At 43.9% G+C, this 58,775-nt stretch overlaps 4 protein-coding genes across 4 annotated transcripts; 2 read left to right on the top strand and 2 right to left on the bottom strand.

Annotated features, from left to right (window-relative positions):
• Window positions 1-7,397: 7,397 nt before the first annotated feature.
• On the top strand, window positions 7,398-14,967 carry LOC147964409 (uncharacterized). Its single transcript, XM_087529967.1, has 13 exons — window positions 7,398-7,428; window positions 7,526-7,584; window positions 8,466-8,957; window positions 9,113-9,223; window positions 9,621-9,782; window positions 10,003-10,101; window positions 10,206-10,699; window positions 10,957-11,031; window positions 11,531-12,720; window positions 13,307-13,616; window positions 13,776-14,049; window positions 14,369-14,634; window positions 14,766-14,967. The coding sequence occupies exons 1-13, from the start codon at window positions 7,398-7,400 to the stop codon at window positions 14,965-14,967; spliced, it is 3,765 nt and encodes a 1,254-aa protein (XP_087386093.1).
• A 9,858-nt stretch (window positions 14,968-24,825) lies between these two features.
• Window positions 24,826-29,751, bottom strand: LOC147964408 (protein FAR1-RELATED SEQUENCE 5-like). The gene is made up of 7 exons (XM_087529966.1): window positions 29,653-29,751; window positions 28,937-29,084; window positions 28,727-28,840; window positions 28,560-28,622; window positions 28,060-28,176; window positions 26,094-27,804; window positions 24,826-25,408 (listed from the first exon to the last, which is right to left on the bottom strand). Exons 1-7 carry the CDS (start codon window positions 29,749-29,751, stop codon window positions 24,826-24,828), a joined length of 2,835 nt encoding a protein of 944 aa, XP_087386092.1.
• Window positions 29,752-29,935: 184 nt separating this feature from the next.
• LOC125516648 (patatin-like protein 1) lies at window positions 29,936-32,225 on the top strand. Its single transcript, XM_048682010.2, has 3 exons — window positions 29,936-30,580; window positions 30,802-31,161; window positions 31,277-32,225. Exons 1-3 carry the CDS (start codon window positions 30,374-30,376, stop codon window positions 31,985-31,987), a joined length of 1,278 nt encoding a protein of 425 aa, XP_048537967.2. The 5' UTR covers window positions 29,936-30,373; the 3' UTR covers window positions 31,988-32,225.
• A 134-nt stretch (window positions 32,226-32,359) lies between these two features.
• Window positions 32,360-36,661, bottom strand: LOC125516186 (uncharacterized). The gene is made up of 7 exons (XM_048681668.2): window positions 36,377-36,661; window positions 35,808-36,058; window positions 34,827-35,496; window positions 34,434-34,746; window positions 33,978-34,060; window positions 33,428-33,622; window positions 32,360-33,339 (listed from the first exon to the last, which is right to left on the bottom strand). The coding sequence occupies exons 1-7, from the start codon at window positions 36,557-36,559 to the stop codon at window positions 32,695-32,697; spliced, it is 2,340 nt and encodes a 779-aa protein (XP_048537625.2). The 5' UTR covers window positions 36,560-36,661; the 3' UTR covers window positions 32,360-32,694.
• Window positions 36,662-58,775: the final 22,114 nt, after the last annotated feature.

Raw genomic sequence — 58,775 nt, 5'->3', positions numbered from 1 at the left:
AAGTTGTTCGGAGTCCCGGATGAGATCCCGGACGTCGCAAGGAGTTCCGGAATGGTCCGAAGGTGAAGAATTATATATAGGAAGTGCAGTTTCGGCCATCGGGAGAGTTTCGGGGGTCACCGGTATTGTACCGGGACCACCGGAAGGGTCCCGGGGGTCCACCGGGTGGGGTCACCCATCCCGGAGGGCCCCATGGGCTAAAGTGGGGAGGGGAACCAGCCCATAGTGGGCTGGTGCGCCCCCCTTGGCCCATCCCATGCGCCTAGGGTTGGGAACCCTAGGGTGGGGGGGGGGGGCGCCCCACCTGGCTTGGGGGGCACTCCACCCCTTGGCCGCCGCCCCCCTAGGAGATCCCATCTCCTAGGGCCGGCGCACCCCCTAGGGGGCCTATATAAAGGGGGGGAGGGAGGGGCAGCTGCACCCTTGAGTCTTGGCGCCTCCCTCTCCCCTGCTACACCTCTCCCTCTCATAGTAGAACGGCGAAGCCCTGCTGCGGTGACCCCTGCATCCACCACCACGCCGTCGTGCTGCTGGAACTTCATCAACCTCTCCTTCCCCTTGCTGGATCAAGAAGGAGGAGACGTCACGCTGACCATAGGTGTGTTGAACGCGGAGGTGCCGTCCGTTCGGCGCTAGGATCTCTGGTGATTTGGATCACGTCGAGTACGACTTCCTCATCCCCGTTCTTTGAACGCTTCCGCGCGTGATCTACAAAGGTATGTAGATGCAATCCGATCACTCGTTGCTAGATGAACTCATAGATGGATCTTGGTGAAACCATAGGAAATTTTTTGTTTTCTGCAACGTTCCCCAACAGTGGCATCATGAGCTAGGTCTGTGCGTAGTTCTCTTTGCACGAGTAGAACACAATTTGTTGTGGGCGTAGATGTTGTCAACTTTCTTGCCGCTACTAGTCTTATTTTGCTTCAGCAGTATTGTGGGATGAAGCGGCCCGGACCAACCTTACACGTACGCTTACGTGAGACCGGTTCCACCGACTGACATGCACTAGTTGCATAAGGTGGTTGGCGGGTGTCTGTCTCTCCCACTTTAGTTGGAGCGGATTCGATGAAAAGGGTCCTTATGAAGGGTAAATAGAAGTTGACAAATCACGTTGTGGCTTTCACGTAGGTAAGAAAACGTTCTTGCTAGAACCCTGTTGCAGCCACGTAAAACTTGCAACAACAATTAGAGGGCGTCTAACTTGTTTTTGCAGCAAGTGTTTTGTGATGTGATATGGCCAAAGTTCTGATGAATGATGAATGCTATATATGTGATGTATGAGATGTTCATGCTATTGTAATAGGAATCACGACTTGCATGTCGATGAGTATGACAACCGGCAGGAGCCATAGGAGTTGTCTTTATTTTTTGTATGACCTGCGTGTCATTGAGAAACGCCATGTAAATTACTTTACTTTATTGCTAAACATGTTAGCCATAGTAATAGAAGTAATAGTTGGCGAGCAACTTCATGGAGACGCGATGATGGAGATCATGGTGTCATGCCGGTGACAAGATGATCATGGAGCCCCAAGATGGAGATCAAAGGAGCTATGTGATATTGGCCATATCATGTCACTATTATTATTTGATTGCATGTGACGTTTATCATGTTTTTGCATCTTGTTTACTTAGAACGACGGTAGTAAATAAGATGATCCCTCATAATAATTTCAAGAAAGTGTTCCCCCTAACTGTGCACCGTTGCGACAGTTCGTTGTTTCGAAGCACCACGTGATGATCGGGTGTGATAGATTCCAACGTTCACATACAACGGGTGTAAGACAGATTTACACATGCAAACACTTAGGTTGACTTGACGAGCCTAGCATGTACAGACATGGCCTCGGAACACAGTAGACCGAAAGGTCGAGCATGAGTCGTATAGACGATCAACATGAAGATGTTCACCGATGTTGACTAGTCCGTCTCACGTGATGATCGGACACGGCCTAGTTAACTCGGATCATGTTATACTTAGATGACTGGAGGGATGTCTATCTGAGTGGGAGTTCATTGAATAATTTGATTTAGATGAACTTAATTATCATGAACTTAGTCTAAAATATTTCCAACATGTATTGTAGATCAAATGGCCAACGTTGTCCTCAACTTCAACGCGTTCCTAGAGAAAACCAAGATGAAAGACGATGGCATCAACTATAAGGAATGGGTCCGGAACCTGAGGATCATCCTCATAGCTGCCAAGAAAGATTATGTCCTACAAGCACCGCTAGGTGAAGCACCTGTTCTCCCTGCAGAACAAGACGTTATGAACGCTTGGCAGACACGTACCGATGATTACTCCCTCATTCAGTGCGGCATGCTTTACAGCTTAGAACCGGGGCTCCAAAAGCGTTTTGAGAGACACGGAGCATATGAGATGTTCGAAGAGCTGAAAATGGTTTTTCAAGCTCCCCGGGTCGAGAGATATGAAGTCTCCGACAAGTTCTTCAGCTGTAAGGAGGAAAACAGTTCTGTCAGTGAGCACATACTCACTATGTCTGGGTTACCTAACCGCTTGACTCAGCTGGGAGTTAATCTCCCGGATGACGCGGTCATTGACAGAATCCTTCAGTCGCTTCCACCGAGCTACAAGAGCTTTGTTATGAACTTCAATATGCAGGGGATGGAAAAGACCATTCCTGAAGTATTTGCAATGCTGAAATCAGCAGAGGTAGAAGTCAAAAAGGAACATCAAGTGTTGATGGTGAATAAAACCACTAAGTTCAAGAAAGGCAAGGGTAAGAAGAACTTCAAGAAGGACGGCAAGGGAGTTGCCGCGCCTGGCAAGCAAGCTGCCAGGAAGAAGCCAAAGAATGGACCCAAGCCCGAGACTGAGTGCTTTTCTTGCAAGGAAAGTGGTCACTGGAAGCGGAACTGCCCCAAATACTTAGCGGACAAGAAGGCCGGCAAAACGAAAGGTATATATGATATACATGTAATTGATGTGTACCTTACCAGTACTCGTAGTAGCTCCTGGGTATTTGATACCGGTGCAATTGCTCACATTTGTAACTCAAAGCAGGAGCTGCGGAATAAGCGGAGACTGGCGAAGGACGAGGTGACGATGCGCGTCGGGAACGGTTCCAAGATCGATGTGATCACCGTCAGCACGCTACCTCTACATTTACCTACGGGATTAGTTTTGAACCTCAATAATTGTTATTTAGTGCCAAGTTTGAGCATGAACATTGTATCAGGATCTCGTTTAATACGAGATGGCTACTCATTTAAATCCGAGAATAATGGTTGTTCTATTTATATGAGAGATATGTTTTATGGTCATGCTCCGATGGTGAATGGTTTATTCTTAATGAATCTCGAGCGTAATGCTACACATATTCATAGTGTGGGTACCAAAAGATGTAAGGTTGATAATGATAGTCCCACATACTTGTGGCACTGCCGCCTTGGTCACATAGGTGTCAAACGCATGAAGAAGCTCCATGCAGATGGACTTTTAGAGTCTCTTGATTACGAATCATTTGACATGTGCGAGCCATGCCTCATGGGTAAAATGACCAAGACTCCGTTCTCAGGAACAATGGAGCGAGCAACCAACTTATTGGAAATCATACATACTGATGTGTGCGGTCCAATGAGTGTTGAGGCTCGCTGTGGCTATCGTTATGTTCTCACCCTCACTGATGACTTGAGTAGATATGGGTATGTCTATTTAACGAAACACAAGTCTGAGACCTTTGAAAAGTTCAAGGAATTCCAGAGTGAGGTTGAGAATCAACGTGACAGGAAAATCAAGTTCTTGCGATCAGATCGTGGAGGAGAATACTTGAGTCATGAGTTTGGCACACACTTAAGAAAATGTGGAATAGTTTCACAACTGATGCCGGCTGGAACACCTCAGCGTAATGGTGTGTCCGAACGTCGTAATCGCGCTCTATTAGATATGGTGCGATCTATGATGTCTCTTACCGATTTACCACTATCTTTTTGGGGCTATGCTTTAGAGACTGCCGCATTCACTTTAAATAGGGCTCCGTCGAAGTCCGTTGAGACGACACCGTATGAATTATGGTTTGGGAAGAAACCTAAGCTGTCGTTTCTAAAAGTTTGGGGATGCGATGCTTATGTCAAGAAACTTCAACCTGAAAAGCTCGAACCCAAGTCGGAAAAATGCGTCTTCATAGGATACCCTAAAGAAACTATTGGGTATACCTTCTACCTCAGATCCGAAGGCAAGATCTTTGTTGCCAAGAATGGATCCTTTCTAGAGAAGGAGTTTCTCTCGAAAGAAGTAAGTGGGAGGAAAGTAGAACTTGATGAAGTATTACCTCTTGAACCGGAAAATGGCACAACTCAAGAAAATGTTCCTGAGGTGCCTGCACCGACTAGAGAGGAAGTTAATGATGATGATCATGAAACTTCAGATCAAGTTGCTACTGAACTTCGTAGGTCCACAAGGACACGTTCCGCACCAGAGTGGTATGGCAACCCTGTCTTGGAAATCATGTTGTTAGACAACGGTGAACCTTCGAACTATGAAGAAGCGATGGCGGGCCCGGATTCCGACAAATGGCTGGAAGCCATGAAATCCGAGATAGGATCCATGTATGAAAACGAAGTATGGACTTTGACTGACTTGCCCGTTGAGCGGCGAGCCATAGAAAATAAATGGATCTTTAAGAAGAAGACAGACGCGGATGGTAATGTTACCATCTATAAAGCTCGACTTGTCGCTAAGGGTTATCAGCAAGTTCAAGGGGTTGACTACGATGAGACTTTCTCACCGGTAGCGAAGCTGAAGTCCGTCCGAATCATGTTAGCAATTGCCGCATTCTATGATTATGAGATATGGCAAATGGACGTCAAAACGGCATTCCTTAATGGTTTCCTTAAGGAAGAATTGTATATGATGCAGCCGGAAGGTTTTGTCGATCCTAAGAATGCTGACAAGGTGTGCAAGCTCCAACGCTCGATTTATGGGCTGGTGCAAGCATCTCGGAGTTGGAACATTCGCTTTGATGAGATGATCAAAGCATTTGGGTTTATGCAGACTTATGGAGAAGCCTGCGTTTACAAGAAAGTGAGTGGGAGCTCTGTAGCATTTCTCATATTATATGTAAATGACATACTTTTGATGGGAAATGATATAGAGCTTTTGGACAGCATTAAGGCCTACTTGAATAAGAGTTTTTCAATGAAGGACCTTGGAGAAGCTGCTTATATATTAGGCATCAAGATCTATAGAGATAGATCAAGACGCCTCATAGGTCTTTCACAAAGCACATACCTTGATAAGATATTGAAGAAGTTCAATATGGATCAGTCTAAGAAGGGGTTCTTGCCCGTGTTGCAAGGTGTGAAATTGAGCTCAGCTCAATGTCCGACCACGGCAGAAGATATAGAAGAGATGAGTGTCATCCCCTATGCCTCAGCCATAGGTTCTATTATGTATGCCATGCTATGTACCAGACCTGATGTAAACCTTGCCGTAAGTTTGGTAGGTAGGTACCAAAGTAATCCTGGCAAGGAACACTGGACAGCGGTTAAGAATATCCTAAAGTACCTGAAAAGGACTAAGGAAATGTTTCTCGTTTATGGAGGTGACGAAGAGCTCGTCGTAAAGGGTTACGTCGACGCTAGCTTCGACACAGATCTGGATGACTCTAAGTCACAAACCGGATACGTGTATATTTTGAATGGTGGGGCAGTAAGCTGGTGCAGTTGCAAGCAGAGCGTCGTGGCGGGATCTACATGTGAAGCGGAGTACATGGCAGCCTCGGAGGCAGCGCATGAAGCAATTTGGGTGAAGGAGTTCATCACCGACCTAGGAGTCATACCCAATGCGTCGGGGCCGATCAAACTCTTCTGTGACAACACTGGAGCTATTGCACTTGCCAAGGAGCCCAGGTTTCACAAGAAGACCAGGCACATCAAGCGTCGCTTCAACTCCATTCGTGAAAATGTTCAAGATGGAGATATAGATATTTGTAAAGTACATACGGACCTGAATGTAGCAGATCCGTTGACTAAACCTCTCCCTAGAGCAAAACATGATCAACACCAGAATTCTATGGGTGTTCGATTCATCACAATGTAACTAGATTATTGACTCTAGTACAAGTGGGAGACTGTTGGAAATATGCCCTAGAGGCAATAATAAAATGGTTATTATTATATTTCTTTGTTCATGATAATTGTCTATTGTTCATGCTATAATTGTGTTATCCGGAAATCATAATACATGTGTGAACACATAGACCACAACATGTCCCTAGTGAGCCTCTAGTTGACTAGCTCGTTGATCAACAGATAGTCATGGTTTCCTGACTATGGACATTAGATGTCATTGATAACGGGATCACATCATTAGGAGAATGATGTGATGGACAAGACCCAACCCTAAGCATAGCACAAGATCGTGTAGTTCGTTTGCTAGAGCTTTTCCAATGTCAAGTATCATTTCCTTAGACCATGAGATCGTGTAACTCCCGGATACCGTAGGAGTGCTTTGGGTGTACCAAACGTCACAACGTAACTGGGTGACTATAAAGGTATACTACGGGTATCTCCGAAAGTGTCTGTTGGGTTGACACGGATCAAGACTGGGATTTGTCACTCCGTATAACGGAGAGGTATCTCTGGGCCCACTCGGTAATGCATCATCATAATGAGCTCAAAGTAACCAAGTGTCTGGTCACGGGATCATGCATTACGGTACGAGTAAAGTGACTTGCCGGTAACGAGATTGAACGAGGTATTGGGATACCGACGATCGAATCTCGAGCAAGTAACGTACCGATTGACAAAGGGAATTGTATACGGGGTTGCTTGAATCCTCGACATCGTGGTTCATCCGATGAGATCATCGAGGAGCATGTGGGAGCCAACATGGGTATCCAGATCCCGCTGTTGGTTATTGACCGGAGAGCCATCTCGGTCATGTCTACATGTCTTCTGAACCCGGTTTGTTTGATGCGCATTGGTTCGAATTTGTGTTTGCAGTCAGTTCGTGGGAGAATTTTGAGGGTGAATTTGAAGTCGCGGTAGTTGCCATTGAACCCTAGATCTAGTTAGTTGGGTTTTGAAACTGTAGTATGAGACGAACTTGATAGTTTCATTAACTATCATGATTGTGTGGCAACTAACTCCCTGAACAATTGTGATAGTTGCCACAAACGTGTTTCCCCTTGCGGCAACAAATAACTGAAATGGCTGTGTTAGTTGCCACATATAAGCTTTCGCATGGGGCAACTATTTTTATTGAATGACTGTGATAGTTGCCACACACACGCTCTTCCATGTGGCAACTAAATTTGCTGAATTACTGTGATAGTAGCCACAAACATGCTTTTTCGTTGTGGCATCTAATTTTTCTAAATGATTTGTGATAGTTACCACACTGTGATAGTTTCCAAAATCGGCAGTCAATGCAGTTTCAGGAGCCAACTGCACTGGACGGCAACTAATGTGCACATCAAGTGTGCCTGTTGCCACTTGGATAGTATATTCATGTGGCGAATAGAATGTGAACACACTGTCTGTTGCCATTCTGCAGATAAGACAGTGTGGCAAATTGGCTGCATAATGTGGCAACCAAATTTGCATATCAATTGTGTCAGATGCCATACATATGCTTTGCATGTGGCAAGTTTTTGGCTGACCACATCATGTCTGTTGCCACCGCAGTCAGTACAATATGGCAAATTCATTGTACTGTAGGCGCAATTTTTTTTGTTTTGCCACAACGACTTTGTGATATCTGATCACACTATGGCAATTTTTCAGGTTCTTGAATTAGATGTGGTTTCATCAATTTGTTGTAGTATGTGTTGCATTTCAGCACGGCAATTTCACCCTAGCACATTTCTGCCGCTGAACAAGTGGCATTTGATTGGTGTATTTTTAGGACAGTGTGTGAGCTGCGACATCTTAGTTTTTCTGATGTGGAGGATTCTGTGAATTTCTATCGTACTATCTTGGGCTAACATGGCAACTTCAACATTTTTGGTTTTCAAGTGCATTTACCATATGTACACTTTTTTTACTTGATAATGCAACCAACGTGCTTACTTGCCACGTTTATGTTTCCGACAATCATAGGAGGGGTGCGTGTGTGTTCATGTTATTTTTTCTGCATTCACTAGTTGACATTTTCTGTTAGGTGGCAACTGCCTACCTCTTGCATTTACATTTCCACCATGACAATTTGGTCTGTTCCTATCTCAGCAGAATGGCTCGTGGCGATCATCAAAACGATGATGATGATTTCATGGATCCACCACAGCGTAATCGGGCAACTGGACGGAGAAAAGTGGGTGATGAGATAAATGTTCACACATCCCCCTTCCTCCTGATTTATGTTACTGGTTGACACCTCGAGCTTGTAGTCGTCTGACACGAACTAAAATTTCATGAGATTGCAAAACATGGCAACAACTGATCACTTTTTGCAAAAACATGGCAACAACTGATCACTTTTTGTCTGTTTTTTGCAGAAGAAGAAACGTATTCGCAACAGAGCCTCCCAAGAACGACTGACTGCGTTGACTGACAAATTCACCGACGATCAGAAGGGGGCTGCTGCTGAGATGGGTATGCAGTCTATGATGGATGTCCGGTGCACGAACCTTGTCAACCCTGTATGCGACTGGCTTGGTGAGATCTACGACCCCGCTTCCAGGGAATTCGTGATTCCGGGACGTGGAAGACTACTGTTGAACGAGGAATCTGTGTTCTACACTTTGGGTGTGCCTCGTGGACATATGAAAGTCCCGTACGAGGTCAACAATGAGATCGAGGAAGCGCTGTTCCCCCGTTTGTTTCCTGGGTCTGAATCCATGCCGAACACGTCTGTAGTGGCAGATTCGCTGCAGGCCATGACGACGCATGGAGATGTTTTCAAGATGAAGCTACTCATGTACCTCATCTCAGCTGTTTTCGCGCCGACCACCTCTCTTCGCCCAAGCAACAAATGCTTCCCCATCCTGGTGAATGATCCATCTCTTACTACTTTATTTTCCTTTGATCTTTTTGGCTCCGATGTCATGTGTAAAGCTAGTGACTGCCAGCGTTTTCCGATGTTTTTTTCCATTTGATTTCTGATGCGGCAACCTTTTTTGTCCTGAAATTTTGTGTGGTGCAGGCGGATCTGGGAAATGTGAAGAACATGAATTGGTGTAAGTTTATTGCCGACTTCCTGCATGATGCATTCTCAAGCAAGATGTACCAAAAGGGTTGTCGACTGCATTTAATGGTATTTTTTACCAGTTCTTTCTGTGAACACTGTTTTTTAACACACTTTTATTCATGCATGGCAACCTGATCATAACAAGATGGCAACCTGATCATATCAAGATGGCAACTGCCATAATGACAATATGGCAACTGGCATAATGACAATATGGCAACTCCCATCATATTAGTATGGCAACTGTCATCATACTATGATGGAAACTGCCATCATAACAACATGGCAACTGCTATCACACTATGATGGCAATTAGCACATGTAGATGGCATCTTCTTCTTCTTCTATTCTTTCATGCACCTCAACTTGATTATCATGGGAACATATATTATTCTGTTTTCCTCCACACAGTACCCATGATGGCAACTGATATTTATTTCTTTTTAAAATTGTTTTGCATCAGCTCATGTACGTCGACTATCTTGACCTATCCACCGTGGATTTCACTGGGACAGGAGGCCCGCCGCCTGCGCACAAGTTTGCTGTTTCTATGTGGACTATCAACGCTGTCAAGGCTGTGCTTGCCGCAGACAAGGCTACTGACACCACATATGGAAAACTGCAGGTTAGTTCTGGTTTCTTTGCCCACACGGCATGCCTACAAATTGGCATGAGGCAACCGTCTGTGGGTCATAAGAGATGACTACCTTTGTTATCCATGGCTGTCTGAGTACTGTATCCATGTCTCATTCCACATGGCAACTCTTTTCATTCGTGCTTAAACTTACATTCTCTCTCTTACGTCCTAGCTTTTTTTCTTTTTTTTCTTTTTTTGTTCTTTCCAGCTGATGGCCAAGCATGCTATAGACTACAACGAGTTTGGGGGGCCTCAAAACTTTGGAAAGTGGATGGACATGCACTCAGCTCCGTCTTGCCCTGCCGAGGTAATCAAAAGATCTACATCTATGGTTTGCCGTGGAATATTTTTTGATGTCGTGCAAGTGATTGCAATACGGTGGTCATTGATGCTTCTTTGTTTCGTGCACAGGCGAGGGCACCTGTTGAGCATCTAATAGGGCAGTTTGCATCTGGAATGACCGGCTTGCTCGGGAAGTTGGTTGAGGGGTGGATGTCCCTCAGTGGCTCCGACAGCGACGCGGTTGCGAGGCAGTTCACTTCATTTATCCCAGAAAGTACACACCGGCCAACCGGTTGCCGTGGCCGGTATGACTACAACAGTTCCCAAGAGCCTGCTGACACACAAGATGAACTAGGTGGAGATGCTGGTCTCAGCAAGGATGACGATGATGTCATGGAGAATGTGCAAGAGGACACCGATGATGATGATCATGCTGAAGTTCACGCGGGTGGTAACAAGGGCAAGGATGCAACAGATGTCCCCCAACCGGAGAAAGTCAAACAACACACGGCTGCGAGAGGCGAGGGGGTTTTGCCATCAAAGAGGGGGAGGGCTCCAGAGGGTGTTGGGCAGGGTTCTGCTGGCAAGAGGTCTAGGACCGACCCCGTAGCTGCCAGGAAGAGGTTCGACTTTTATTTTAGTTTTTTGCTTTGTCTATTTTCTTCGAACAGACTCATCCTTTTTTTGCACTTGTTTTTGTCAAGCGCGGCAACGAGTTTACTGTCTGACAATTGCCACCTTTTTTTCCTCCATCTCATACGTGCACCGAGCCGACAGCTGGTGGACGAGCAGTTACGAAGAAACAGGCGCCAACGCCAACCCGTGTTTCTGCTCGGTTGAACAAAGGCGCCCACATTGCCGGTGACACCCCTTCCACCAGGTCATCTCCTCGCACGACGACGACCAACACCGGGGATCCTGTCGTGTTGCCACACATGAGGAAGGCAGTCAAGAAGTGGGTTTTTTCATCCGCTTTCATTGACATAGCGCTATATTTTCTTGATTTTCCAATGCATCCGTTTAGCTTGTCACATTGTCTTCTATCATCGCCCCCACGTGGCAACTGCTGTTCTCCAAATGATTTTTCCTTCCTTTTTAAGTGTATGGCAACTTCTATTGTTTTTTACATGGCAACTGGAATCTAGGCCAAATGATAACTTTAATGTACCTAATGGCAACTGCCATCTTTACCGTTGGCTTGTGAGCTCATCCCACACCTAGGTTTGAAATTGCATTCATGGCAGATCAGACATTTTTATCATTCTTCAATTTGGCTAACATGGCAACTGCTGCTGGATGGCAACTGCTAATTATGACACATGGCAACTCACGTTCCCCTTACATGGCAACTACCAGCTTTTCCACTTGTTTTTCATTTTTTAAGATTTTTACCAAGGCAAACATATTTCTGTTCATTTTTAATACCTTTTTCTTGCGCTTTATTTTTTTTGCAGGGTGAAGAAGACTACTACGCGCGGGGCCAAGCATATTAGTAAGGACCCGCTCGAACGCCTGCATTCAAAGTTGTCAACAGGGGGCAACTCAGATGTACATGAGGCACCAGGCGACAATACTGCTACTGCACCGTTGACCGCTCCCACCAACTCTGATGCAAGTGGCCGACCATCTCCGCCGGCTGCAGATGTGCAGGCTAGAACAACAGGCATCCGTACATCGGGGAGTGACGAGTCGGTATCTCCCAGGACAGCTGAAATATTGCCAACTCTTCTGGCAATGAAGGATGCTGCTGTGAGCCATGCCACCCCATCAGCAAGCATTGAAGTGGACGCTCCCGAGACGAACCTAAGCAAGGAAGATTCCCGCTCATCTGACACCGATTCCAAGCGCGTGCGTGGTGGCACTCCTGTGTCCACGACAGAAGCGGCTGAGGCGGCAGTTCACAAGGATATGCCATCTACAGGTGAGAGTCCTGGCACAACAGCTCCAGCTCCTGTCGGTGCAGATACTGCTAAGGCGACTGTTTCGCGTGCTGGTCTTCCACCTAGGCGTCATAGCCCCCGCAAGCAACCAACAGACATACCCAACGCACCGGCTGTAGCTAGGAGCAGGAGAGACGAGTCTGGTTATGTTCCTGCGTCCACACTGTTCCCGCCACCTGCCAAAAGCAATGTGATGGAGAAACCAGAAGACCGAAGCACAACTGATGTAGGTGTCAAGCCGGGAACGAGTGACGCAGGTGAAAAACCGGAGCAGACTGCGCCTTTACCTGCAGTGGGAATCCCCAGCATAAATCTGCGCACTTCCAGGCTCCTAGTCAATGTCGGTGTCCCCTACAGCCCAAACAAGAAGATTCTCATGAAAGCTGCGACTGATACCGCTGACAACACGCCCCACCCTGCAAATAAGGCTGATCATTCTGTAGCGGCCGATTCAGATATGTTTGTCGATCTTTCACCCTTGGATTCTGCCCCGCAAGTCGTTCGTGGTCCGGCCAGTAGGAATGAGAGGCACCCAATGGCCTTTACCCCACCGAGCTTCAGCCTTGGCATCAGTCAAGATCAACCGGTGGTGCAAGATCCTATGCTAGTTGCCTTTGCTTTCCTAGGAGGCATGCCCGCAATGATGACGCAGCCAATGGTCGAGGGCAGGAAGGCTGTCAAGTTCGTAGAGCCGATTGTGCAAGGTACACTTGTCATGTCCTTATGATTTTTCTTGTATACATCTTTGTAGTTTGACTTTTGTCCCAATCATATATTTTGGGGGTTCTCACTTGTGATGGCAACTGACATGTGATGACATGGCAACTGTATTTGATGCACCATGTCACCTACATTTTTTTTGCTGCCATGCTGCATTTGACATTTGGGCAACCACATGGCAACTGAAATTGATTCAACATGGCAACTGTAGTTGCTGTCACATGGCAAATACAGTGCATTACACATGGCAACTGGATTTGCCACACCATGTCGCCTGCATTTTTTGTTTCCATGCTGCATTTTTTCATACGGCAATCACATGGCAAATGGAGTTGACACAACATGGAAAATGTAGTTGCTGTGACATGGCAACTACAGTCCAACTAGATGGCAACTACAGTGCAACTACATGGCAATTGTAGTTGCTACGACATGGCCACTGTAGTTGGACAACACATGGCAACTGCCCCACTTTTTCTACCTACATCTCACATCATGCACCCTATCTTCTCACAATCCATATGTTTTTGATTTTCTAGGTATCCTAACCCACTTTTTTTATCATTGCAGCCACCCCTGAGGAGATTTCACCGTCACTTGACAAAGCTTACCGCATGATTGAGGAGGCAGCATTGCAGAGGAGGTCCTCACGAGGGCAAGGGCAATCAAGTTCCAACGTGCCTGCAGATACGGTATCTGAGGATACCATTAGGAGTGCCACTCCTGGTTCTGTGAGGCAGCAGAGGGTAGTTCACCCACCTCCCGCGGAAGACTACGAGCCCGAATTCAGGGCCACTAAGGAACAGACCCAGCTGTACGATATCGTCAAGCGGTTTGGAAATGCGAGGGCCAGCAGCAAGCACATGAAGGAGCTGAAAGCATAAATGACCACACCCCATAATCTCTCATTTTGCTTTGCTCCTTTTTTACCATTCATCTTCTTCGTACTTTCTATACACGATCTGCTTACGTTTTAGTTCTTTCATATTTTTTTTACTTAGTAGGCATGATTATTCCATGTCATATCGTTTTCATACAGCTTATGTTTGGACAGAACCAAAGTCATTCAATGCGGAGTGACATACGTCGAGCTGGGTGATCTTGCCGAGTCCGTGAGGCCAAACGGTAAAATGTCGACGAATGTAGTTGCATGCGGGATCGACTACATCAACAATCACACCGATGTGTGTGCCGACAAGATAATCATGCATTACAGTGTGACCTGCAAAATATGGGATGGTGACTTCCACCACAAAATCCCGAGGAAGAATTTTGCTCAACACGGTGAATTCAAGCTCACACTGAAGAAATATGTGAGTACTCCTTCCCTGTCTGCAATGTTTTTTCACATGGTGTGGTTTTTTGCCATCATCTGCACTTGTGTTTATGTGGCAGATGTTTTCATGTGGCAACAGCTGCCGTGCACACTGACTTCTTGATTTTTGCATCCCGTGCAAACTATGTGGCAACTTGATAGTAAAATACACGGCACATTTTGTTCATACATGAATGGCAACTTTCTTTCAACTACCCCCACCCATAACCAAACATTATACGTGATTCTAATTTTTTTTGTCCCTCTGCTGTTCTTTATGTGAACTCTACTTCTCATTTCTTCACTTTTAAATGCAGGTCATGTTCCCCATGTTCCAGGAGCTTGCACCACATGACCCACACGACAAGTGTGGTCACCACTATGCGATCTGTCTTGACCTGAAGAACCAACGTTTTGAGGTGCTTGATTCAATCCGTTCGGAAGCTGATGCAGACCTTACTACGCATGCCGAATTCTTTATTAACAACCTCAAAGAGACATGGAACCGTCACTACGAACATTCAAAGGTCCAGATCAGGCATTTCCTGACTGAGTATGTGGTGACTGCGAAGCAAGGGAACACGTAATTTCTTCCTTCCTTCATGTGCCATTTACATCAATCCAACCCCTCTTTTGTTGTCACATCTGAATTGAAGTCTATCTTTGTTACGACTCTCCTTTTTGCGTGTTCACCTGTCTCTTTTCCTCGTGCAGGACGAACTGTATCTTTCACGCGCTGGAATACTTTGCAAAGTGGGAAGGCAGAATTGTCCCCCCTATCACAGCTGCAACGGTCGTTGAGCTCCGGAAAATCTACACATGGAACTGGTTGACGAATGAAGATTTCAACAAGCGGTCCGGAGCACGTGAGTTCGTGGAGGAAGCTGTCAAGAAAGTCATCAAGAAGTACAAGTGATCACGTGGCGTTACATACCGGACGCATACCTTACATTCTGTTGCCGAGGAATGTAAGGTACTATCTCTTTGTTTCTCGTTGAAAACTATGTTTGTGTGCTATGTTATGACTGCAACCCCGCGTAGCCTAACTATGTAGTGGTGGTGTGTGAGCGACATTTGAATAGTTTTTGTAATATATGTGTGGACGTGAACCTATTTTAGGCGTTACATCAGATATGTTTTTATGTTTATCATTATTACAATGGTTTCATCGTTTCTAGCACTGGTTTGCTATTTCGAATGCGTCTATGATGTTTTAAAAAAGATGGCAAATGTAGTTCATCAGACATGGGTAGTGAAAGTCATCGTCATTTTTCATTTTGGCTGTTTTTCTTCTTCTTTTTCATCGCTAACTGCACCGGCTAGCATGGGTAGGTTGATCATGTAGCCACAACCTTTACTGCAGTTTATGCACGTTACGATTTTTCCAACTTGTTTCCCATACATTTGCACACAACATACTATGTGTCTCTAAACCGCGTCGTATTCTCATGGAAATATATGCCATGCAGAGTCATTACAAATACCATGACATATTTTCAGTACAGCTAACATGGCAGATACAGTACAAACAACATGGCAGATCCAGCATAATTAACATGGCAGATCTAGTACAACTAAAATGGCAAATCCAGTACAACTAGCATGGCATATTTAGTATAAAATAGCATGTCATATTTAGTATAAAATAACATGGCATATTTAGTATAAAATAGCATGGCAGACCAACTACACATAACATGGCAGATTAACTACACATAACATGGCAGATTAAGTACCCATAACATGGCAACTGCATTTATCCATTCAATGAATTTTCCTTCCACTTTTGATGCCCCTCAAGAGTCATTCTCCCAATTTTTTTAAAAAAAATTCTCATCATCTAGGGTACAAAACAAAATGTCCACAAGGACCATGTTATATCGCCCCAATTTTTTCTCATAGATTGCCCGCCCCTTTCTTCGTTTTCTTGTGTTTTGCTTGGATCTCCAATCCCGACTTGTACCTTATCTCTCTTGGACGACCCTTTGTGATAGAACGGGGTGGGTTCCTGACCTGGGTCTGTGTGCTTGCTGTTCCAGATCCTATCTCCGAGTTTTCAGATGATGGTGTTGGGGAACGTAGTAATTTCAAAAAAATTCCTACGCACACGCAAGATCATGGTGATGCATAGCAACGAGGGGGAGAGTCTGATCTACATACCCTTGTAGATCGCAACGGAAGCGTTGACACAACGTAGAGGAAGTAGTCGTACGTCTTCTTCCTGATCCGACCGATCCAAGCACCGTTACTCCAGCACCTCCGAGTTCTTAGCACACGTACAGCTCGATGACGATCCCCGGGCTCCGATCCAGCAAAGCTTCGGGGAGGAGTTCCGTCAGCACGACGGCGTGGTGACGATCTTGATGTATTACCGACGCAGGGCTTCGCCTAAGCACTACAACGATATGATCGAGGTGGAATATGGTGGCAGGGGGCACCGCACACGGCTAAGGAACGATCTCAATGATCAACTTGTGTGTCTAGAGGTGCCCCCTGCCTCCGTATATAAAGGAGCCAAGGGGGAGAGGTGCGCCGGCCAGGAGGAGGGCGCAGGAGGAGTCCTACTCCTACCGGGAGTAGGACTCCCCCCCCAATCCTATTCCAACTAGGATTCCCAAGGGGGAAAGAGGGAGAGGGGTGGCCGGCCACCTCTCCTAGTCCTAATAGGACTAGGGGAGGGGGGAGGCGTGCAGCCCTTATGGGCAGCCCTTTCACCTTTCCACTAAGGCCCACTAAGGCCCATATGATTCTTGGGGGGTTCCGGTAACCTCCCGGTACTCCGGTAAAATCCCGATTTCACCCGGAACACTTCCGATGTCCAAACATAGGCTTCCAATATATCAATCTTTATGTCTCCACCATTTCGAGACTCCTCGTCATGTCCGTGATCACATCCGGGACTCCGAACAACCTTCGGTACATCAAAATGCATAAACTCATAATAACTGTCATCGTAACGTTAAGCGTGCGGACCCTACGGTTCGATAACAATGTAGACATGACCGAGACACGTCTCCGATCAATAACCAATAGCGGGACCTGGATGCCCATATTGGCTCCTACATATTCTACGAAGATCTTTATCGGTCAGACCGCATAACAACATACGTTGTTCCCTTTGTCATCGGTATGTTACTTGCCCGAGATTCGATCGTTGGTATCCAATACCTAGTTCAATCTCGTTACCGGCAAGTATCTTTACTCGTTCCGTAATTCATCATCCCGCAACTAACTCATTAGTTGCAATGCTTGCAAGGCTTTTAAGTGATGTGCATTACCGAGAGGGCCCAGAGATACCTCTCCGACAATTGGAGTGACAAATCCTAATCTCGAAATACGCCAACCCAACATCTATCTTTGGAGACACCTGTAGTACTCCTTTATAGTCACCCAGTTACGTTGTGACATTTGGTAGCACCCAAAGTGTTCCTCCGGTAAACGGGAGTTGCATAATCTCATAGTTATAGGAACATGTATAAGTCATGAAGAAAGCAATAGCAACATACTAAACGATCGGGTGCTAAGCTAATGGAATGGGTCATGTCAATCAGATCATTCAACTAATGATGTGACCTCGTTAATCAAATAACAACTCATTGTTCATGGTTAGGAAACATAACCATCTTTGATTAACGAGCTAGTCAAGTAGAGGCATACTAGTGACACTTTGTTTGTCTATGTATTCACACATGTATTATGTTTCCGGTTAATACAATTCTAGCATGAATAATAAACATTTATCATGATTATAAGGAAATAAATAATAACTTTATTATTGCCTCTAGGGCATATTTCCTTCAGTCTCCCACTTGCACTAGAGTCAATAATCTAGATTACACTGTAATGTTTCTAACACCCATGGAGCCTTGGTGCTGATCATGTTTTGCTTGTGGAAGAGGCTTAGTCAACGGGTCTGCAACATTCAGATACGTATGTATCTTGCAAATCTCTATGTCTCCCATCTGGACTAGATCCCGGATGGAGTTGAAGCATCTCTTGATGTGCTTGGTCCTTTTGTGAAATCTGGATTCCTTTGCCAAGGCAATTGCACCAGTATTGTCACAAAAGATTTTCATTGGACCCGATGCACTAGGTATGACACCTAGATCGGATATGAACTCCTTCATCCAGATTCCTTCGTTCGCTGCTTCCGAAGCAGCTATGTACTCCGCTTCACATGTAGATCCCGCTATGACGCTTTGTTTAGAACTGCACCAACTGACAGCTCCACCGTTCAATGTAAACACGTATCCGGTTTGCGATTTAGAATCGTCCGGATCAGTGTCAAAGCTTGCATCAACGTAACCTTTTACGGTGAGCTCTTTGTCACCTCCATATACGAGATACATATCCTTAGTCCTTTTCAGGTATTTCAGGATGTTCTTGACCGCTGTCCAGTGATCCACTCCTGGATTACTTTGGTACCTCCCTGCTAAACTTATAGCAAGGCACACATCAGGTCTGGTACACAGAATTGCATACATGATAGAGCCTATGGCTGAAGCATAGGGAACATCTTTCATTTTCTCTCTATCTTCTGCAGTGGTCGGGCATTGAGTCTGACTCAACTTCACACCTTGTAACACAGGCAAGAACCCTTTCTTTGCTTGATCCATTTTGAACTTCTTCAAAATCTTGTCAAGGTATGTGCTTTGTGAAAGTCCAATTAAGCGTCTTGATCTATCTCTATAGATCTTTATGCCTAATATGTAAGCAGCTTCACCGAGGTCTTTCATTGAAAAACTCTTATTCAAGTATCCCTTTATGCTATCCAGAAATTCTATATCATTTCCAATCAATAATATGTCATCCGCATATAATATCAGAAATGCTACAGAGCTCCCACTCACTTTCTTGTAAATACAGGCTTCTTCGAAAGTCTGTATAAACCCAAATGCTTTGATCACACTATCAAAGCGTTTATTCCAACTCCGAGAGGCTTGCACCAGTCCATAAATGGATCGCTGGAGCTTGCACACTTTGTTAGCTCCCTTTGGATCAACAAAACCTTCTGGTTGCATCATATACAACTCTTCTTCCAGAAATCCATTCAGGAATGCAGTTTTGACATCCATCTGCCAAATTTCATAATCATAAAATGCGGCAATTGCTAACATGATTCGGACAGACTTAAGCATCGCTACAGGTGAGAAAGTCTCATCGTAGTCAACCCCTTGAACTTGTCGAAAACCTTTCGCGACAAGTCGAGCTTTGTAGACAGTAACATTACCATCAGCGTCAGTCTTCTTCTTGAAGATCCATTTATTCTCAATTTCTTGTCGATTATCGGGCAAGTCAACCAAAGTCCATACTTTGTTCTCATACATGGATCCCATCTCAGATTTCATGGCTTCAAGCCACTTTGCGGAATCTGGGCTCACCATCGCTTCTTCATAGTTCGTAGGTTCATCATGCTCTAGTAGCATGACTTCCAGAACAGGATTACCGTACCACTCTGGTGCGGATCTTACTCTGGTTGATCTACGAGGTTCAGTAGTATCTTGATCTGAAGTTTCATGATCATTATCATTAGCTTCCTCACTAACTGGTGTAGGTGTCACTGAAACAGTTTTCTGTGATGTACTACTTTCCAATAAGGGAGCAGGTACAGTTACCTCGTCAAGTTCTACTTTCCTCCCACTCACTTCTTTCGAGAGAAACTCCTTCTCTAGAAAGGATCCATTCTTAGCAACGAATGTCTTGCCTTCGGATCTGTGATAGAAGGTGTACCCAACAGTCTCATTTGGGTATCCTATGAAGACACATTTCTCCGATTTGGGTTCGAGCTTATCAGGTTGAAGCTTTTTCACATAAGCATCGCAGCCCCACACTTTCAGAAACGACAACTTTGGTTTCTTGCCAAACCACAGTTCATAAGGCGTCGTCTCAACGGATTTTGATGGTGCCCTATTTAACGTGAATGCGGCCGTCTCTAGAGCGTATCCCCAAAACGATAGCGGCAAATTAGTAAGAGACATCATAGATCGTACCATATCTAGTAAAGTACGATTACGACGTTCGGACACACCATTACGCTGTGGTGTTCCGGGTGGCGTGAGTTGCGAAACTATTCCACAATTTTTCAAATGTACACCAAACTCATAACTCAAATATTCTCCTCCACGATCAGATCGTAGAAACTTTATTTTCTTGTTACGATGATTTTCCACTTCACTCTGAAATTCTTTGAACTTTTCAAATGTTTCAGACTTATGTTTCATTAAGTAGATATAACCATATCTGCTTAAATCATCTGTGAAGGTGAGAAAATAACGATATCCGCCACGAGCCTCAATATTCATCGGACCACATACATCTGTATGTATGATTTCCAACAAATCTGTTGCTCTCTCCATAGTACCGGAGAACGGTGTTTTAGTCATCTTGCCCATGAGGCACGGTTCGCAAGTACCAAGTGATTCATAATCAAGTGGTTCCAAAAGTCCATCAGTATGGAGTTTCTTCATGCGCTTTACACCGATATGACCTAAACGGCAGTGCCACAAATAAGTTGCACCATCATTATCAACTCTGCATCTTTTGGCTTCAACATTATGAATATGTGTATTACTACTATCGAGATTCAATAAGAATAGACCACTCTTCAAGGGTGCATGACCATAAAAGATATTACTCATATAAATAGAACAACCATTATTCTCTGATTTAAATGAATAACCGTCTCGCATTAAACAAGATCCAGATATAATGTTCATGCTCAACGCTGGCACCAAATAACAATTATTTAGGTCTAATATTAATCCCGAAGGTAGATGTAGAGGTAGCGTGCCGACCGCGATCACATCGACTTTGGAACCGTTTCCCACGCGCATCGTCACCTCGTCCTTTGCCAGTGCCCGCTTATTCCGTAGTCCCTGTTTCGAGTTGCAAATATTAGCAACAGAACCAGTATCAAATACCCAGGTGCTACTGCGAGCTCTAGTAAGGTACACATCAATAACATGTATATCACATATACCTTTGTTCACCTTGCCATCCTTCTTATCCGCCAAATACTTGGGGCAGTTCCGCTTCCAGTGACCAGTCTACTTGCAGTAGAAGCACTCAGTTTCAGGCTTAGGTCTAGACTTGGGTTTCTTCTCCTGAGCAGCAACTTGCTTGCTGTTCTTCTTGAAGTTCCCCTTTTTCTTCCCTTTGCCCTTTTTCTTGAAACTAGTGTTCTTGTTAACCATCAACACTTGATGCTCCTTCTTGATTTCTACCTCCGCAGCTTTCAGCATTGCGAAGAGCTCGGGAATAGTCTTGTTCATCCCTTGCATATTATAGTTCATCACGAAGCTCTTGTAGCTTGGTGGCAGTGATTGGAGAATTCTGTCAATGACGCAATCATCTGGAAGATTAACTCCCAATTGAATCAAGTGATTATTATACCCAGACATTTTGAGTATATGCTCACTGACAGAACTGTTCTCTTCCATCTTGCAGCTATAGAACTTATTGGAGACTTCACATCTCTCAATCCGGGCATTTGCTTGAAATATTAACTTCAACTCCTGGAACATCTCATATGCTCCATGACGTTCAAAACGTCGTTGAAGTCCCGATTCTAAGCCGTAAAGCATGGCACACTGAACTATTGAGTAGTCATCAGCTTTGCTCTGCCAGACGTTCATAACATCTGGTGTTGCTCCAGCAGCAGGCCTGGCACCCAGCGGTGCTTCCAGGACGTAATTCTTCTGTGCAGCAATGAGGATAATCCTCAAGTTACGGACCCAGTCCGTATAATTTCTACCATCATCTTTCAACTTTGCTTTCTCAAGGAACGCATTAAAATTCAACGGAACAACAGCACGAGCCATCTATCTACAATCAACATAAACAAGCAAGATACTATCAGGTACTAAGTTCATGATAAGTTTAAGTTCAATTAATCAAATTACTTAAGAACTCCCACTTAGATAGACATCCCTCTAATCTTCTAAGTGATTACGTGATCCAAATCAACTAAACCATAACCGATCATCACGTGAGATGGAGTAGTTTTCAATGGTGAACATCGTTATGTTGATCATATCTACTATATGATTCACGCTCGACCTTTTCGGTCTCCGTGTTCCGAGGCCATATCTGCATATGCTAGGCTCGTCAAGTTTAACCTGAGTATTCTGCGTGTGCAAAACTGGCTTGCACCCGTTGTAGATGGACGTAGAGCTTATCACACCCGATCATCATGTGGTGTCCGGGCACGACGAACTTTGGCAACGGTGCATACTCAGGGAGAACACTTCTTGATAATTTAGTGAGAGATCATCTTATAATGCTACCGTCAATCAAAGCAAGATAAGATGCATAAAAAGATAAACATCACATGCAATCAATATAAGTGATATGATATGGCCATCATCATCTTGTGCTTGTGATCTCCATCTCCGAAGCACCGTCATGATCACCATCGTCACCGGCGCGACACCTTGATCTCCATCGTAGCATCGTTGTCGTCTCGCCAATCTTATGCTTCCACGACTATCACTACCGTTTAGTAATAAAGTAAAGCATTACATCGCGATTGCATTGCATACAATAAAGCGACAACCATATGGCTCCTGCCAGTTGCCGATAACTCGGTTACAAAACATGATCATCTCATACAATAAAATTCAGCATCATGCCTTGACCATATCACATCACAACATGCCCTGCAAAAACAAGTTAGACGTCATCTACTTTGTTGTTGCAAGTTTTACGTGGCTGCTACGGGCTTAAGCAAGAACCAATCTCACCTACGCATCAAAACCACAACGATAGTTTGTCAAATAGACTCCGTTTTAACCTTTGCAAGGACCGGGCGTAGCCATACTTGGTTCAACTAAAGTTGGAGAGACAGTCGCCCGCAAGCCACCTGTGTGCAAGGCACGTCGGGGGAACCGGTCTCGCGTAAGCGTACGCGTAAGGTTGGTCCGGGTCGTCTCGTCCAACAATGCCGCCGAACCAAAGTATGACATGCTGGTAGGCAGTATGACTTATATCGCCCACAACTCACTTGTGTTCTACTCGTGCATATAACATCAACATAAATAACCTAGGCTCGGATGCCACTGTTGGGGAACGTAGTAATTTCAAAAAAATTCCTACGCACACGCAAGATCATGGTGATCCATAGCAACGAGGGGGAGAGTCTGATCTACATACCCTTGTAGATCGCAACGGAAGCGTTGACACAACGTAGAGGAAGTAGTCGTACGTCTTCTTCCCGATCCGACCGATCCAAGCACCGTTACTCCGGCACCTCCGAGTTCTTAGCACACGTACAGCTCGATGACGATCCCCGGACTCCGATCCAGCAAAGCTTCGGGGAGGAGTTCCGTCAGCACGACGGCGTGGTGACGATCTTGATGTATTACCGACGCAGGGCTTCGCCTAAGCACTACAACGATATGATCGAGGTGGAATATGGTGGCAGGGGGCACCGCACACGGCTAAGGAACGATCTCAATGATCAACTTGTGTGTCTAGAGGTGCCCCCTGCCTCCGTATATAAAGGAGCCAAGGGGGAGAGGTGCGCCGGCCAGGAGGAGGGCGCAGGAGGAGTCCTACTCCTACCGGGAGTAGGACTCCCCCCCCCCCAATCCTATTCCAACTAGGATTCCCAAGGGGGAAAGAGGGAGAGGGGTGGCCGGCCACCTCTCCTAGTCCTAATAGGACTAGGGGAGGGGGGAGGCGTGCAGCCCTTATGGGCAGCCCTTTCACCTTTCCACTAAGGCCCACTAACGCCCATATGATTCTTGGGGGGTTCCGGTAACCTCCCGGTACTCCGGTAAAATCCCGATTTCACCCGGAACACTTCCGATGTCCAAACATAGGCTTCCAATATATCAATCTTTATGTCTCAACCATTTCGAGACTCCTCGTCATGTCCGTGATCACATCCGGGACTCCGAACAACCTTCGGTACATCAAAATGCATAAACTCATAATAACTGTCATCGTAACGTTAAGCGTGCGGACACTACGGTTCGAGAACAATGTAGACATGACCGAGACACGTCTCCGGTCAATAACCAATAGCGGGACCTGGATGCCCATATTGGCTCCTACATATTCTACGAAGATCTTTATCGGTCAGACCGCATAACAACATACGTTGTTCCCTTTGTCATCGGTATGTTACTTGCCCGAGATTCGATCGTTGGTATCCAATACCTAGTTCAATCTCGTTACCGGCAAGTCTCTTTACTCGTTCCGTAATTCATCATCCCGCAACTAACTCATTAGTTGCAATGCTTGCAAGGCTTTTAAGTGATGTGCATTACCGAGAGGGCCCAGAGATACCTCTCCGACAATTGGAGTGACAAATCCTAATCTCGAAATATGCCAACCCAACATCTATCTTTGGAGACACCTGTAGTACTCCTTTATAGTCACCCAGTCACGTTGTGACGTTTGGTAGCACCCAAAGTGTTCCTCCGGTAAACGGGAGTTGCATAATCTCATAGTTATAGGAACATGTATAAGTCATGAAGAAAGCAATAGCAACATACTAAATGATCGGGTGCTAAGCTAATGGAATGGGTCATGTCAATCAGATCATTCAACTAATGATGTGACCTCGTTAATCAAATAACAACTCATTGTTCATGGTTAGGAAACATAACCATCTTTGATTAACGAGCTAGTCAAGTAGAGGCATACTAGTGACACTTTGTTTGTCTATGTATTCACACATGTATTATGTTTCCGGTTAATACAATTCTAGCATGAATAATAAACATTTATCATGATTATAAGGAAATAAATAATAACTTTATTATTGCCTCTAGGGCATATTTCCTTTAGATGGCCCCGTGGATGAAGGCACACTTGATGTGCGGGGGAACCGGTGTAAGGCTTCCTCAGCTTTCCTCTTCTTGATCTCATCAAGCTCTCTTTTTAGTGCCTTCCTGTGTTTTTCTGCGACTCTCGCTGTCTCATCACTCTTGCACGCTTCATCAATTAGCTCAGCATAGTTCTTTGTCAGCACAACGTGCCTCACGGCTTCCATGGTTGACTTAGGTCTCTCGTCATGCACAGCCAGAACTGCGTGTGTTGTCTGCGGCGCCAACGCGTCGTCAGCGTCCCAAGTCCATCGCCGCCTTATGAAATGGTGGGGCATCCATGTCACAGCGTTCATATCCATTACTTTTAGTATGTGACAGTACACAATGCCGTCCCGTTCGAACTTGCAGCATTGGCAGTAGTACTCGCCTTCGCCTATCAAGGCTTTGATGAAGTAGTTCCTTCCTTTGTCCGGGTCTTCAGGTTCTGAATCTGACATGCCCAAAATAGAACACACCTTGAACGTATGTTCGTCCACCTGGAAAGCCGTGAACATGCTGGCACGCTTTATTTCTTCCTGGAATCTGCAAGTTTTGTGTGTTTTCTATTAAACTATCGTGCGCTCTTTTCTTGTACCACCTTATGTTGTCATGGAAATAGAAATACATTTTGTTTGAAGATGGCAAACATAGTTCATTGAACATGTCAAATATAGTACGTTGAACATGGCAAATGCAGTACACTAGACATGGCAAATGCAATACACTAGACATGGCAACTGTAGTACATTTTCAATTGGACATCGTCATTTTTCCACACCAACATTCCCCAATGGAAGCACATTGCATAAAACATGGCAACTGCCCTTTTATTTAAACATGGCATCTACAGTTGAGTAAACATGTCAATTGCATTTCAACAAACATGGCAGATGCATTTTATTAAACATGGCAACTGCATTTCGGCATATGTGTCGCCAATATAACATTTTTCCAGTTGACATTGGCATTTGCATGCCAACATGCCCCAATGGAAGCACAGTGCATTAAACATGGCAACTGAACTTCATTCAACAAGGAAAATGCACCCGAGCAAGCATGGCAAAACAGAATTTTCATTGAACATGGCATCATGCAGCTGAGTAAGCATGGCAAACAGTATTTCATTAAACATGGCAACTGCACATCATGGCAACTGCATTGCACTCTATAAGGCACCTACTGACTTGGTGCTTTTTCTGCAAATAAGACTGTAACGCAACTGACTTACTTGTTAAAGATCTTGTTGGTGTATATCTTGCTCATTTGCCTCTCTATCGGTAAATACGTTAGCAATTTTGGCTGCTTTAGTGCCGTGGTCGCTTCTTGCTGTAGCTCAGATCCCAGAATTTTTTGTTGCAAAGTTGTGTACTGCTTGGCAAACTGTAGCAATGAGTTGCTAGGGCTGACGTACCGCTTCAAAACAGCATTGAACCCCTCGCTGCGCTGCGTAGTCTGCAGAAAGGGGAAGAAGCACTGCATGAAGTAGGCCGGCACCCAGTACATTCGCTTCTCCCACAGGCTAACAAGAGTCTCATTGTCTTGGACTTGATGTGCTTCAGTCATGGCCATCCAGCTCCTTTCAAACTCCTCCACCGTCAAGTTGTGGTCCACACACAGCTCGAATGCCTTGTGCAGCTCTGGACGGTCAGCAAAGAACGGTCCTAGCGTCTCCTCAGCCTTCTTTATAATGTGCCACCTGCAGTGCCTGTGCACTGCCAACGGAAAGACCTCCTCTATGCCTGCACGCATGCTGAAATCTTGGTCTGTTATTATGTTCATCGGAGCAAGTCCATCCATGCACTCCAAGAAGGTCTTGAACAGCCAAACGTACCCATCCGTGTCTTCGTTCCGGACGAGTCCGCAGCCGAACTGCAACGATTGATTGTGGTTATTTATTCCTATGAACGGAGCGCATGGCATCTTGTACATATTGGTGAGGTACGTCACGTCGAATGAAATGCAATCTCGGAAATGTTTGTAGGCTCTCCTTGCAGCACCATCCACCCAATACATGTTCCTGACACGGTCCTCATCCTCCAACCTTATCCTGTAGAAGAAATCTGGATCTTCCTTCGCTTTTTCATCGAAGTAGGCCATTGTGGCCTCTATGTCTGCCAACTTGCTCTCTCTATGGTACTTGGCCTGTAGGTTTGTGATGTCAGCTGGTATGTACAGCATGCTACTCAGAGTCCCCTTTTTGCTGTGGATGAGAGATAGTATCTGTACCATTCTTGATGGACCGACGTTACAATCATGTAGCAGCTTTACGAATTGCCTTTCGACGGGGGTGAACCCTCTGTGGGCGGTCAGAAATTTTACCAGGTCGAACTTCTTTATGAGTTGGTGGTTGTGCTCGTCAAAATATTCATTGACCACCCACTGTGCTCCATCTACGTTTAGCTTACACCGGACAGGGCACTCGGTCTTGAGAATGATACCTCTCTTTCGTTCTGGAACGACAGGCGCAACACCTTTCCCCTTCTTGTTCCTCCGTGCCTTGTGGCACCTCATCTCACCTCTGCTGTACTCGTTAGTTTTCTTAATTTTCCTATGGTACTCGATGTTGACCGCAAATCCATGGAACTTTGCATATGTATGGTAGTATTCCTTTGCTTGTTCGAACGATTCAAATCTCTGCCCAATGTATGGTGGCTGAGGTACCACGATCTCTGATTGCCCACCATCTTCATCCCCTTGTGCGGCGTCGTCAGTTTCATCATTCACTTCAGTATCGGCGGCAGTTCCATCTACTTGAGTGTTGTCAGTGCTTGTGTTCAAAGGGGTGCTTGTCGGCATTGCTGGAATGATTGCCATTCCCGACTCTGACTCGAAATTGTTTACGGCATGATTGTCTACTGGCTGGTGAAACGCGTCTTCCGTGCGCTCAGAGCTCCCCGTCGTAGATGTCCCCGCGCCGCTGTTCGGTGTAGTTGTAGGCCCTGTAATAGAAAAAATAGGTACGAGAGTAAGATTTTTGTTTGGATAACATGTGTATCGCAACGGATCACACCATCTTCGAGTGATTTGGCATGACATCATTTCAAACAGCAAGCCGTGAGTCTGCGCGTGGACATGTATGGCAGCTGTAGCTGTCCAGTCATGGCAGCTACTATTCAACAAACATGGCAACTATTTGTTTTGCCTACAAATAACAAATGTAGCGCTGTTTTTTGTGGTTTAGTTTTTTTCCTTACCTTGTTGTGCTGCATTTGACCATCTTGTGTGGTCTGTGACACCATAATGACGTGCTCCACCTGCAATTTGTGAAGCTTGCCACGAGACGTTTGCCGGGTTACCACCAGCGTAATAACCTGTAAGCATAGTAGTGGTTGGTCAATTCATGGCAAATGCAGTTTTGTGCTAGCACGGCAACTGCAGTTGCCCCTGATGTGGCAACTGCAGTTTTACTGGCATGGCAACTGTAGTTGCATCAGTATGGCAACCGCAGTTGTTCCTTCATGGCAACTGCAGTTGCCATGGCATGGCAAATGTAGTTGCACTGGCATGGCAACTGCAGTTGTTCCTCCATGGCAACTACAGGTGTCCAGGGATGGCAACAACAGTTGTTCAGGGATGAGAAGTGTAGTTTTTAATTCATGGCAACTGTAGATGTCCAGTCATGGCAATTGTAGTTGTCAACTATGCTCCTTCTGCTAATTGAGCATCCGCAACTTCACTTTTTTTATGGACTCACATGTGTATGACGTCGATGGCAGATACATGGGTGCTGCCTGATGCCACGTGCTGCATGAAGGCTCTGCATTTTCACCCATGATAACTCGTGAGTCCTTTTGCCAGTTTTTTTGCATGTTCATTTTTCATGTCCACGGCAGTATGTGCTCTTTTTTCGTTTTGCATTACCTTGATTAGCCATACTAGCTAGTTGAAGTTGGCTACCCGTACATTTGTCAGTGCTAGCGCCTTGTGACTGAACTTGCCACGGGGGCCCCCTATGAGTGTTTTGGTCATAAGAACCTGTGAAAAAATGACAGTGTATGACATAAGTAGAATGTCATCTTCATCGTTGCGAAGATGGCAACTGTTCTCTTCTTTTGTTATCATGCATCATACCTACGCCTGCATACTGTTCTAGTAGTGGCAGCAACGGCCCTGCAGAGATGAGTTGACTGTACTCTGATGCATTCCAAGGGGGTGTTTCTGGCCTTTGAGAACCCCAAACATCAACGCCATCTTCGTGATTCATTCTTTCCGTGTCTCGCTTCTTTCCGATGTGTTCTCAATCACTGGATGAACAAGAAGGCATCAACAATCCACAAGAATTGTATTCTTCTGCTGCGTGCACATAGAAGATAGGGATGGCAAGCAACAGGTCAAAATAGGTGGCAGCTACTGACAACGAAAGGTGGCAACGGTCGTTATACACAAGTGGCAATTAATTTTTCCCACCCCCTTCATTTCAAATATTGTCCTTCCTGCCCTTTTTTAGGGATTCCTACTCATCCATTTCATACCCAACTATTTGCGTCAATTAAACTATGAACTTAAGTTAATGTCAAACGTAGTACATGGCAGATCTGATGTATTCTGCTCGGCAATTGCGAATATACACTGAACCATGCAGTGTTCTACCCCTATAGCATGGACCCAGTACAAGATCGGGAGATTTTCAGCCTTAAGGATGAGAAGGATGAGATCGGAAGATTTCACCTGGTTTTAGATGATCGTCTCTGGAGGGCTGGGTTGGAGTGGGGGCTGGGGGTGGGGAGGGTTGGGGTGTGGTTTGCGGTGGGAGCGCCCTACGGATCTGCCCTGGTTGCCATGGCAACCAGAGATGGCCGACGACGGAGGTCGGGGTTCGAGAGGTGGGGGACGATGGCGGCAGACAAGAGAGGGGATGGATCGGAGGCCGGGAACGGCTGGGTCATGCGGGCAGCGGGTCGTCTGGCCCGGACGGGGCAGTGCGGGTGGGGTTGCCACACACCGGACATGCGGGCCGTGCTTTTGTGCGCGTGGACGTGGTCGTGCGGGCCGGTTCCCGTCCATGCCACACGAGGCGTGCGGGCGGGTTCCCGTCCATGCCACACGTGTGGCAGTTATTCGGACCCTAATAAAAAGCATAAAGCGCGTTGGAGTTGCTCTTTATTATCGTTATTATCTACTCTAGCGAAGCCCGAGATAAAATGGCTACAAACGGCAAGCGCCACCCCAAACCGACATCACCCGAGCCAGGTGTGGTTCGAGACACTGATTAATGATTGACGCGTCGAGCGTGGCTCGGAACCAAATCGCTTTCCTTTTCCTCACTTCCCTCACGCGTGGTAGTGTCCAGTCCGAGCTTCACCCCAAATCAGTTTCCAGCCTTGCCAAATAGACGCGCCGTATCCAGTCCGATTTCGACCCGGCGGTTGCGCACCCTGCCTTATATATAGGCGCACACATCACATCCAATTCACAAGCAACCTCTCTTTCTCTCTCTGTTCCCGTTCTGAAGTTCTGCTCTCCTCTGTTCCCCATTTTCACCTCATCCACTGCACTGATCCCGTAGCAATGCCTTGTCCCAAGCTGAAGAGTCTCAAGTCACTCACCGTCAACCCGGCGGCGGCCGAGTCCCCAGAGTCCAGCCGCCTGCTCCCGACGCCACGAACCCCGACGCCGTCGTATGGAAGCATCGTCACCGTCCTCAGCATCGACGGCGGGGCCGTACGCGGCATCATCCCGGGCACCATCCTCGGTTTCCTCGAAGAGAAGCTCCAGGTGAGAATTTGATCAACTTTTTTATGTTTCCCTGGTTGCGTTTGTTTCATCCATTTCACGGCACTGGCTCCGTTCTCACTCTTGCTGTTTCCTGCCTGCGTTTGCCTCATCCATTACACGCCGTTGGTTCTGTTCTGACTGTTGCTGTTTTCTTTGCCTGCGTTTGCTTCATCCATTCCACGTCCTTGGTTCTAACTGTTGGCGTGTGCAACTGATTGCAGGAACTTGATGGGCCCGAGGCCAGGGTGGCCGACTACTTCGACGTGATTGCAGGGACGAGCACCGGCGGGCTGGTGACCGCCATGCTCACCGCCCCTAATGCCGACGGCCGCCCGCTCTTCGCCGCCAAAGACATCAACGCCTTCTACCTGGAGCACTGCCCAAAGATCTTCCCTCGCGTCAAGCGCGGGCCTCTCGGCTTGCTGAAGAGCATCAAGGGGCCCAAGTACAACGGCAAATATCTGCACTCCGTCGTGCGAAAGCTGCTCGGGAAGACACGCGTGAGTCAAGCGTTGCAGAACATCGTCGTCCCTACCTTCGACATCAAGCTGCTGCAGCCAATCATCTTCTCCAGATACGACGTAAGTTCTTCCCCCTCCACTCCAAATAAACGTGTTCCCTCGTTCATGTATTACATGTATGTGTGTTGCCTGAGTACGTCGCAGTAACGTCGATCACTACATCTTGTGTGTGCAGGCTCAAAGCGACGTCTCCAAAGACGCCCTCCTCTCCGACGTGTGCATCAGCACGTCCGCCGCGCCCACCTACCTGCCCGGCCACCACTTCGAGACCACGGACAAGCACAGCAAGCCACGCGCATTCGATCTGATCGACGGCGGCGTCGCGGCAAACAACCCGACGCTGCTGGCCATGACCCACGTCAGCAAGCAGATCCTCATGGGCAACAATGATTTCTTCCCCATCAAGCCGGCCGACTATGGGAAGTTCCTCATCCTCTCCCTCGGCACCGGGTCGGCCAAGCTCGCGGACAAGTTCGATGCAGCCCAGTGCAGCAAGTGGGGCATCTTCGGGTGGCTCTACAACAAAGGTGTGTCGCCGCTCATCGATAGCTTTTGTCAGGCAAGCGCTCACCTTGTGGACATCCACGCATCCGTGCTCTTTCAGGCGCTGCATTGCGAGAGGCGCTACCTTCGCATCCAGGATGACGATCTCAAGGGGAACACCTGCTCCGTCGACGTGGCCACGCCAGAGAACTTGAACATGCTTGTCGACGTCGGCAAGGCACTACTGAAGAAACAGGTGTGCAGAGTGGACGTCGAGACCGGAAAAAGCGTGCCGGACTTGAAGAGGGGCACCAACGAGGAAGAGCTGATCCATTTCGCCCGAATGCTGTCGCATGAACGCAAATCCAGGCTCCAAAAGAAGCAGAGCAGCGCTGCAAAGTAAACCTTGGCTGGGATCTAGGATTTGAGGCTAGCTAGGATGTACATGCATGCCAAATGATATGAACTGTTGGTGTGGTATGTACTGATCTTCCCCATGTATATATACATGTACCGAGACAGAGAAGGTGTGTCTGGATATTCTTTTACATTTATCCATATGCAACTTGATGATGAATTTACTTTTTGAGAAAAACGAGTAGAAAACTAGTCAATATGTGCATTACATTCAGAATGCATGAGCTCACAAGGTTCACAAAGTTCAGCTAGTTTGCAAGCATTGAGCAATCCATTTCCGAAACCTTGACCAGAATCAGTGATGAAAGAGGCGTCGGTGTTCAGTTTAACTAACTATCCCTGCATCGTAAACAAATGCTTAGTTTCCACTGCAACTTTTCACATATGGAGTCTCCTTTTGTATTTCATCAGTATAAATGATACACACAACTTTGTCATTTCCCCCACAAACTAATACATTTATGTAACTGCAAACTCTCCAATTTCTTTCTAGGAGTAATTGCCACGTATAGATATATATACTGTAAACTATGCTGGGGCAGCAATGGCTCCCTAAAACCATGAGCACAATTCCCAGACTGTACAACATCTTAACAGTGGACATTCCAAATTTCCATTTCCAGCAGAGGAATAAGCAAGGATATAAATTTTGGGAAATATATACTTCTAACTAAGTGGGTGCTTATCTCCAAGCTATTGCTCCTTTCCAGAACTCTCCTTAATCTTCTCGACAATATGCCGCGTCTTTTCTTCCAATTTGCCGCTCATCTTCCTCCCCAAACCGATCACCGCAGCTCGCTTGCTGCTTTTCCTCTTTAGGTCATACTCCCCAGGAGAAGCAGAGGATGACAATGGCGGCCGCCGATGCCCAGCAGGTACCACCGCTACTAACTGAAGAGAAGAGCCCACTGCTGGATTTTCAGAAGCATCTTCCTCGAATTCCCTGGTGCTCAGCAGCGGCGCCATCAACTGGTTAGAAGGTTCAGCTTCTGAAGGTACGGAAGAACCAGAGCTGGTTGATGCTTCTGTTGTGGATTCTTGGTTAGGCCAACGAGTGGATGTCACCTTCTTCAGCGCTTTGTCGTCGCTTCTAGTTGAAGGAGCAGGTGGACTTGATTTGCTAGCTTCGCTGTTGGAACTGACCTTTAGTGCGGCAACATCATCAGGCTGGAGCTTACCCATGTCTGAACTATGATTGCTTGCTGCCTCGCCGTGTTCACGATTCAGCCATATAAAAGGTGCAGCTCTGCGAGGCACCCAATCATCCTTCTCTGATATCATCCATGACATGGGAATACTTTCACAATTCGGCAGTACCAAGCTTTGGTGAAGCGAAGCCTGTAGGGTAGGGCACGTTCCGGAATTAAGCATACAGGTTTCACAAATAAGTAACACGGTGATCAGATCAAGTAAGTTGAAGGGACACCTTGATTCTGTTGCTGATAAGCGAAGCGATGTGGCTGTTGGTGATCTTCCTGTCCCCAACTGAAGACTCCAATTCCCACACAAGCTCTGGCATTGATGTAAATCCATACCAGATTTGATCTGAGGGAGGAGGCTTTATATGCATGCGCATTGTCCCACGAATAGAAGTTACTTTAATTGCCAACGAAAACGGCACCTTTTGCAAGAATAAAGAACAGATTACATGTCTCAGAACTTCCTGGCTGTACTAGTAACATACATTTAACTTTCTACAGCTTTTTTATCTAAAGTTTGATCTCTGATTTCAAGTGTTTGAACATGCCAGGCATACCTTTTCCTAATAGTGTACCTCACAAAGAGGCAAAGGAAAGTATTGTGGTAAAACTAGGCAACATATGAATGGAGGGACAGGAAAAACTCTTCACTAAAAATAGCCAGACTAGATTTTGATGTGCAACCCTTAGTTCAGTGTTCACTACCAATTGGATGTCTAAAGCGTAAACAGTACAGTACTGCAGTCTGTGTAATAAGAAAGTAGAACAAGAACTAACCTGAGAGACATGGTCAGTGATTGAATGCAAGATAGTTTTCCACCTTGATGTCCTCCCAGTGCTTTTTGAGCGCCTTAACACATCTGGTACAAAAGATAAACAAGCACTCTGAGTCACTGATTACGCATCAAGACGACTGCAAATTCACAAGTTTCACTCATTGCAGTAAGTTTTGAGTTATAAGTACTGAATGAAGAAACTTGCTTTCGACGGGTCAAAGGAAAGAACATAAGCAATTAGGATATGATTATGCACAGCATGCAGTTATGATGAAAGGAAGTCAAGAAGCACATGAACATGAGCCGAAATATGTGAACATAACAATTCAAACACTGGTTTTGGGAGGAGTTTGATACATCATTTACTACGAGCTTAGTTATTTGCATAGAAAACGAAATGATCATTCTGAGAAATAATAAGCAATAGAAAGAAAATATATGGAAAATTCAAACAAACCTGCCTCATCTTCATCTTCCACTACAGAAGCCAAAAGTTGCGAAGGTTCAAATTGGTTGCCATTAGTATCCGCTTCGGGAGTAGCTCTCATTATGTCTTTTTTCAGCTCTGGTTCCTGAACCTCAAGTCTTGCTTCAGCATTCAGTATTATTTCACTACAATATTCAAAATCAAATTCGAAAGCCCACAGTTCATTGAGATCCCTTGGGACGACTCTCATCCTACGCAAATATGGTGGAAGTTCCCCAAGACTGAAATCAGTAAGTGTAATTTCACCAATATAGGAGGCAGTTCTCATGTTTGACAATTTTCGCTGAAAAACAAGAAAACTAACCATTAGCAAACATGTTTGAAGGATGAGTTTACTTGTTTTAAATGTAAGCATTATCTAACCTGAAGGCGTGTTTTAATGGATTTACTTATATCATCACTCATTTTAGCATCAAAAAACAACCGAGAGATTAGGAGGTTCCAACAAAGTGTGCCTTCGTCAGTAAACTTTTCATCTACATTTGTTTCAGGAGAATCTGAGAACCTGTTGCTGTAACTGAAATCAGAACTAGGTGTACTGGGTTGCTTTATGTCTAGTAATGATGAACTACTGCTTGACCTTTCTTCTTGTGCATCAATCAGTGCGGCACCATTGTAGCTGCGTGTTTTTTGGAGCGTCTTTCTTTCTGCTTGTGCTGAGGTTGAGCTTGTTCTAGTCAACTGGGGAGCTTTTATAGATGCCTTCCTAGCCAACTTCTTAAGGAAAAGGCGCATTTTTGACGACCCATCAGACTTTACTGCCTTGTCCATAATTTCACGATCCTCAGCAGAAAGTGCAGTTGATTTCAGGAAACAAGGGTATCCAGCGTGTAAAGAGGATATGTAACTTCTGAACTCTTCACTCAACCTGGTATGCAATTTCAGTTTCTCCTTGTCTGTAGAAGATGCAAGACGAAGTGCTTTACACCATGATTCTTTCTCCCAAGAGGTGTCCACATAAAGATAGCATACCTTGCTCCGCTTGCAAATCTCAGATCCCTTGCTTTCTAGTTTTATCGGATACCTCTTAGACCTGAAAGAAAATGGATAAATATAAATGGTAGTTACATTGAAACTAGAGTGCATATGCAAAGTGTATTGCAGCATCCACATTAAATAGGCAAAGTAGGAAAATAATGTCAACTTTTAAGAACATCTAACTTGAAAAATAAAGCATTCTTAGTCTTTAGCTGAATCCAAAAATATAAGCATGCTTATCTACCCTACCATATATCAAGGCTATGATGTTGGTAATACAGGTCACACACTGAACATAAATATGAGTTAATGCGGCACAAAAACGTTGAAGATCAGTGTATGATAACAAATTTTATATGCACAAACCATTTACGCGACGGTAGGTTAGAAGCAGAAACAGCAAGAACAGTGCAATCCAGAAGCCCAATAGTTATCTGAGAACCATCGGAACCTGTCAAGACAAGCGAGTGGCCTTGAATTTTAGCCCGCATCCTTATCGGAGAAACCTCGACGATGTTCTTTTTATCCTTCACGCCTTTCTGAACCCCAGTTGGTGGTAAGCGGTTGCCGTTTCTAACTTTTGGCACCTTTCCTGGCTCTAACATCCAGAGAAAACCCTGCAACAAGTATAGCCGTAAGGTTATTGCTTTGCATTATATACAACAGAACAGAGAGAAGGTGCAAATTCAGGTGAACAGATTGCTTCTCCAATCAGCACCAGGAATTCAGTCACAACAACTAGAGAAAGACGACAGAATCTGGTTCCAAGAAATTTTCTGCATAAAGTAAACGAACTTTCTTTCCTGCAAGCTATTGATAGACCCCCATTTGCTTGACCTGCCTACTCCACAGGATTGCAATTGCGACGCAGGAAAACAGGAGAAGGAAATCGGTAGAAATGGGAGGCTACGCGGGGCAGTTTCAAGTTTATTGACCTGCTTCTCGGCGGGGAACGGCCGGTCGCCGGAGAGCTCGGCGGCGGCGGCCTCCGGAGGCGGAGGAGGCCTTGGCCCGCGGCGGCGCAGGGCGCGGACGGCCCAGAGAAGCGCCGCCCCCTCCGCGAGAGCGAGCGCGAGGAGGCCGAGGAGGAAGCCCGAGAGGAAGATCGCCACCGCCATGGGCGACGACGATGACGAGGAGACCTTGCCAGGCGAGGCTGCTCTGCAGCGCACAAGAGAACATAGGAGAGAAGAAGAGGCGGAGAAGAAGTCAGCATTGTCAATGGAGGGGCGGACGTGCAGGGGCCCACCTGTCACGGTCCCTGCTGCTTTATGACCTTTTGTGAAAGGAGGAGGATCTTTTTGTGCCGAGATGCTAAACGGTGAACGCGCTTCTCACTTCACGGCGTACACACAATGATTTGGAAGTCATTGTCATGGCATACAGAATAATTGTATCTGTGTAAACTTATTTTCTACTCCCTTCATCCACTACTAAAGGATGTTCTAATACTTTGTGTTCTAAACTGTACTTGTGTAGACACGTTCTAATGTGTTTATTCACTCGTTTCAATGCGTATGTAGTCGGTATTAAAATGTCCAAACATCTTATAATAATGTACGGAGGGAGTAAAATTTAAAATGCATTTTTTCTAAATCACTAGTCCAGATAAAAATCTATTTTCACTACTTGTTCTTTGCAAAGAGATCTTAAAATAGTTTGTTGTCGTGGTTTTTAGGTACAAATTAACGTGAGGGGGGCTTGAGTCTACTTCTCTCATAGCAGTTTTTTCAATAAAAATAATATACGGATATATAAAAGATCCACCCGATCTCTACACCAACATGCACTAGTAAAAAAAGGGGCATTAGAAGCGGCCCTCGGAAGCCGTTGTGACCAAGCAGGACAAAGCTGCCTCTAATAATCACCTCCAAGGTGGTTGGATAGTCGAGACCGTCTGTAATAAATTTTGGAGACGGTTTGCTCAACAACCTAAATCCTCTAACTAGCACGGACGGTCTGGCTCTAGGAACTACCCACATGTGGTGAGTACCTGGGCGCACGGTCTTTTCCTTCAGTTTATGTTCGTTTTTTTCCTTCACCTTCCCTATTCCACAACCAAACCATAGCCAAACCGCCGACTCTTGTGCGCTTTTTCGTCGGTGACCACCGTCGACCCCGTACTTCGGTGTTAGACTGGTCCACTCTTAGTGGTAGATCTACCCATCGGTCGTGGCGCGACAGAAGATTTGCCCATTTGCGGTGACGTGATGCCACGTCCACCCATCCGCGGCGGAGTGGTGACATATCTTCCCATCCGCGGCGACGCGATGGCACATCAGGCCATTTGTGGTGACGCGATGCCACATCCACCATCCGTGGCGGCGTGGTGGCAGGTCTTCCCATCCGCGGCGACCAGCGGCGCATCCGGCCACCTGAGGTGCCGTGTTGGCCCATCCGCCCATCCAAGACGATGCGGTGCCACGTTCACCAATCCGCGGCAACGCGGTGGCACATCCGGCCATACGCGGTGCCGCGTTGGCCCACCTGCCCATACACGGCAACGCGGTGCCATATCCACCCATCTACAGCGGTGTAGTGGCAGAACTTCCCATCCGCGGTGGTGCGTTGGCGCATCCTCCCATACACAACACTATGGCGCCACATGTGCCCATCTGTCAAGGCGTAGTGGTTGATCTGCCCATCCTTAGCGTGCTGGCACTTCCGTACAACCGCGAGAGCTCAGTCCACCTACACCGTTGACTGAGGTGGCTCGACCGGGCGGGGGGTGTAGCTGCAGGGAAGTGAAAGTGCAACTATCCCTGGGTGGTTTTGGTAATTCCTAACAACATATAGCTCATTGAGCTAATGCTATTTCAAGATAAATATTTCAGGAAAGCTCAATGATTGGCATGGCATGGATTAGAAAGTGGACCCCTCAAAATGCTAAGGACAAAAGATTGGCTCAAGCTCAAAGCACAAGACTCTACATTTTACTTTTAGTGATCCAAGATCACACTAAGTCCATAGGAAAAGCCAATATTATTAAAAGGGGGTGAGGTGTTGCTTAATGAGTTACTTGCTCAAAATGCTTAGTGATATGCTCCAAAAACCCTCAACTACTTTCTCATATCCACATATGTCCCAAACCAAAAGTCAAACTCGGCCCCACCGAAATCTTCTATCCAGTGCCACCGAATTCACTTGACATAGCCACTACCACAAACTCTAGTCACTTCGGTCTCACCGATAGGGATCTCGGTCTCACCGAGATGGGATTGCAACCTCTCTGTTTCCCTTCGTAACATTTCGGTCCAACCGAGATGAGCGATCGGTCCCACCGAGATTGCAATGCAAACTCTTTGTTTCCCCTTCGTAACATTTCGGTCTAACCGAGATGAGCGAATCGGTCCCACCGAGTTTGCCTGACCAACTCTCTGTTTGTCTATTACCAAAATCGATCCCACCGAGTTTGTGTAATCGGTCTCACCGAGATTATGTTATGCCCTAACCCTAATGGAATCGGTCCCACCGAAAATCCTAACGTTCACATTTTGAACTAAATCGGTCTGACCGAGTTTTATAATTCGGTCCCACCGAGTTTGGTGATTTGTGTGTAACGGTTAGATTTTGTGTGGAGGCCATATATACCCATCCACCCACTCTTCATTCGTGGAGAGAGCCATCAGAACATGCCTATACTTCCAACATACATTTTCTGAGAGAGAACCACCTACACTTGTGTTGAGGTTAAGATATTCCATTCCAACCACATATATCTTGATCTCTAGCGTTCCCCAAGTTGCTTTACACTCAAATCATCTTTCTACCAAATCCAATCCTATGAGAGAGAATTGAGTGTTGGAGAGACTATCATTTGAAGAACAACAGCAAGGAGTTCATCATCAACACACCATCTATTACCTTTTGGAGAGTGGTGTCTCCTAGATTGGCTAGGTGTCACTTGGCAGCCTCCGTCAAGATTGTGGAGTTGAACCAAGGAGTTTGTACGGGCAAGGAGATTGCCTACTTCGTGAAGATCTACCCTAGTGAGGCAAGTCCTTTGTGGGCGATGGCCATGGTGGGATAGACAAGGTTTCTTCTTCGCGGACCCTTCGTGGGTGGAGCCCTCCATGGACTCGCGCAACCGTTACCCTTCGTGAGTTGAAGTCTCCATCAACGTGGATGTACGATAGCACCACCTATCGGAACCACGGATAAAAAATCTCCGTGTCTACATTGCGTTTGCTCCCTCCAAACTCCTCCCTTTACCTTCATATGCAATTGTTTTACATTCCGCTGCTATACTCTTATAATTGCATGTGTAGGTTGATTACTTGATTTGTGCTAAGTTGCTAAAATCTGCCAAGACTTAAAATTGGGAAAAGGCTAGATTTTTATTTGGTCAAGTAGTCTAATCACCCCCCCTCTAGACATACTTTCGATCCTACAAGTGGTATCAGAGCTTTGGTCTCTATTTGCCTTGATTTCCATAGCCTTTGGTGATCATAGCCTTGGTTTCACAACCTAGGAGAGTATGGTGTCTAGCGAGGGAAATTACCACCGTAGAGGTCCTTACTTTGATTGTACAAATTTTGCTAGTTGGAAGCATAAGATGAAAATGCATATTCTTGGACATAACCCCGCCGTTTGGGCTATTGTGTGTATTGGCTTGCAAGGTGAATTCTTTGATGGGAGAGAACCGAACCGTGAAGCTACTGCGGAAGAGTTGAAGATGCTGCAATACAATGCTCAAGCTTGTGATATTCTCTTCAACGGATTGTGCCCCAAAGAATTCAACAAAATCAGCCGTCTTGAGAATGCAAAGGAAATTTGGGATACTTTGATTGATATGCACGAAGGTACCGACTCCGTCAAGGATCCAAATTGGATGTGCTTCAAAGTCAACTTGACAAGTTCAAAATGAAGGATGGTGAAGGTGTCTCTGAAATATACTCTAGGCTTGCTCTCATCACAAATGAGATTGCCGTCTTAGGAAGTGAAGAGATGACCGATAGATTCATCATCAAGAAGATCCTAAGAGCCTTGGATGGAAAATATGATACCGTGTGCACATTGATCCAAATGATGCCCAATTACAAAGATCTCAAGCCAACGGAAGTCATTGGAAGAATTGTTGCTCATGAGACGTCACTTAAGGATAAGGAAGAGCTCCACAACAAGTCAAGTGGTGCTTACAAAGCCTTATGTGAAGCTCCCACATCATCAAGTGAGAAACAAACCTTCAATGAAGAATTGAGCCTAATGGTGAAGAACTTCAACAAGTTCTACAAGAGTAGAAGCAAGGAAAGAAGCTCCAAGTCAAGGTCCTACAATGACAAGAGATCTTCAAGTCATGAATGAGATTGCTACAATTGTGGAAGACCCGGACACTACTCCAATGAGTGTGCGACTCCTTACAAAAGAAGAGAAGATTCTTGATAACCCAAAAGTATAGGGGATCGCAACAGTTTTCGAGAGTAGAGTATTCAACCCAAATTTATTGATTCGACACAAGGGGAACCAAAGAATATTCTCAAGTATTAGCAGTTGAGTTGTTAATTCAACCACACCTGGATAACTTAATATCTGCAGCAAAGTATTTAGTAGCTAAATAATATGATAGTAGTGGTAACGGTAGCAGAAGTAACGGTAGCAAAAGTAATATTTTTGGTGTTTTATAGTGATGATAACAATAGGAACGGAAAAGTAAATAAGCGAAGAACAATATATGGAAAGCTCGTAGGCAATGGATTGGTGATGGAGAATTATGCCGGATGCGATCGATCATGTAACAGTCATAACCTAGGGTGACACAGAACTAGCTCCAGTTCATCAATGTAATGTAGGCATGTATTCCGAATATAGTCATACGTGCTTATGGAAAAGAACTTGCATGACATCTTTTGTCCTACCCTCCCGTGGCAGCGGGGTCCTATTGGAAACTAAGGGATATTAAGGCCTCCTTTTAATAGAGTACCAGACCAAAGCATTAACACATAGTGAATACATGAACTCCTCAAACTACGGTCATCACCGGGAGTGGTCCTGACTATTGTCACTTCGGGGTTGCCGGATCATAACACATAGTAGGTGACTATAGACTTGCAAGATAGGATCAAGAACTCTCATATATTGATGAAAACATAATAGGTTCAGATCTGAAATCATGGCACTCGGGCCCTAGTGACAAGCATTAAGCATAGCAAAGTCATAGCAACATCAATCTCAGAACATAGTGGATACTAGGGATCAAACCCTAACGAAACTAACTCGATTACATGATAAATCTCATCCAACCCATCACCATCCAGCAAGCCTACTGTAACATCCCAAAATTCTAAATTTTGAAATGTTATAATAAATAGATAGATTTGACTGATTGTTTGATTGATTGTCTGAAAGTGAGTGAATTCGAAACTTTTGAAAGTTAAATGAGAGGGAATAAAAGGACTTTCCCAAACTTTCATATTTGTTTTCTGATCTTCGTGAATTCAAATTCTTTTCAAATACAAAACCCTAGAGAGAAGATGACATGACTTCTTCCATTTAAAATGAAAGGGGTGTTTGAAAAATATTTGAATTCCATTGGGAAATATTTTCCACTTCAGAAACTTTATGCAACTCAATGATTTTCACGAGAGAAGATAAAATGACTTCTTCAAATTATGAAATATGAGTTGGGAGTTTCAAAGGATCAATTTCAAGTCCTTTTGGAATTAATTTTCAATTTGGATTTATTTGAGTTTTATTCAAATTATTTTTCTCCAAAAATAAAATATATGGAAATTAGGGTAACATGATTCCCTACATTAGAAAATTGAAGAAAAATTTATTTGAAATCATTTTGGTATTTTTAAAATGATTTTTACTGGATTTTAATAGACCAGTAGCACTCTTTGAATTATCTGAATTTGTGTGTATTTTATTTAATGCTAGAAAAATGTTCATGTTGCAGAAAATCTTTTTCTGAAAATTTTGATATATTATATGCCTATATAATATTTTTAGTTATTTTGCTTTTATTCTTTTGGAACGAAAATGTTTATAAAAAAAACTCTTCGAACAGTGCCAGGCCGAAGCCCAGCACTGCTCTCTCTCTCTCTCTCTCCGCGCCAGGTCAGCCGGCCCAACAGGCCGTGGCCCAGCCCGCGTCGCCCCGTCTTCGAGCTCGGGACGAAGTCCCGAGCGTGGCCGACTCCGCCGCCGCCGTCGAGTCCCGGCCGGGCACGCCTCCCCTTGCCCCTCCTCCACGCCTCCTGAGACCTCCCCTCCCTGCCTATATAAGCTGAGGCCCCGGGCCCCGTCGCTCCTCTCGCCGCCGCCGCACAACCGCGCCGCCGCCGCATCTGCTGCCGCCGTTGCCGCGCCGCCGCTGCACCGCGCGCCGCGCCGCTCGCCGCCTCGCCGCGTCGTTCGCCGCGGTTGCCTGCGCCGCCGCCCGCGCTTTGCCCTGCCGCCACGTGGAGCTGCCGCCCCGCGCCATTGCCCTCCGCGACCACCGGAGCCGCCGCCGTCGTCCCCCCGACTCCAGCGATCGCCGCGGTAACCGCCGCTGCCGGAAAACGCCGTCGCCGGTTTTCAAAAGAAAACCCCCGAACCGGTAATAAAACCGCCCGGTCTGGTTTATTTTTAGAGTTAGGTTTTCTTAAAAAAACGCTAGATCGGTTTTGTTATAAAACCGGTTTTGTTTAGGTTTATTTATTTAATGAACGTTCATTAGTTAGCTTCTTTAGCGAACGGTTTTCGTCGTATATGTTCTGTAGCGAGCGTTCGCTCGATAGATTTTTCCTTTTTCTTATTTATTTAGGCCAGGGACCTATTCGTGATAACTTTCTTCACAGATTAGTCCCTGTACTTCAATCTATCACTACTTTTTACTCGTTAGTCCAAATCCAACGAAACCAACGCCCACGTCTTCGTTATGATCTCCTCTATCCATTAATCCAACTCAAACATGTTTTTGAAAAGTTTAAAATTTTAATTAGATCAGATTTGAATTCAAACTTCGTTTGTTCATAACTTGAGTTTCGTAGCTCCGTTTGAGTTGATTCTTTTTGCAAATCGAAGCTCTTGACCTAAACATTCTAATAAGGCCAAATTCACATAATTTTGGTACCGTTAGAAATTGTTTTATGTTGCAAGAGTTATTTGCTTGGTTTTGATGTTTCTGAATCGTCTTCTTCGTTCTTTCTGATCTCTTGAGTGATTGCTTATGTGTGGTTACTATTGCTTGCTTACGATAGATTGACCGGAGTGTGACGAGTAGATCTATCAAGATTTTGAGTGCGAATCATCTTCATCAACATTGCAGGCAAGTAACACTTTGATCATACCTTTTCTACAACCCAGTTTTATTGCATTAGATCAATTCTCTCACATTGCATGATTAGGATCTAATTAAATTGTGGGATGGGAAGTAGATGAGGTAGTACCTATTACCTGTATTATTATGAAACCTTTGGGAGTTACTTCTACGTTTGCTTATTATGCCATGCTATGCTAGTAGACGTGGATTGGGTGAGTGATATCCATGACAGATGTGAGATTGATAATTTAATGGTTTACCTAAGGTGGCAACTTAAACACACATCTGGGTGGATTGAGGCACCTGATGTCTATCAGGACTTGCCTGTTTTATTTCGGACCGCCACCCAGGCTCAAAGGGATCATAAGATTATTCATGATAGTAACTCCCGTGTGCAGCCACAAGCCATTATGGGCTCTGGCATAGTTGACTAAGTTGTGCGAACTCTTACGGGTAGACTAGCAGATGTAGGGGATGTAGGTGGTACAGTCTACCCACATGTAAGGTGCTAGCGCTTCTGAAAGACTGTGTCTCGGTCATCCGTCTTCTCAAACACCCTGTAGTGCGAGAAACCAAACGGAGGCGATCGAGTCTTGTGGGGAAAAGTGCGCAAACCTCTGCAGAGTGTATAAACTAATCATGATTAGCCGTGTCCCCGGTTATGGACAACTTGAGTATCTAGTACTTGAATATCATGTGAATCTCATCATGTTACTCTAAATGAATATTGTTGGGTTTAATGATGTTACTTAATTGGGATTGAGAATGCTGTCAACCATTCTCAATGTTCAACAACCACCATGATAGTTAATTAAAATGTATTCCTTTGCAGTAGGGAAAATTTGGCTTTACGCAAAAACCTTATAACCATTGAGCTTTTCCACCAGCCAAATATGCATGTAGTGATAGCCAATGTTCATCATTCTCTATGGTGTGAATTTGCCGGTACATTCAATGTACTGACCCGTTTCGGGCTGCAACGTCTCATGTTGCAGGTTTCTTACGACGAGTAAGTGATACGTTAGGGTTACGATTTCTACACTCAACTTTGCCGTTGGTGTTGATGGGAATCCACAACCTTGTTGCTTCCGCTATATGGATTGAGGTAATAGTATTTACGTTACTTTATACATGTGATTTACCTCTGTTATAAATCCTTCGAGTACTGTGTGTGTCAGCATACCGATCCAGGGATGACACTTAAGCACAGAGACTTGATCCATTCGGGTCGGGTCGCTACACCTACGATGGAATTACTTATGCACGGCGGTGAGCATCATGAAATTGGTGATGGAGGAAGGTTGATGATGACGATGGCGACAGATTCCCCTCTCCGAAGCCCCGAACGGACTCCAGATCAGCCCTCCCGAGAGAGTTTAGGGCTTGGCGGCGGCTCCGTATCATAAAACGCGATGAATCCTTCTTTCTGATTTGTTTTCTCCCCGAAAATGAATATATGGAGTCAAGGTTGAGGTCGGTGGAGCGTCAGGGGGCCCATGAGGCAGGGGGCGCGCCCCCACCCTCATGGACAGGTGGAGGCCCCCCTAACGTGGATTCTTCTTCCAGTATTTTTTTATATATTCCAAAATAATCCTTCCTTGATTTTCAGGTCATTTTGAGAACTTTTATTTCTGCACAAAAATAATACCATGACAATTCTGCTGAAAACATCGTCAGTCCGGGTTAGTTCCATTCAAATCATGCAAGTTAGAGTCCTAAACAAGGGCAAACGTGTTTGGAAAAGTAGATACGATGGAGACATATCAACTCCCCCAAGCTTAAACCTTTACTTGTCCTCAAGCAATTCAGTTGATAAACTGAAAGTGATAAAGAAAAACTTTTACAAACTCTGTTTGCTCTTGTTGTTGTAAATATGTAAAGCCAACATTCAAGTTTTCAGCAAAGATTATGAACTAACCATATTCACAATAACATTTACTCCCTCCGTTCCGAATTACTTGTCTTGGATTTGTCTAGATACGGATGTATCTAGACTTATTTTAGTGCTAGATACCTCCGTATCTAGACAAATCTAAGACAAGTAATTCGGAACGGAGGGAGTAGGTCTCATGTTTACTCATATCAATGGCATAATCAACTAGCGAGCAATAATAATAAATCTTGGATGACAACACTTTCTCAAAACAATCATGATATGATATAACAAGATGGTATCTCGCTAGCCCTTTCCGAGACCACAAAAAATAAATGCAGAGCACCTTTAAAGATCAAGGACTGACTAGACATTGTAATTCATGGTAAAAGAGATCCAGTCAATTCATACTCAATGTAAACTAACAGTAATGGATGCAAATGACAACGATGCTCTCCAACTGGTGCTTTTTAATAAGAGGATGATGACTCAACATAAAAGTAAATGGATAGGCCCTTCGCAGAGGTAAGCAGGGATTTGTAGAGGTGTCAGAGCTCGGTTTTGAAATAGATATGAATAATAGTTTGAGCGGTATACTTTCATTGTCAACATAACAACCGAGAGATCTCGATATCTTCCATGCTACACACATTATATGCGGTTCCCAAAAAGAATGGTAAAGTTTATACTCCCCCTCCACCAACAAGCATCAATCCATGGCTTGCTCGAAACAACGAGTGCCTCCAACTAAAAGAGTCCCGGGGGAGTTTTGTTTGCAGTTATTTTGATTTGATTTGCATAAAGCATGGGACTGGGCATCCTGGTGACCAGCCACTTTCTCGTGAGTGAGGAGCGGAGTCCACTCCTCTTGAGAATAACACGCCTAGCATGGAAGATACAGACAGCCCTAGTTGATACATGAGCTATTCAAGCATACAAAACATAATGTTTATTTGAAGGTTTAGAGTTTGGCACATGCAAATTTACTTGGAACGGCATGTAGATACCTGATGACCCACAACTATAGGGGATCGCAACAGCTTTCGAGGGTAGAGTATTCAACCCAAATTTATTGATTCGACACAAGGGCAGCCAAAGAATATTCTCAAGTATTAGCAGCTGAGTTGTCAATTCAACCACACCTGGAAAATTAGTATCTGCAGCAAAGTGTTTAGTAGCAAAGTAATATGATAGTGATGGTAACGGTAACAAAAGAGTAACGAAAGCAAAGTAATGTTTTTGGTATTTTGTAGTGATTGTAACAATAGCAACGGGAAAGTAAATAAGCGTAAACCAGTATACGGAAAGCTCGCAGGCATCGGATCAATGATGGATAATTATGCCGGATGCGGTTCATCATGTAACAGTCATAACATAGGGTGACACAGAACTAGCTCCAATTCGTCAATGTAATGTAGGCATGTATTCCGAATATAGTCATACGTGCTAATGGAAAAGAACTTGCATGACATCTTTTGTCCTACCCTCCCGTGGCAGCGGGGTCCTAATGGAAACTAAGGGATATTAAGGTCTCCTTTTAATAGAGAACCGGAACAAAGCATTAGCACATAGTGAATACATGAACTCCTCAAACTACGGTCATCACCGGTAAGTATCCCGATTATTGTCACTTCGGGGTTAACGGATCATAACACATAATAGGTGACTATAGACTTGCAAGATAGGATCAAGAACTCTCATATATTCATGAAAACATAATAGGTTCAGATCTGAAATCATGGCACTCGGGCCCTACTGACAAGCATTAAGCATAGCAAAGTCATAGCAACATCAATCTCAGAACATAGTGGATACTAGGGATCAAACCCTAACAAAACTAACTCGATTTACATGATAAATCTCATCCAACCCATCACCGTCTAGCAAGCCTACGATGGAATTACTCACGCACGGCGGTGAGCATCATGAAATTGGTGATGGAGGATGGTTCATGATGACGACGGCGATGAATCCCCCTCTCCGGAGCCCCGAACGGACTCCAGATCAGCCCTCCCGAGAGGTTTTAGGGCTTGGCGGCGGCTCCGTATCGTAAAACGCGATGAAATATTCTCTCTTATTTTTTTCTCCCCGAAAGCAGTTATATAGAGTTGGAGTTGGAGTCGGGAGGTCTCCAGGGGGCCCACGAGGTAGGGGGCGCGCCCCCCACCCTCGTGGCAAGGGTGTGGGCCCCCTGGTCCTCATCTTTGGCGAGGATTTTATTATTATTTATTGTAAGATATTCCGTGGAGTTTCAGGTCATTCCGAGAACTTTTGTTTTCTGCACATAAAACAACATCATGGCAATTCTGCTGAAAACAACGTCAGTCCGGGTTAGTTCCATTCAAATCATACAAGTTAGAGTCCAAAACAAGGGCAAAAGTGTTTGGAAAAGTAGATACGACGGAGACGTATCAACTTCCCCAAACTTAAACCCTTGCTTGTCCTCAAGCAATTCAGTTGACAAACTGAAATAAATAAAGAAAAACTCTTATTGTTGTAAATATGTCAAGCTAGCATTCAAGTTTTCAGCAAAGATTATAACTAACCATATTTGCAATAATTCTCAGGTCTCATGATTACCCATATCAATAGCATAATCAACTAGCAAGCCATAATAATAAATCTCGGATGACAACACTTTCTCAAAACAATCATAATATGATATAATAAGATGGTATCTCGCTAGCCCTTTCTAAGACCGCAAAACATAAATGTAGAGCACCTTTAAAGATCAAGGACTGACTAGACATTGTAATTCATGGTAAAAGAGATCCAATCATAGTCACACCCAATATAAATTAACAGTAATGAATGCAAATGACAGCGGTGCTCTCCAACTGGTGCTTTTTAATAAGAGGATGATGACTCAGAATAAAAGTAAATAGATAGGCCCTTCGCACAGGGAAGCAGGGATTTGTAGAGGTGCCAGAGCTCGGTTTTGAAATAGAGGTGAATAATATTTTGAGCGGTATACTTTCATTGTCAACATAACAACCAAGAGATGGCGATATCTTCCATGCTACACACATTATAGGCGGTTCCCAAACAGAATGGTAAAGTTTATACTCCCCCTCCACCAACAAATATCAATCCATGGCTTGCTCTAAACAACAAGTGCCTCCAACATACATCAGGTCCCAGGGGGAGTTTTGTTTTGCAATTATTTTTGATTTAGTTTGCATAAAGCATGGGACTGGGCATCCCGGTGACCAGCCATTTTCTCGTGAGTGAGGAGCGGAGTCCACTCCTCTTGAGAATAACCCGCCTAGCATGGAAGATACAGGCAGCCCTAGTTGATACATGAGCTATTTGAGCATACAAAACAGGATGATTATTTGAAGGTTTAGAGTTTGGCACATACAAATTTACTTGGAACGGCAGGTAGATACCGTATATAGGTAGGTATAGTGGACTCATGTGGAATAACTTTGGGGTTTAAGGGATTGGATGCACAAGCAGTATTCCGGCTTAGTACAGGTGAAGGCTAGCAAAAGACTGGGAAGCGACCAACTAGAGAGCGACAACAGCCATGTACATGCATTAAAATTAATAAACATTGGATGCAAGCATGAGTAGGATATAATCCACCATGAACATAAATATCGTGAAGGCTATGTTGATTTGTTTCAACTACATGCGTGAACATGTGCCAAGTCAAGTCACTTAAATCATTCAAAGGAGGATACCACCTCATCATACCACATCATAACCATTTTAATAGCATGTTGGCACGCAAGGTAAACCATTATAACTCATAGCTAATCAAGCATGGCACAAGCAACTATGATCTCTAATTGTCATTGCGAACATGTTTATTCATAAGAGGCCGAATCAAGAACGATGAACTCATCATATTTACAAAAACAAAAGAGGTCGAGTTCGTACCAGCTTTTCTCATCTCAGTCAGTCCATCCTATATCATCATAATTGCCTTTCACTTGCACGACCGAATGATGTGAATAATAATAAGAGTGCACGTGCATTGGACTAAGCTGGAATCTGCGAGCATTTAATAAACAGGAGAAGACAAAGCAATATGGGCTCTTGGTTAAATCAACAATAAAGCATATAAGAGCCACTTCAATAATTTAATTATGGTCTTCTCCTATCGACCCCCAAAGAAAGAAAAGAAATAAAACTATTTACACGGGAAAGCTCCCAACAAGCAAAAGAAGAACAGGAAATATTTTTGGGTTTTCCTTTTAATTATTACTACAGCAAGAAAAGTAAACTACTACTAATTTTTTTGGTTTTTTCTTAAGGTTTATTAAACACACAAGAAGAAAGCATAAAAGGAAATAAACTAGCATGGATGATACAATGAAAAAGTTTGAGCACCGACATCTAGCAATGAGTGTGTGTGAACATAAATGTAATGTCGGTGAGAAATACATACTCCCCAAGCTTAGGCTTTTGGCCTAAGTTGGTTTATGACCACGACTGGCTTGGCTGATATCCATAATAATAGTTGTTGGGGTCGTATTGTGATGCAGCGGCTATCGCCTCCTGAGCTACAGCGTGGCGACGAACGGCCTCCGCTCTCCTCTCATACTCATCTGCCTCCTCTCTGGTAATAGTATATCCTCATTTTGCCTGATAATCAAAGAAAGCAGGAGCAGGGAGAGTAATATGGACAGCACGGCGTCTGTCAAAGATTAGTCGGTACTGGAGAGGTGATTAGTTCCTCTCGACAAAACGGTGAGAGACCATAGAATCAAAATCTAAATAAGCAGGAGGCAACTCCATGTCTCCTTCATGAACGTCTATCTCAAGAAATTTAGCTAAGCGGGTTGCATAAATTCCTCCAAAGAAATCTCCATTATATCTATTATGATGCAACTAGGGGTGGAATTCGAGCCGCTCGACTCGCTAAAGCTCGTTTCATTAACGAGCTAGCTCGACTCGACTTGTTACTATAACGAGCTCAAATCCAAGATTGGCTCGACTCGTATAACTCGCGAGTTGGCTCGTTTAGCTTGTTAAGCTCGTTAAAGATATGAACATTAGACCTTACAAATACGATAAAAATATTAACTGAGAACTTAGCATGTGCATATGTGGTCTTGTACGTGTGAGTCTCCTGGGTGGCTCGGCCTTGAGCGGCTGGGCCTTGTGCTGGGACGCAAGGTGTTTAGTGGTTGTATTTTACTACCCCTAAAAAACATTGATTTTTTACCGAGCTTAACGAGTTACCCAAGTACTCGTGAGATCGGCTCGTTTAACTTGGTATGTAAACGATCTTAAACTGAATCGCGGCTTGGCTCGTTATTCTTCGAGTTCGAGTCGATTCGAGCCAAGTCACGAGCTACTCGTTTAGCTCGCGAGCTTCGAGCTTTTTTCCAGCCCTAGATGCAACCTACGAGCTACAATGGCTCCCATATGATAAGATTGGTCTCCTGACACAGCACTCCTGAGAATGCTAAGGTCAGGGACACACATGTGACATGCTTCATCCTTAGCATTTATGCACCTACCTATGAAGAGAGCAAAATAATGTATAGCAGGAAAGTGAATGCTCCCTATGGTAGCTTGCGTTATATCTCTAGATTCCCCTACAGTTATACTAGCAAGAAAGTTTCTAAATTCAGATTTAGGGGGATCCCTAACACTACCCCATTGTGGAAGTTTGCAAGCAAAAGTGAAATCCTCTAAGTCCATGGTATAAGTTTTGTCATAAAGATCAAACATGACTGAAGGAGAATTACGCGAAGTTGAAAATTCAAACCTCCTCACAAAGGAACTTGTGAGATCATGATACTGGGGGCATTTGTCTGCCTCAAAGTCCTCAAGACCAGCATTATGCAAATATGCGTTAAATTCTTCTTTAATTCCCGCTCGATCCATAAAATTTTCAGAAGGCCACTCACAAGGACGCACTGGAGCGTCTCTTGGTGGCTCTTCATTAGCATCACGCATTGCAAGCCTGGGTCCTTGCTTCCTTGAGGAACCACCTTGAAACATTTTCCTAAGCATTTTTCTTTCTCTGAAAATTTCTAAAAATTATTAGTAACTTCAAAATAAAAGTAAACCAAACTCAATAATATTGATAGCAACTACTCCTACAAGTGCCTAGGGCCTATATCATGCATCAAAACTACTTTTGACCATATAAATTTGACATGCAAGCTCAAGAACAGGTTCACCTAAGCAGCAAAATTTGCAATGAATAAAGCACTAGAACAAAAACTAATTGGACCAATGGAGGAGTCACATACCAAGGAACAATCTCCCCAAGTAGTTTTGTGAGAGGTGCTTTGAGCAAGGAGATCGAAAATGGCAGCAAAGAGGGCTGGAACTCGTGCTTGAGTTGGTTTTTCGTGTTTGTGGGAGGAAGAAGAAGAGGATGGGTGCAGGAATAAGTGGAGGAGGGCCACCGTGGGCCCACGAGGTAGGGGGCGCGCCCTCCACCCTCGTGGCAAGGTGGTTGCCCCCCCCCCCAGTGTGTACTTTGTTCCATAAATCCTCAAATATTCTAGAAAAAATCATATTTTATTTTCAGGGCATTTGGAGAACTTTTATTTTTGAGGTATTTTTATATTGCACGGATAATTAGATTACAGACAGAAAAATATTTATTTTTATTTTATTTAATGTAAATAACAGAAAGTAAAAGTGGGGTACAGAAGGTTGTGCTTCTAGTTTCATCCAGCTCATGCTCATCAAAAGGAATCCACTAACAAGGTTGATCAAGTCTTGTTAACGAACTCATTCTGAATAACATGGAATCGGAGAAATTTCGAATAACACTATGTTACCTCAACGGGAATATGCACATCCCCAATAATAAGAATATCATATTTCTTCTTGACAGTAGGAAGAGGAAATTCAAAACCTCCCAATATAATTGATGGAATTTTTCTAATAGAGTTGATACTATGAACTTGAGGTTGTTTCCTCGGAAAGTGTACCGTGTGCTCATTACCATTAACATGAAAAGTGACATTGCCTTTAGTGCAATCAATAACAGCCCCTGCAGTATTCAAAAAGGGTATTCCAAGAATATTAGACATACTATTGTCTCGGGAATATCGAGAATAATAAAGTCCGTTAAAATAGTAACATTTGCAACTACAACAGGCACATCCTCACAAATACCGACAGGTATAGCAGTTGATTTATCAGCCATTTGCAAAGATATTTCAGTAGGTGTCAACTTATTCAAATCAAGTCTACGATATAAAGAGAGAGTCATAACACTAACACTGGCTCCAAGATCACATAAAGCAGTTTTAACATAGTTTCTTTTAATGGAGCATGGTATAGTAGGTACTCCTGGATCTCCAAGTTTTTTTGGTATTCCACCCTTAAAAGTATAATTAGCAAGCATGGTGGAAATTTCAGCTTCTGGTATCTTTCTTTTATTTGTAATAATATCTTTCATATACTTAGCATAAGGATTTTTTTTGAGCATATCAGTTAATCGCATACGCAAAAAGATAGGTCTAATCATTTCAGCAAAGCGCTCAAAATCCTCATCATCCTTTTTCTTGGATGGTTTGGGAGGAAAAGGCATGGGTTTCTGAACCCAAGGCTCTCTTTATTTACCATGTTTCCTAGCAACAAAATCTTTCTTACCATAACGTTGATTCTTTGATTGTGGGTTATCAAGATCAACAGCAGGTTCAATTTCTATATCATTATCATTACTAGGTTGAGCATCATTATGTACATTATCATTAACATTTTCATTAGGTTCTTGTTCATTGCCAGATTGTGTTTCAGCATCAGACATAGATATATCATTTGGATTATCAGGTGGTTCAGCAATAGGTTCACTAGAAGTTTGCACAGTTCTATCATTTTTCTTTTTCTTCCTTTTAGAAGAACTAGGTGCGTCAATATTATTTCTCTGAGAATCTTGCTCGATTCTCTTAGGATGGCCTTCAGGATACAAAGGTTCCTAAGTCATTCTACCAGTTCTAGTAGCCACTTTAACAGCATAATTATTTTCCTTACTATTCATCTCATTGAGCAATTCCTTTTGAGCTTTAAGTACTTGTTCTACTTGAGTGGTAACCATGGAAGCATGTTTACTAATAAGTTTAAGTTCACCTTTGACATTAGCCATATAATCACCCAAATGTCCAAGCATATTTGAATTGTATTTTAATTGTCTACCAAAATAAGCATTAAAGTCTTATTTCTTAGCCATAAATTTATCAAACTCATCTAAGCATGGGCTAGCAATTTTAGTAAATGGGATTACAGCTTTATCATATCTATAGAGAGAATTTACCTTTACTACCTGTGTCGGGTTGTCGAGGTCTGGAGGTTCTTCAATAAATAAAGGATTAAGATCATATGTTTCTTCAATAGGGGGTAAATTAAGACCATGTATTTCTTCAATAGGAGGTAAATTCTTAACATCTTCAACTTTAATACCTTTTTCTTTCATAGATTTCTTTGCCTCTTGCATATCTTCGGGACTGAGAAATAGAATACCTCTCTTCTTCGGAGTTGGTTTAGGAATAGGATCATTAATTGGAGCAGGAGCTGGCTCAGGAGGTGCTCAATTATTTTCATTTGTCAACATATTATTCAATAAGATTTCAGCTTCATCCGGTGTTCTTTCCCTGAAAAGAGAACCAGCACAACTATCCAGGTAATCTCTGGAAGCATCAGTTAGTCCATTATAAAAGATATCAAGTATTTCATTTTTCTTAAGAGGATGATCAGGAAAAGCATTAAGTAACTTGAGAAGCCTCCCCCAAGCTTGTGGGAGACTTTCTTCTTTAATTTGCACAAAGTTGTATATTTCCTTTAAAGCAGCTTGTTTCTTATGAGCAGGAAAATATTTAGTAGAGAAGTAATAAATCATATCCTAGGGACTACGCACACAACCAGGATCAAGAGAATTAAACCATATTTTAGCATCACCCTTTAATGAGAACGGAAATATTTTAAGGATATAAAAGTAGCGAGATCTCTCATCTTTAGTGAACAGGGTAGCTATATCATTCAGTTTAATAGGATGTGCCACAACAGTTTCAGATTCATAACCATGAAAAGGATCAGATTCAACCAAAGTAATTATATCAGGATCAATAGAGAATTAATCATCCTTATCAGTAACACAGATAGGTGAAGTAGCAAAAGTAGGGTCAGGTCTCATCCTAGCATTTAGAGATTGCTTATTCCATTTAGCTAATAACCTTTTGAGTTCATATCTATCTTTGCAAGCTAAAATAGCTCAAGAAGCTTCTTGATGAAAACCTTATCATACTCTACTTTAGCAAATCACTAAAATTATTATTCAACATTGAATACTAAATACCTATGCATATTTAATAGTCCCATCCTCAAATAGAATCATTAAAGAAACAAACATATGCAAACAATGCAAACATAACAGCAACCTGCCTAAACAGGATAGTCTGTAAAGAATGCTGCAACATCCATACTTCCTAGCTCCAAAACTTATGAAAGAAAATTCCCACTGTAGTAAATTTATCAGAGCTTAATATGCAAAAGGTTTCAACATTTTATCACATTCTGACTTTTCTAGGGAATTATTGCAACAGCGGTAAACTTTCTGTTTTCAAACATCAACATGTATACTTGTAACATAGGCATAGTAAAGGCTATCAATGCCGCTTTTATTGAAATAAAAGATTCAAAACATTGTTCTAAATAACAGCAAGCAAATCCTAACAAAATAAATTGATGCTCCAAGTAAAACACATATCATGTGGCGAATAAAAATATAGCTTCAAGTAAAGTTACCGATGAACGAAGACGAAAGAGGGGATGCCTTCCGGGGCATCCCCAAGCTTAGGCTCTTGGCTATCCATGAATATTACCTTGGGGTGCCTTGGCCATCCCCAAGCTTAGGCTATTGCCACTCCTCATTCCATAGTCCATCGAATCCTTACCCAAAACTTGAAAACTTCACAACACAAAACTTAACAGAAAACTCGTAAGCCCCGTTAGTATAAGAAAATAAATCACCACTTCAAAGTACTGTAATGAACTCATTCTTTATTTATATTGGTATTAAACCTACTATATTCCAACTTCTCTATGGTTTATAAATTATTTTACTAGCCATAGATTCATCAAAATAAGTAAACAACACATGAAAAACAGAATCTGTCAAAAACAGAACAGTCTGTAGTAATATGGATCAAACGTATACTTCTGGAACTCATAAAATTTTCAAATAAATTTCTGGACCTGAGGAATTTATTTATTAATCATATGCAGAAAGAATTAACTAAATAGCACTCTCAAAATAAAAATGTCAGCAGTTCTCGTGAGCGCTAAAGTTTCTGTTTTTTACAGCATGATCAACAAGACTTTCCCCAAGTCTTCCCAAAGGTTCTACTTGGCACAAACATTAATTAAAAGCATAAAACCACATCTAAAAAGAGGCTAGATGAATTATTTATTACTAAACAGTAACAAAAAGCAAGGAACTAAAATAAAATTGGGTTGCCTCCCAACAAGCGCTATCGTTTAATGCCCCTAGCTAGGCATGATGATTTCAAGGATGCTCACATAAAGGATAAGAATTGAAACATAAAGGGAGCATCATGAAGAATATGACTAGAACATTTAAGTCTAACCCAATTCCTATGCATAGGGATTTTGTGAGCAAATAACTTATGGGAACAATAATCAACTAGCATAGGAGGGCAAAACAAGCATAACTTCAATATTTTAAGCACATAGAGAGGAAACTTGATATTATTACAATTCCTACAAGCATATGTTCCTCCCTCATAATAATTTTCAGTAGAATCATGAATGAATTCAACAATATAACCAGCACCTAAAGCATTCCTTTCATGATCTACAAGCATAGAAAATTTACTACTCTCCACATAAGCAAAATTCTTCTCATGAATAATAGTGGGAGCAAACTATCATGGGATTGAAAATTGAAATCAAGATGACAAGTTTCATTGTTATCATTATTCTTTAAAGCATACGTGTCATCACAATAATCATCATAGATAGGAGGCATGCTTTCATCATAATAAATTTTCTCATCAAAACTTGGGGGACAAAAAATATCATCTTCATCAAACATAGCTTCCCCAAGCTTGTGGCTTTGCATATCATTAGCATCATAGATATTCAAGGAATTCATACTAACAACATTGCAATCATGCTCATCATTCAAATATTTGGTGCCAAGCATTCTATGTAATTCTTCTTCTAGTATTTGAGCACAATTTTCCTTTCCATCATACTCACGAAAGATATTAAAAAGGTGAAGTGTATGAGACAAACTCAATTCCATTTTTTGTAATTTTCTTTTATAAACTAAACTAGTGATAAAACCAAGAAACTAAAAGACTCGATTGCAAGATCTAAAGATATACCTTCAAGCACTCACCTCCCCGGCAACGGCGCCAGAAAAGAGCTTGATGTCTACTACACAACCTTCTTCTTGTAGACGTTGTTGGGCCTCCAAGTGCAGAGGTTTCTAGGACAGTAGCAAATTTCCCTCAAGTGGATGACCTAAGGTTTATCAATCCGTAGGAGGCATAGGATGAAGATGGTCTCTCTCAAGCAACCCTGCAACCAAATAACAAAGAGTCTCTTGTGTCCCCAACACACCCAATACAATGGTAAATTGTATAGGTGCACTAGTTCGGCGAAGAGATGGTGATACAAGTGGTATATGGATAGTAGATACGGGTATTTGTAATATGAAAATATAAAAACAGCAAGGTAGCAAGTGATAAAAGTGAGCGTAAACGGTATTGCAATGTGTTGAAACAAGGCCTAGGGTTCATACTTTCGCTAGTGTAAGTTCCGTCAACAATACTAACATAATTGGATCACATAACTATCCCTCAACATGCAACAAAGAGTCACTCTAAAGTCACTAATAGCGGAGAACGAACAAAGATATTATGGTATGGTACGAAACCACCTCAAAGTTATTCTTTCCAATCAATCCGTTGGGCTATTCCTATAAGTGTCACAAACAGCCCTAGAGTTCGTACTAGAGTAACACCTTAAGACACAAATCAACCAAAACCCTAATGTCACCTAGATACTCCATTGTCACCTCAAGTATCCGTGGGCATGATTATACGATATGCATCACACAATCTCAATTCATCTATTCAACCAACACATAGAACCTCAAAGAGTGCCCCAAAGTTTCTACCGGAGAATCATGACGAAAACGTGTGCCAACCCCTATGCATAGGTTCATGTGCGGAACCCGCAAGTTGGTCACCAAAACATACATCAAGTGGCACATGGTATCCCATTGTCACCACAGATATCCACGGCAAGACATACATCAAGTGTTCTCAAATCTTTAAAGACTCAATCCGATAATATAACTTCAAAGGGGAAACTCAATTCATTACAAGAGAGAAGAGGGGGAGAAGAAACATAAGATCCAACTATAATAGCAAAGCTCGCGATACATCAAGATCGTATCATCTCAAGAACACGAGAGAGAGAGAGAGATCAAACACATAGCTACTGGTACATACCCTCAGCCCCGAGGAAGAACTACTCCCTCCTCGTCATGGAGAGCGCCGAGATGATGAAGATGGCCACCGGAGAAGGATTGCCCCCTCCGGCAGGGTGCCGGAGCGGGTCTAAATTGGTTTTTGGTGGCTACAGAGGCTTGCGGCGGCAAAACTCCCGATCTAATCTCTGTTTTGGAAGTTTTAGGGTATATGGAGTTATATAGGCGGAAGAAGCACGTTAGGGGGGCCACGGGGGCCCCATGAGACAGGGGGGCGCGCCCTAGGGGGGTGGGCGTGCCCCCACCCTCGTGGGAAGCTCCCGTATCTTCTGACGTGGGGTCCAAGTCCATCAGGTGTGTTTCCTTCCAAAAATAACTTCTCCAGTTGATTTCGTTCCGTTTCGACTCCGTCTGATATTCCTTTTCTTCAAAACACTGAAATAGGCATAAAACAGCAAATCTGGGCTGGGCCTCCGGTTAATAGGTTGGTCCCAAAAATAATATAAAAGTGGAAAATAAAGCCCAATATTGCCCAAAACAGTAGATAATATAGCATGGATCAATCAAAAATTATAGATACGTTGGAGACGTATCAAGCATCCCCAAGCTTAATTTCTGCTTGTCCTCGAGTAGGTAAATGATAAAAAGATAATTTTTGATGTGGAATGCTAGTTGGCATAATTTCAATGTAATTCTCCTTAATTGTGGCATGAATATTCAGATCCATAAGATTCAAGACAAAAGTTCATGTTGACATAGAAATAATAATACTTC

The sequence above is a fragment of the Triticum urartu genome, chromosome 6A (assembly GCF_056163025.1).
Source record: "Triticum urartu cultivar PI428250 chromosome 6A, HENAU_Tu73, whole genome shotgun sequence".
NCBI lineage: Eukaryota > Viridiplantae > Streptophyta > Magnoliopsida > Poales > Poaceae > Triticum > Triticum urartu.
The sequence above is the reverse complement of the archived record's forward strand: the minus strand, read 5'-3'. Positions and strand labels throughout refer to the sequence as shown.

Coding starts and splice junctions, on each gene's coding strand:
- LOC147964409 (XM_087529967.1), top strand. CDS start 7,398: ATGCAGTTTCAGGAGCCAACTGCACTGGACG. Junction 9,224..9,620: donor GTTGTCGACTGCATTTAATG/GTATTTTTTACC, acceptor GTTTTGCATCAG/CTCATGTACGTCGACTATCT. Junction 12,721..13,306: donor CGTAGAGCCGATTGTGCAAG/GTACACTTGTCA, acceptor TTATCATTGCAG/CCACCCCTGAGGAGATTTCA.
- LOC147964408 (XM_087529966.1), bottom strand. CDS start 29,751: ATGACCCAGCCGTTCCCGGCCTCCGATCCATCCCCTCTCTTGTCTGCC. Junction 28,177..28,559: donor GCCATCGACGTCATACACAT/GTGAGTCCATAA, acceptor CTATGCTTACAG/GTTATTACGCTGGTGGTAAC. Junction 25,409..26,093: donor ACCAACAAGATCTTTAACAA/GTAAGTCAGTTG, acceptor CAAAACTTGCAG/ATTCCAGGAAGAAATAAAGC.
- LOC125516648 (XM_048682010.2), top strand. CDS start 30,374: ATGCCTTGTCCCAAGCTGAAGAGTCTCAAGTCACTCACCGTCAACCCG. Junction 30,581..30,801: donor TCCTCGAAGAGAAGCTCCAG/GTGAGAATTTGA, acceptor AACTGATTGCAG/GAACTTGATGGGCCCGAGGC. Junction 31,162..31,276: donor TCATCTTCTCCAGATACGAC/GTAAGTTCTTCC, acceptor TTGTGTGTGCAG/GCTCAAAGCGACGTCTCCAA.
- LOC125516186 (XM_048681668.2), bottom strand. CDS start 36,559: ATGGCGGTGGCGATCTTCCTCTCGGGCTTCCTCCTCGGCCTCCTCGCG. Junction 36,059..36,376: donor CGTTCCCCGCCGAGAAGCAG/GTCAATAAACTT, acceptor TACTTGTTGCAG/GGTTTTCTCTGGATGTTAGA. Junction 34,061..34,433: donor GGAAGATGAAGATGAGGCAG/GTTTGTTTGAAT, acceptor CTTTTGTACCAG/ATGTGTTAAGGCGCTCAAAA.